At 31.8% G+C, this 72,089-nt stretch overlaps 1 protein-coding gene across 8 annotated transcripts; it reads left to right on the top strand.

The window, feature by feature from the left end:
* Positions 1–19,874: 19,874 nt before the first annotated feature.
* LOC143065003 (secretin receptor-like) lies at positions 19,875–66,544 on the top strand. 8 transcript variants are annotated; one of them, XM_076238258.1, is made up of 15 exons: positions 37,687–37,765; positions 45,098–45,133; positions 48,693–48,751; positions 49,982–50,081; positions 50,522–50,632; positions 51,183–51,310; positions 53,123–53,217; positions 55,924–56,089; positions 57,490–57,646; positions 58,617–58,677; positions 59,366–59,435; positions 60,005–60,096; positions 62,700–62,838; positions 63,546–63,587; positions 65,898–66,544. In XM_076238258.1, the coding sequence occupies exons 2-15, from the start codon at positions 45,127–45,129 to the stop codon at positions 66,201–66,203; spliced, it is 1,533 nt and encodes a 510-aa protein (XP_076094373.1). In that variant the 5' UTR covers positions 37,687–37,765; positions 45,098–45,126; the 3' UTR covers positions 66,204–66,544. The 8 variants fall into 8 exon arrangements, with proteins under 8 accessions (XP_076094374.1, XP_076094369.1, XP_076094377.1 ...); XM_076238256.1 differs by lacking the exon at positions 37,687–37,765 and adding an exon at positions 40,539–40,592; XM_076238255.1 differs by lacking the exon at positions 37,687–37,765 and adding an exon at positions 41,133–41,336.
* Positions 66,545–72,089: the final 5,545 nt, after the last annotated feature.

The following is a 72,089-nucleotide window of genomic DNA, read 5'->3' as shown; positions in this document are numbered from 1 at the left end:
TTATAGGGTCTTTGCATCGGAACTAAACACATTTATTTAAAAACCAGTTGTTGGCATGACACGGGTTATGTTCTTCTCATATATGTTATGGTGGGATGATACTAAACACCTAACGGGAAGGATTGTGCCTGATATTCATATGATGAAGACATAATCTTTCAATCAGTTTAATTAAAGTCTAGAGCTGGCATGTCAGTTAACTGCTATTAGTCTGTTGTTATGTATGTAATATTGTCATTTTGTTTATTTTCTTTTGTTACATCTTCTGACATCGGATTCGGACTTCTATTGAACTGTATTTTAATGTGCGTATTTTCATGCGTTTACTTTTCTACATTGGCTAGAGGTATAGAGGGAGGGTTGAGATCTCATAAAGATGTTTAACCCCGTCGCATTTTTGCGCCTGTCCCAATTCAGGAGCCTCTGGCCTTTGTTAGTCTTGTATTATTTTTAATTTTAGTTTCTTGTGTACAATTTGGAGTTTAGTATGGCGTTCATTATCACTGAACTAGTATATATATGTGTTTAGTGGCCAGCTGAAGGACGACTCCAGGTGCGGGAATTTCTCGCTACATTGAAGACATGTTGGTGACCTTCTGCTGTTGTCTGTTCTATGGTCGGGTTGTTGTCTGTTTGACACATTCCCCATTTCCATTCTCAATTTTATACAGTAACCTACGATAGTCACTGGCTATACAGACTCTGAAATTGCAACAGTATATACAGAATATCGCGGAGTTAAACCTTTTAGCGGGCTCCCCAACCCCTTCTTCGACTTAAATGTTTAATAGTACAACAAAGAAGAACAAACTGTCAAAATCTGTCAAAAGGACTCAATAGATGGGTTCAAAGCAATAGCATAAAGTAACTAAACACGTAAGACACAAATAAAGTACTGAAATTTACAGGGACCTAGTTTCAAAACCAATTACAACTTATAAATAAGTCATTTTAGAAATTTGAATCAAATTGTATTAATTAAACATTACTGATTTTTTTATTTATTTTAGAAGCCATGCAATGTTTGCCCAACCCCGGAGACCAACTGATAAACGTAAAAGTGCAATGGTGAACCCATATGATGGATTTGCGCATGGTGCTCAAGGAATTCGTCAGTACCATAAGAAATATGAAGAAAAAAAAAACCTTCCTCATAAAAGAACATGTTATGATATCTCAAAAAAGCTGAGACAATATCATTTAAACTTTATGAATGCTAGAAATGAATATAAAAAAACTTTTAAATGTAATCAATACTCCGTATAAAGTTATTATTTTGTTTTACATATTTTACTATGTCTGGTGAATGATCGAATCCAACGGAAGGACTTTTCACACAAACATGTATGCACTTTCTGTCCGTGTTTTCTAATTATAGTGTTGGTCTAGCGAACGCTTGCTGTTAAACACAGCATTACATTCCATACATTTGTAGTACTTATTCCCTTAACATTCTTTAGCATGCCTTGTCATGGATTGTATATAGGCAAAAGCCTTGCTGCATACCGTACATTAAAATGGTTTGTAGTTCAGGTGTTTGATGTTGCGATGACTTTCAAAATGGGCATGATCATTTAACCGTTGATGACAAATATCACACTCTGTTGGGCCTGAACTATCATGATCTCTCAAATGGCGACTTATGCCGATTCTTGATGTATTTATTTTTTGCCACAACCATGTCACATCAAAGGGTTTGAATGTCGTGCTTCATGTTCCGTCAAAGCCCATCTACATGTATCAGCGGATTTCGATGGACGATGAGAAAAGATTCCTTTTGATCCCCGTGTGTTCTCATGTGGCGTGTAAGACATCTTCTTTCAAGAATTTTAGAACAGATGTCGCACTGAACTTTTAGTTGGTTTTGGCAAACCCTGTTGATCTTCATTATTGTTTTCATCTAACTCGTTATCATCTTTATTGTTTGAAACCAAATTAAATCTGTATCACCAGCAGCTTCAAATGACCAATAGATGCCGATTACATCAACGAAATCTTGTTAAAAAGGCTTTTTTTCTTCTTAGACAGTTGATATATTGTGTAACTTCGTTTAATAACAAGCGTCATCAAACAAATTATCAGTACTGAGGTGAAACACATATATATTAATTTCGATCTAAACAATGACAAACTTGACGAAAACCATGACGAATTTCTAGACACTTAACCAAATTATGACAATCGCTTAACCAAACCATAGCAATTCCGATATCTTGCTTATTCTGTGTTAATATCTAGAAACAACAATTCCAATGTAGATCGTTTGACATACAATACACATTCAAACATCTTATGTGCTTACTATTTGTTCGTTTGAATAGAACTGAGGCAATTGGGAAGTAACATAAATTAACCATGTCAATCTTAACCAAACTATGACAAAATCACTGTACTAAACGCTCCTCGATATGACGAGATAAATTTATGTACAAAATAATGAAGAAAAAACAAATATGTTAGTACACAGCAACAAACGACAACCACTGAACTACAAGCTCCTGACTTGGGACAGTGGTGTAATAGTACAACATTACAACATTTTATAAATATCAGTTGATAAAGTTTTTTAACTCATCAGATGGATGCAAATAGAAAGACATCTAACAAAAACACAATACTAAATACACTATTTATTATTGAAGTACATACGTTATCCTATTCATATATGCCGTTTCTTCTTAAATTGTATAAATTTACTCATCTGCACTAATTCTTTATTCAAATATCTATTATTTGATTTTATTGCAAGATTAGTGAACACAAGTTACATTTTATTCCATGGTAGTGATTTAGATGTAATTATCATGATCTTTCGATATAAATTGAAATCATTGTCAGAGTTTTAATAAATTATAGAGCAGTAAATCGTGCATTTCTGTGTCATCAGAGTTTGGTACAGTCGATTGGCATCAAATAACCAGCTTCGATGACCCAACATAATGAATCAATTTACTGTAACAATTCTTCATGTCACAAATTCTTTCTAATTTAAATCAGATTCTATTATATCATAGATCAGTTTCATCAATATATAATCAATCAGTCCGAAGCAATAACGTTGACAACTCGATCTTGTATCATAGTAAAAAAGCGTCGAGTTTTAATTTCTCTTCCAAACTTTTGCGGTAAGTAATATATTGTACGTGAGGAATAGGACGACGTTTTTACTTAAATTCTGATTAAAATTTCACAGAAGACAGATCTGAAATAACGTAAACATTTAATTTAAGGATAAGGCAAAGGGAAAAAATATCCATTACGACTTACTGTCTAGATTAGCAATCTGAATCTGTAATTGTTTTATGCTGGATACATTGATGATTAAAAATTTATAACGGAATTTATTGTTTCTATCAAAATACTGCATTTATACTTTTATGAGAAATTAAAATTTCACAGCACAGTAGTTTACAACGACAACGGGCTGAATACGTGTATATTAAAACTGAGAACATGCACATTATCACCATGTATTTAACACAGCAATGTGATAGAAACAATAATATGATCACCACATTATTTTTCTAGAACTGCGCCATTTGAAGCATGACTTGATTCTTAACTCATGAAAACAAAGTAAACCACAAGGTTTCAAATATTATATAATAGTTCTTTTCATATATGTGCAGGTTAGTTCGCTTTTAATTATATAATATATTTATAAACTTTAGTTTTCTAACTTTTTTGCCCTAGGTTCTCCAAATAAAGATAAAAAATGAGTCAATGATTTATTATTTATAAGAATATACATGTATTTAAAAAAAAAGTTGAACTTTGTAACCTGTAATTTGTGGTTGTGGCCGATCAGGAACCCTCGGCACTAGTTGTGTCTATTTATTTTTACAATTTTTTTTCTCTCTTAAATTTTTTTTTTTTTTTTTTTTGTTATTTTGTGGAATTTTTGTGTGAGAAGCTAAGAAACCATTGACAGCGTCTTTTAAATTAGCCTTTAACTTCTCTAAACAGTGAAACTAATTTAACGCTTGACATATTGTATGAATCACTCAAGTCTTGTATCCTTGAAGACTGACTGTTGACCTCATTATGCTTTGTTAATAAAAAACAAAAAATCTCTCCTAACAGCATAAATTGCATGTTACGATATTTTCATTGTTCCAACACAGACAGAAAATTTCCATATTAAAGTATGCTGTCAATATACTTTGATCTTAATGAATTTGGGACCTGTTTAGAGATATTTTTTGTTGTTTTTCTTTTCTTTTTAAAAATGGTAGTTCGTCCCAATTAACCTTTACCTCTTTTTAAAAGCGTCAGTCTAAATAAAACGTTTGCAGTATAAATATGTAAAATAAAATATATATGGTACAAATGTATACATGGATATATACTAACAAATCAGTTCCTTACAATAATGGAAGGTGAAGTACATACTCAAGATCAAGGTCATCTTAATATTATACAGGCTATTCACTCTTGTAAGATTTATGAACTAGAAATAATTGCCGTTCATATTTTGACCTTTATTGTTTATTATACAAGGTCAGTAAACAATGAAATTTTCACGTTGAAGTATCTGGTATACTACAGACGTTTTTGTAACTGTCTACTGTAATTTTTGCGAAACCTGATTAAGTTATTTGACGAACAATGACCATCATTTGTAAAGTATTTGTAAGTTTTGTCAAGAACTGAATAATTATGGAAATGACATCTGGTGTTGTTAATCTAAACAATTCTTTCAAAGAATATAGACACTATAACAATGTTTGCTGCAGTAAAAGAAGGTCAAGCAGTTAATGAATATTTTGTTTGTATTATAATCTGGTCAATATCAAAAATTGTATACAGCCAGCAATTGATGCGAGTTGACTGTATTTTTAGTGTCTTGGAATTGAAAACTGACAGGATGTGCAAAAAATTGGGGAATATCAATTACCAATTATGTTATCTTTAGACTTTGTATACCCTGATGCAATTAAGGCAATTCTCAGGCGTAGATAAACACATTTGTAAATACATTGACCACACATAAATTGTCCCTATCAAGCTACAGCATTTTTAACAGTATCAGTACAAGTCCAAATTTATTGCCTCCTAGCATTGTTCTAATGCCCCCGCCTCAAATAGAAAGATGGTGTAGATATCAACCCGTACTTTAACAAATTGGCGATTACATATCGACGACCAGGGTCACATTAGATACAAGAAAAAAGTGATGTTCCTCCTTCCATGTCCTATATCGAAAATACATGCAAGGTTGATAATTATAAGAAAGTTATTGAACTCCAATAATGACTTGTTTTTTTTTATAACTGATGTCAATTAATATAGTCTGTAGACCACGGTGTTGCTTGCTTGTTGTTGTTTTTTTCGACTATTACATTTTAATAAACAACACCTTTCAATCGTGTGTATATTTAGGTCTTTCCACCATTCCGTGGAAAGACCTATAGGTTTTGTTCTGATTATTATTTTTTTTTTCTTCCGCCTAATTTTTTTTCCTTCGCTGTTTAAATTTATTTTACCAAATTGCTCGTTATATCCTCCGGAAGATTTGATCAATTGTGACCGAAGCTATCCGGGAACTCCATATGAGAGTTATTTCCCCTTTTTATTTGATATAAGTGAAATGTATTTCTAACTGGAAAACCATAAGTGATAGAGGCCTAGGGTCTTTTGATTTGAGGTCCTTGGTTCAAAAAAATGAAAATGAGGTCAAGGTCAATGGTCAAGGTCATGTTCAAGATTTCTAGATTTTGACCTTTGCTTTTACCTCATATTTATTCATGTTAAAGCTATAAGACTTTTTGCATTAGGTTGCAAGCAATATGACGTTGAAAAACTAACCGGAAGTGACCTTTTGTAAACCGGAAATAGCTAATGTTTTGTAATAAATTATTGTAAAAATATGTAAAATCATATATTTTTGAAATCAGCGTCAAGTAAACTATAAAACAATACCGGAAGTAACATCTTTTGAACCGGAAGTAGAAAATTATCTCCCTTATTTATATCTTTTTTGTATAGAAACCTTATATTTTTGGAATCAGCGTACAATACGCTGTCATTTGACGCTGAAATTAATATTTTAAAACCAAATTTAAATATTTTCATATCAAAATAGACCCTAAGGCTAACTGGGGGAAAAACCTTCAATTGCTCTCTGAACAATTGGTTTTTAATTTGTTTTATTTTTGTTTTCCAAAGATGAAATCAATTCCATAGTAGACGATTAATCTAAAATATGTGGTACTTGAAGTTACATGTGTTTATTTAAATCGTGCTGTTTGTGCGGTCAAAATAAAAGAACCGTATATTAATTTGTGATATACAGACCGTATATCACCAAGGTCGACAATGTGTTTAATGAGTTTTATTTCTGGCGCCAAAAAAGACTACAGGTTTCCGGAATTTTCGGCGTCGCTCCGAAAAACGTTTTTTTCCCAAGGATATTTCATTAAGGACGATTGTTTGAGTTGCAGTATAAAGAGAATAATTATATACGAGCATTGTCTCAAAATATGATTTGTATTTGTACTCGGCTCAAAACATAAGCATTTTAAAGCCAACTTTACGGTATGGATTTTTGCCATACTTGAAGAGACCATAATTATGATATCCTATAAATGCCTACATCCACTTCATTTGAACTCGGGTGGATAGTTGTCTAATTCGCTATCATATCACATCTTCTTATATTTTTATAATAACCAGAAAAACCTCTAAAGGCATGCATAATAAAAATAAATAGAAACTAAGTATCGTTAAATTAGAATCTAGATCTTTGCAATAACATGAACTCTGTTTTAACAAGAATTAAGTGTAAAATATAGTTGAGAAGTACAAAATGTATTTAGAAGATACACAACACAAATAAGATGGCAACAAATAGCCTTTGGTAATAGTGAAATCAGTCATACCAGCTGACCACAGTTTTCTCATTGATAAGATTGATTCTGCATCTCGCATTTCCAAACAACAAATGACATATCAGTCTGAGAATTAATATCTAAATTACAAAACGTATCAGCAAAAGAATATTTCATAACCAATGTCGTAAAGGAATTATGCTCTGTATTCTGGTAGATTTTCATCAGATGTGGTCAAATTCATTCTTAGTTGTTCAATCTATTCGGCATAAAACGGAGCTTACTCTTATTAAGAAGACATCAAAACGGAAGTTTGACAAATAACTACGAGATGCTGTCTGACTGGCATGAAAGATTAAATATTTTATCGACTTTATGATAATTATAAGGTACATCCGGGTATGGTATCAGCAATTTATCTGAAAATAAGATTATCTTCCTTAAGAACCGATATAAAAAGGATAATGCCATTTCTTTGAAATGAGTTATAATGCTTTAATCGTTCAATTGAAACAAAAGAGAACTAATTGGTTATAATAATAGAACCTTGTTTATAAACATGCATGTACATTTGAGTGATATAAATCGTATCAATACATTTCTATTTAATCAAAAGTTGTAAAGTATGCTTCATGAGAAGACCATCCCATTTCATTATTATATAGAAATAAGAAGATGTGGTATGAGTGCCAATACGAAAACTCTCTCATCCAAGTCACAATTTATATAAAGTCAACCAGTATAGGTCAGAGTACGGTCTTCAACGTGGAGTCTTGGCTCACAACGATCAACAAACTATAAAATGCCCAAAACATGACTTGTGTAAAACCGTTCAAACGGGAAAACTAAAGGTCTAATCTATATAAAAAACGAGAAACTTTTATGAGACAAATCAACAAACGATATGGTTTCTTAAAAAGTTGTGTAAAAATGAAGATCCCATACAGTTTCTTACCTCATTCGTAAAAAAAGGAGACCAAAGTTCAAGGATTTATATATTCACTGGTCACTGAAATGCAAAACCCATACCGTTAAGTATGCCATGAACAGCCGACGGATACCGAACTATGTATGAAACTGTCCAAAAACTAACTTGCTTGTTTCCTTTAGTTTCCAAAAATGAAAATAAATCTCTATTCAAAGATCACAGTACTGACTCTCATATTTATTGTTAAATGTACTCTCAAAGTTGCAATTTCATCCTTTCTAGTAAACAAATGGTGAAACGAACGTTCTTCCATAAGAGAGGATACAATCTAGCTTACCTAAATTCAAAGATTAATGTCTCTTTCACGATTAATACAACCAAGTTTCCCAAACTTCCAGGTGGACTTTTCTTGCTCAACTGTCGACAGTTATCTTCAAGAAAGAAATCCTTTTCTGCGATGGTAAGAAACATACATGTACATACTAATATTTGAAAGTGTTTTGGCAGGTAGTGAGTACTGCAACTACTACGGACCGTTCAATATAAGATAAGACTGGTAAAGCGATATAAGCAAAATATAATTCGAGAAAAAAACTCATTATTTCAGTTATATCAAAATCAATGTCAACCAAAGCAACTATACATAAAATAATTCTGTATTATCGCGCCATTATATTTTTGTACAAGAAACACAATAAAATTTAGCGCTCACAAACATGTTCAGAAACATATTCACTCCGCAACATTTTTAGGTACTTATTTCTAGTCGTTACAGTAGCTTTGTAGCTTGTAACTTTCTGTCATATTTGTTTTTCATTAATTGTCTTTAAAATTGAAAATGGAAATGGGGAATGTGTCAAAGTGACATTTTTTTTACATGAATCATAAGATATGTTTCTCATTTCTATATACCCTCTTATGAATATGTAACATCAGAAAATCCATTATAAATATTTACAAAACATCTAATCGTAAATTACATGAAGCAGCTATTGAATTGTTTTACATAAACAAAAAGGCGATCATGATTGATAACCTCGCGTTCGTTTGTTAAACGTTAAAAAAAACAACAACAGTTTGCTCTCATATCTTCTGAAACTCATTTGAAAAATGTAACTCATACAAAACGATATTTTATTTGGGTGATTGAAACAATGAAACCTTATCATGTTGATAATGTCTGTTTTCAGATCGTTTGTCTCACACAAAAATTAAATCTTTTAATCATATCACATTGACAAAAAGTAAAATCACAAAAATACTGAACTCCGTTATCATCCTGAACATGCATATGTTTCTACCAATGAACGGTAAACATCTATCAATCAATCACCATTACCTATTGTTGTATATAAAAAAAAATAAGTAAATGTGGTTTGATTGCCAATGAGACAAACTATCCGCTTAAATTCATATGTTATAAATAAAACAAAGAGTACGGTGTTCTCTCACATGCAAATAACCAATAACTGTAAAATATCCGGGCATACACCGCAAGCACGTGCACACATTATTTTGTCTTTTTTTTAACCAGTTTTGATTTTACTGAATTTAAAAAAAATGAAGTACAAAATATTGGAGAAATGGCATGTCATATACACGTTGATAATAGTGTTTCAAAAAGCCCACCTAAACATTAAACGAACAAAACAAAACCAAGCCCCAAAGATAATTCAATTTGGAAAAACCTTCCTCAAATTGCAAAATCAAAAGCTCTAAAACATCAAACAAACGAAAAACAACTGTCGTATTTATGACTCGAACAGGCATTCCTTACGTAGAAAACAGTGGATATATCAAGTTTTATAGCTAGCTAAACCTCTCACTTGAATGACAGTCACGTTAAATTCCATTATATAGACAACAACGTGTGAATAATTAAACAGATATAATAGGTACACATGTAAAAAATAAATAGGGGTACAGTAGTCATCATTGTGTTATAATCTTAATCAATATTAAAACAAACACATATAGCAACAAAGTAAAAACATAAAGACATATAGACAACGCACAATAGAAAAATGAAAGACAATAATACAAAAATTGACCACAGCACAACAAAACATTAGCGGGATGCATATTAAGTACTTAGTCCCGCCTAGAGGCGATAAGACATTACCTGACAAAGGAAAAAAACTAGTGGCAGTACTATCATACCCAATATTGATAAACTTTTTATTTTTTTCGTACATATAGCTGTTATATGTGTTATAATAAGTAGTTTGTTGATACGTTCATTATTAGCAATACTAGAATTGTACTTAAGCCTTGCTAAGTTGTTACAGCAAGGAGGGTATGTAATATCACGTACCCTTTTGGTTACAAGAAATATTTTACATAGATAATTTTACTTCAGTTTTAATTATAACTGTGAATTTTCCCATAAGGTATTCTTATGATTAAACCTGTGTCGGTTTTATTATTAAATATTGAAACGGCCTATTTCTATGTACCATATTCATTGAGGGTGGACAGTGAATTGATTTATATTTGTTTTGTAAACATATGGTATACCTCTTGAGAAAAGCAAACATTATTTGACCACAACGGACATAAAGTAGTCGAATTAATTATAAATGACTTTACAATATGTATTGATAAATATTTGTTTAATATGGCGTTCTCAATTTAGGAACAAACTGGACATTACTAACTTACTTTAAATGTATATTTATATCTCGAGAGAAAAACGTCAGGTCATTTCAGTGGTCAAAAACTTTTAATAAAAAAATGTATTTATTTAAGTTGGTAATTCTATTAAATTTGAAGATGAAATTACACTTAATGGCGTCAACTTTTATTACCAGTTGAATTTTGTAATCCCATGACAAATATTTGCTAAAAAGGATGCATGGTTATTGATTGTTGTTGAGCGGACATTGAAGCATTCATTATCAACAAATTCGGAAAATTAGCCATTTGTCATTCTTTCTTTATGTCAAACTTAAATCAGTGCCGCTTTCATGCCACTTTTTAAATTAACAGAAAGGTGCAAATTTTGGGACGCGTCTCCTTTTATATATTTGTTATAATTTAGTGAGAAGGCTTTATTTTTTACAAGATCTTAATGCTTTAAATTTAAATGTCGTACTGTCGATTTTTAAAGCAGGGCACTATTCAAATATGACGGTCAAGTTTGGGAATGGATAGTTAAACAGTAGACAAGAGAGAGAGAGAGAGAGAGAGAGAGAGAGAGAGAGAGAGAGAGAGAGAGAGAGAGAGACGTAATTACCAAGAGAACGTTTAAAACTCACAATTTGAAAAAAAACTGAAAATGCAATTGCTAAAAATAACGACAGAAAATACTATATCGAATACTAACGCAACGCATGGGTCATTGAAAACAAAGGGTAATTTGAGGTGCCCTGGTAGGGTGACAGATCCAGATCAACAAGTGGCACCCATCAAATTGCCCATGGTATCTATCAATTTCATTTGGTGATTGAAATGCTACAGTTTGAGAGTTAATTTTCAAAATGTAGATAATGCAAAGAATATGCATATTTATAAATATTTGCCTTTGAAGGTTTTAGCAGTTTTTGGTTTGATGATTGCTGTGTTTGGCCTCGGTTGTACTGTGTCTTAATATTGACAAAATATGCTTGCTTCGCCGGAATTCATATCTTACAGCAAGATCAAGACGAGCATTTTCCTCTTCTTAAGCTTTACTTGTTTATATTTTCCAGTCTTTTCGGCATTTTTTAAAATGTGCTAACACGAACAATAAGTTTTATTGATATGGGTTTAGTGTTTCTTTGTAGACGTAAACAGCTATGAAGATATTTTTATCATTGTTTTGTAGTCTGTTGTAAATAAGTTATATCCGATATAAAATAATTTTGTCTATAAATATCAATTTTAGCCACTTTAGAGCACACAGAGATTTACTAATATCTGATGTTTAAACAAAGTTATTTGTTTGATTGCATTGGTGTTTGAATTACTATTCTTGTATTCACAATAGAAGCTTTCAGGATAATACTTGTAGGATACAGAATCAATAAAAATAAAACACAAGTATTGTTCGTTAATGTAAAAATGTTATAAAATGTATTATAAATCACAAACTCAGATGTACAAGTTTTGTGGGAATATTGCAAGTTTCTTTTATAGACTCCTTGATGTGAACGAACTCGTAAAGACTATATTCTTTGAATTAAAATTCTTTATGGACTTCAAAGTTTCTAGATAGATCTAAATGTTCTAATTTAAAATATAAATATTGTCTATTGCCCTTAGGGACTAGGCGATTGTTTAAAGAGGTTTGCTTATGTGATTGAAAGTGTTAAAAAATAAAATTGTATTATCAATTAAATTTTGAACAAGTGTGAAGTTCAATCTGAATTAAACGAAAGTGAATATTTTGCATACATGAAAAGCAGCAGGTTTTATTCGACAAACTGTCCATTAAGACTGTAGTAACGAAACAAGAAAGCATAATAACAAATAATAATAACTAGATTTGTAATTGCTAGCAATAACGGATGGCACCCTTCCCCCCATTGCCAGGTGAGCGGCAGCCATTTTGAAAATTCTAAAGTCAAAGAGTGCATCTACAGATGTCTAGTAACATTTTTGCAAAGTTTCATTAAGTTTAAAGCATTTTAAATTTTTGCTGTTTCCATGGTTACGGCGGCCATTTTGAAAATTCCAACTTCAAAATGCAACTCTGCTTATGCTAGCTACTATTCCTGTTAAGTTTCATCCAGTTTGCAGCATATTAATTTTTTTTGTTGAAATTTTTGACCTTTTTGCATTGTTTCCATGGTAACAACAGCTACTATTTTGGAAATTCCAACTCCAAATGCCACATCTTACAATGTTGTTCATCGTTACTGTGAAGTTTCATGAAATTTGGAGCACTTTGAGATTTTTGGAATTTTTGGTGTAGTTTCCATGGCAACAAAGTAGTTCCATTGAGAGCCAAAATCATTCAAAACCTGTATATAGTGGGCACCTACATTCTATTAAAATATAATGATTCTGAGTTAAAGCATATCCAAACAGTTCACCAAAACCAAAAACTAGATTTTTTCACATTTGTTCTGTTTCCATGGAAACGGTAGCCATCTTGAACCATTCCATGCTTCCTGCAACTCTGCACGTGGGGGTCCTTATTATAGTAGAGTTCCATCGACATTGGTCCATTGGATTTCAAGAAATCCCCTGGACAAAATTTGTTGCAAGAAAAATAATAACTAGATTTGTAATTGCTAGCAATAACGGATGGCACCCTTCCCCCATTGCCAGGGTAACGGCAGCCATTTTGAAAATTCCAAAGTCACACAGCGCATCTACACATGCCAATGGACATTGATGTAAAATTTTAAAAAGTTTGGAGCATTTTGAAAATTTTGAAATTTTTGCTGTTTCCATGGTAAACATTTCCAAAATTCCAAAGACATGTGCCACTTTGAAACATGCCATGTTACATATCCATGTAGTTTCATTGAGTTTGACCTTCCTTGTTTACGGAGTAAATGCTACTTTAAGGTTTTCCCATAGGGTTTAATGCTAAAGATATTTAGTTTCCATGGCAATATAGTAGTTCCAAAGATTCCCAAAATCATCTCAAACTTGTATATGGTGGACACCAACAATATATAAAAATTTGATGATTCTAAGTTCAGGCATACTCAAATTATTCACCAAAAACAAAAAAAATATTTTTCACAAATGTTCTGTTTCCATGGTAACGGTGGCCATCTTGAAAATGCCATACCCCGATTGCAAATCTGCATATGCTGGTTAACATTATGGTATAGTTCCATAACATTTGGTTCATCCAATTCCAAAATATAAGCTGGACAAAAACAGTGGAAGAAAAAAATAATAAGAAACTAGATTTGTAATTGCTAGCAATAACGGATGGCACCCTCGTCCCCCCATTGCCAGGCGAGCGGCAGCCATTTTGAAAATTTCAAAGTCAAAGAGTGCATCTACACATGCAAGTCATCATTTTTGTAAAATTTCATTAGGTTTGGAGCATTTTGAAATTTTGGACAATTTTGCTGTTTCCATGGTTACGGCAGCCATTTTGGAAATTCCAACTTCAAAATGCAACTCCGCACATGTCAGTTACTATTCCTGTAAAGTTTCATCCAGTTTACAGCATTTTGATTTTTTTGGAAATTTTGAACATTTGTGCTGCAACCATGGTTACAGTAGATAATTCCAAAATTCTAAAAGCGTACATCTCTTTGCCACATGTCATGTTATATATCAATACAGTTTCATTTACTTTGGTGCACTACTCTCTGAAAAAATGCTGATTTTATGCATTTTTCCATAGGGTCAATGCAAAATTTGGCCCCAGTTTCCATGACAACGGCGGCCATTTTGAACTATCCAAATATTGTCTTGACATCTTGGCATACTGGAGAACATTTTCATAAAGTTTCAACCAGTTGGATGTTATAACGAAAGAGTTAGAATTTTTGATATTTTAGCTGTTTCCATGGTAACGGCAGCCATTTTGAAAATTCCAAAGTCAAACTGGAAATCAGCACATGCCAGTTACCATTCCTGTGGAGTTTCTTCCAGTTTGGAACACTTTGATTTTTTTCGCATTTGTGCTGTTTCCATGGAAACGGCGGCCATCTTTTACCATTCCATAGCAAGGTGCACAACTTCAAATGGGGGTCCTCATTATGTTATAGTTCCAACAATATTGGATCACTCAATTCTTAGAAACACGATGGACAAAATGTGTGGAAGAATAAGAAAAATAACTAGATTTGTAATTGCTAGCAATAACGGATGGCACCCTCGTCCCCCCATTGCCAGGAAAAAGGCAGCCATTTTGAAATTTTCAAAGTCAAAGAGCGTATCTACACATGGAAATTATGATTTTTGTAAAGTTTTATTAAGTTTGGAGCATTTTGAAATTTTTGACATTTTAGTCATTTCCATGGTTACGGCGGCCATTTTGAAATTTCTAACTCCAAAATGCAATTCTGCCCATGCCAGTTCTGTAAAGTTTCATCTAGTTTGCAGCATTTTGAATTTTTTGAAATTCTTTATATTTCTACTGTTTCCATGGTTGCAGTTGATAACTCCAAAATTCTAAAAGCAGGCATCTCATTGCCATATGTCATGTTATATATCAATACAGTTTCATTGATCTCTATGCATTATTCTTAAAGAAAATGCAGCTTTTATGTATTTGTCCATAGGCTCAATGTTAAACATTTCCATGACAATGGCGGCCATTTTGGAATTTCTAAATATTGTCTTGACATGTAGGCATACCAAGGAACATTTCCATAAAGTTTCATCCAGCTAGGTCTTATAATGAAAGATTTAGAATTTTGAAAATTTTTCACTTTTTTGAAGTTTCCATGGAAACGGCGGCCATTTAAAAAAAAAATCCAGAGTCAGATGCACAACTTCACATGGGGGTCCTCATTATGTTATAGTTCCAACATTATTGGATCACTCAATTCTTAGAAACACGATGGACAAAATGTGTGGAAGAATAATAAAAACTAGAATTGCTATTGCAAGCAATGGCGGATGTCACCCTTCCCCCCATTGCCACTAAGCGGCAGCCATTTCAAAAACTTTTAACAGTGAATGCACATATTTGCATGGCTATACATTTTTCTGTAAATTTTCAGTACATTTAGATCATTTTTAAGAACATGACATTTTTGCTGTTTCCATGGCAACGGCAGCCATTTTGAAATTTTCAAAGTCAAAAGTCTCATCTATACATGCCAGTTTAAAATAATATTAAGTTTCATAAAGTTTGGAGCATTTTGAAAATATTTGACATTTCTGCAGTTTCCATGGCAACAGTGGCCATTTTGGAAATTCCAACTCCAAAAGTCTCATGCAGACTTGACAGTCAACAATCATAGTAAGTTTCATTACTTTTTGAGCATTTTGAAATTTTTGAAATTTTTGACATTTTGGCTGGTTTCTATGGTTACACAGACTATTCCAAAATTCTAATGGAAGATACCACATTGGTACATGGGAGGGACCATACCATCAAAGTTTCGATCAATTTGACCTACCATTTTAAGAAAGTAAATGCCACTTAAAGGTTTTTGGACCATTTTGACCTGTTTTGCATTGTTTCCATGGTAACGGCAGACATTTTCGAAATTCCAACGCCAAATTCTTTATCTACCAATGTTGCTCATCGTTACTGAGAAGTTTTATAAAATTTGGAGCATTTCCATATTTTGGAAATTTTTGGAGTAGTATCCATGGCAACATAGCAGTTCCAAGGATTGCCAAAATCATCCCAAAGCAGTATATAGTGGGCACCTACATTGTATTAAAATTTAAAGATTTTAAGCTTAAGCATTCCCAAACAATTCACCTAACTCCAAAATTATATTTTTTCACAATTTTTCCGTTTCCATGGTGATGGCAGCCATTTTTTTAGTTCCAATGTTGGAAAGCAACAGGAAAGTCAGGGTTCCTTGTTATAGTGCACCATCATTCAGATTGGTTCCTGTGGCTCTGAGAAAGCGGGCGGACAAAATTAGGTGGAAGAAAAATAATAATAACTAGATTTGTAATTGCTAGCAATAACGGATGGCACCCTCGTCCCCCAATTGCCAGGCGAGCGGCAGCCATTTTGAAAATTTCAAAGTCAAACAGTGCATCTACACATGCAAGTCATCATTTTTGTAAAATTTCATTAAGTTTGGAGCATTTTGAAATTTTGGACAATTTTGCTGTTTCCATGGTTACGGCAGCCATTTTGGAAATTCCAACTTCAAAATGCAACTCCGCACATGTCAGTTACTATTCCTGTAAAGTTTCATCCAGTTTGCAGCATTTTAATTTTTTTGGAAATTTTGAACATTTCTGCTGCAACCATGGTTACAGTAGATAATTCCAAAATTCTAAAAGCGTACATCTCTTTGCCACATGTCATTTTATATATCAATACAGTTTCATTAACTTTGGTGCACTACTCTCTGAGAAAATGCTGATTTTATGCATTTTTCCATAGGGTCAATGCAAAACTTGGCCCCAGTTTCCATGACAACGGCGGCCATTTTGAACTATCCAAATATTGTCTTGACATCTTGGCATACTGGAGAACATTTTCATAAAGTTTCATCCAGTTGGATGTTATAACGAAAGAGTTAGAATTTTTGATATTTTAGCTGTTTCCATGGTAACGGCAGCCATTTTGAAAATTCCAAAGTCAAACTGGAAATCAGCACATGCCAGTTAACATTCCTGTGGAGTTTCTTCCAGTTTGAACCACTTTGATTTTTTTCGCATTTGTGCTGTTTCCATGGAAACGGCGGCCATCTTTTACCATTCCATAGCAAGGTGCACAACTTCAAGTGGGGTTCTTCATTATAGTTGAGTTCCATAAACATTGGTAGGTTCAATTCTGAGAACTCGCGCGGACAAAATGTGTGGAAGAAAAATAAAAATAATAAGAAAAAAAAGAAACGTAGAATAACAATATGTCACCCCAACTCCGTTGAGGGTGCCATAATAAGAAAAAAAAAGAAACGTAGAATAACAATATGTCACCCCAACTCCGTTGAGGGTGCCATAAAAAAGAAATGTAGAATAACAATATGTCACCCCAACTCCGTTGAGGGTGCCATAATAAGAAAAAAAAGCAACGTAGAATAACAATATGTCACCCCAACTCCGTTGAGGGTGCCATAAAAATTGTTGACACATCAAATGCATGTTAACTGTTGAGTCCTGTATCTTTGCATTGTTGTTGTGATATACAAATAATCGGCCACGTTCACTCTGTGTTTTTGTTAGATGTATTTCTATTTCTATACATCTGATGAGTATAGCCTTTTTCAACTGATTTTCATAAACCCCGCCGCATTTTGTTTGTATGTCCATGTCCCTAGTCAGGAGCCTGCAATTCAGTGGATGTCGATTGTTGATGTGTTACATATTTGTTCTTCGTTCATTTTGTATACATAAATTAGGCAGTTAGTTTTCTCGTTTGAACTGTTTTACATTTGTAATTTCGGGGCCCTGTACAGTTGACTAGGCATAATGGGCTTTGCTCATTGTTAAAGGTAGTACGATGATCTAAAATGTATAGTTGTTAATTTCTGTGTCATTTTGGTCCCTTGTGGAGAGTTGTCTCATTGGCAATCATACCACATCTTCTTTTTTATATTGCACAAGGTTATGTTATTTCTCGAATTGTTTATGACGTCTTTACATTAAATCCATTGGATGTTGGGTGTGTACTGATTGATATTATAGTCTTAGATGCATTTGAACTAGCTGCCAGTCATTGCGAGTATTCTCAGATCTGTACTTAGTGCCTTTTTGTTACGTCCACTTTATGTTATGTTTTTGATATATATATTTCTATTTGTATTTATTTGATGATTTATGCCTTTATCAACTGCATTTGATAGTTCGTTCTTTTGCTGTTCTGATACATCACTGGCCAATGTAAGGGGAGGGTTGGTATCCATATAGCATGTTTAACCCCGCCACATTCTGTATGTATGTGCCTGTCACAAGACAGGAGCCTGTACCTTAGTGGTTTACGTTTTTTGCTGTGTTACATATTTTTTTCTTCAATTTTTTGTTCATTTACTAGGCCGTTAGTTTTCTCAATTGAATTGTTTTACATTTTTGATTTCGGGGCCTTCTATATCTGACTATGTGGTATGGGTTTTTCTCATCGTTGAAGGCAGTACGATGACCTATAGTTGTTAATTTATGTGTCAGTTGGTCACTTGTGGAATGTTGTCTCATTGGCAATTTTACCACGTCTTCTTTTTTATAAGTCAAAAATTGGTTCCCAATTGAGACTGCAACATATCGACGTACGATAAATATGCCATTTGTTGTCACTTTTGTAATTAAAGACATCAAGCTTATATATTTTATAATTGTTATAACATTAAACTTAACCTAGATAAAATGATTTACAAAATCATAAAATTATATATACCAAAGAAAGTATTCAGATGCATGACTGTAATGTAAACCCAGAAATAAAACTGAAACAAATTAGATGAACTCATTTTATCCCTCAGTGGCAATATTTATAACAGAAGGATTTGCATATACAGAGAAAATTATAAAGAAGATATTATTTTCTCGTTAGACAGATACATCTGTTTTAAAACTAAACTAAAAATTGTTTTAACATTGTGGTGACGTTTAACATAAATAGTCATGGTTGTTTTTCACCTTTATATTATCTTACGGATGCTTTAAAAATGATACAAACATATTTATTTTTGTCTTTGATAGAGAAATCAGCATTAGGGCTTTCAAATCTCATAGTAAACAGCTAGAAACTTATCGTCTTCTCTCCCGAACTTTTTATTGAATAGTTTCAAATTGCAATTATAAGTCAAAAGATTCGTATTTTTGTCCATTATAATTCTTTCACAACCTTGTCTGTATAGTGGTAACTTAGCGCTACAACTATTGTTTTCTTGAAAAATGTTTTCTTGACTAAAATGTCTCATCCCACACAAAAGACTGCTAACGATACTTTTGAATTGTTCAAATACATTATATGAAGATCTACCCAATCCCCATATGAGTTCTTTGTCCCTTACCCCTCCTATTCCACTTAAAGTTCTTAAAATAAATTTGTGTGTTACTGTTGTTCTGAAAGTAAGATTTTCTTTTAATTTGTCAATTTGATCATTTCGAAAAAAATATCAATATCGTATAACAAACAACAAACTTGGTTGTCAGTCTGACTTGGGTTATTTGGGATCGTCAGAGTACTTGTTACACATTAATGTGTAACTCAGGTTTAAACGTCAGACCATTTATTGATGTTTGAAAACACTACGAAATAATAGTCCATATTTTTGTTTAAACTAGGTATATTCCTTATCAAAAGTCTGTGGTGATTGAATTTTCAATATCTATTTTCATTTCAATTCTTTTAAGTGTAAAATTCTTCAATAAGTTGTTTCAATAAGATCAATGACGAACTGTTCCAATTAAAAAAGGGACAATTAAAAAGGCAAACATAACATATAAAGACAAACTTATCATATCGTTCACGTAAGGTAACTGTTTATATAAAAGTTTTAAAATTTACACACATGCTTTGTTCAAAACTTTCAATATAAGTCAATAATGGTTTGGTGTCATAGTTCAATCAAATACATATTTTGTATGCGCACAATAAATTCCAATTGAAGTAGATCTTAATATTAAAATATTGACAAAGTCAATGAATATTCTAACAGGATAGTATCAAGGAATGGCAGCAGGTAAGAGCTTTTTGTTATGATGTGCATTTTTTTTTTCAATTTCGGAGCTCTCCTGTGTTTGTTTTATACGAATTCAAATCTCTTTTAAAAAATGCCACAGGATTGTTCTGCAAAACGTTTTTGTGAAAATAGTGTTGGCAATCCCACTGGTTAAAATATTCCCTTTTTAGACATAGATTCCGCAATAAAATTATATTATATAGTGTGAGTATTTTAGAGAAGTTAGACAAATTATTTAGTTTTGTCTGTTTTTATCTATCATTTCTATTTTTGTGTATTTCAACTTCAAGGGCAACGAATATAACCGTGGTAAAATTTTTGATAATGTTTCTGCCACTACCATTCACTCTGACATCAACCAATACGAATTATCGTCTTTGTGAAGAAAAACGTTTTTCATATGTAAAATGAATAACAGTAATGGGTTACAAATGTATTCATTGATAATATAAACATCTATAAGACATTTACAGTTATTATTAAAGACCGGCACTACAATATGTGAATAATATAAATTAAAATCGAATCTCTAAAATTACTTTTTGTTATCAAAGTTAATGTAAAAGTTAAAGAATAGGAAGGACGGTCAATTAACAAATATTTATAAGTATGCTTCTGATTTTCAAACTTTCAAAAAGGATGAATCAGAATGTATGTGAATAACAACAAAAGGATGTTCGAGTCACATTAACATATTCATTTCTTACAAATTCAAATATGTACCCGTAGTAATAACAAAATTGTTTCCGTTTTGAAAAAAAAAAATACATTTAAAGATTGAAATCAAAGTCAATAAAGTTTTACATTTCCGAACTGAACGGTTCTATCACAGCTATTTTAAGCAACTTGTTTTTAATCAAAGATATATATAATCCAGCTTTCAAAGAGCAGCTTTTATTCCGACTGTATAACGCGATCAACTTTAGTTTTGTAGGTTCAACAAGTGAAAATGCGAGCTACTGCTCACTAATGATACCCTCTCCCAAATACTTGATGACGAACAGGACATTTTTGAGTGATGAATCTTACAACGCATCGAACGGTATAGCCTACTATTATAAACCCTTAAACCAACTTTCAAAAATCTTTGCAATGTTGTTCCAGAGAAAAACGTGACGAAAATTTTCAACTTGTAAAGAATTTGTGAATGAAGTGTTACCCTCACTGGGTGTATACGCAAACGAAATGTTTTGTGTTGTATGTGATTTGTGATTAAGAACTACGTGTTGTTCTTCTAGGTGTTTACTCAAACGAAGTGAAGTGTCATATGTTGCACAGGTTTTGGAAATGGAGTGCTACGCGTTGACTAACTGAGTGTATTCGCGAACAAAGTGTTGAGTATCGTAAAGGATTTGTTAATGGAGAGCTATTGGAATACACGCCGTACTTTAAAACGTGTTACTCTACGGAGTGTATATCGGATTTATGAATTGACTGACGTATGTGTTGAATTACTGAGTGTATTCGCAAACGAATAGTGTTACGTGCTGTATATGATATGTGAATTGAGTGCTACGTGTTGACCTACTGAGTGTATACGCAAACATGCTACATTTTTACGAAGCAACTTTTGAATCAGACAAAGAAATCTTTAAAAGATGATTTTAAAATATTTTTCTAAGTAAGACATTAATTTCTTTTGATGCTTAATTTCTTCAATTAATGTAGTATGTAGTAACATTTGCTACAGTTAAAGCATTGCATATGTTTCAAAATTAGTAGGTTTTTTTCAACTTAGACTGTCATCTGAACAGGTGAATATAATATTGAAGAGGGCAAAACGTTCAGAAGTGAATTGCTATTTTGTATAGAAGGTTAAATTGTCATTCTGCACCTTTTAAAGTCTTTGTCATATAAAAAAGGTTTGTCAGGTTTAGATGTGTCATAGATTTTTTTGTTTATGGCTTTTCAATTTTTTATATACATGTGAATACATAAGATCGTTAGTTGACATCAAAATTTAAAAAGTTTTATTGACATGTACCTGTCTATAATCATAACATCAAACACCTCAATACAATATAGGTATGTAAAAATCAGTAGCTTTGAATGGTCAATGTTTACCTAGTTAAAGTACATAATTCATTTGACGGCTTGAACTGTGATTAGATCATCATGTGTGATGTTTGACTTCATATAAATTTTGGTCAAAAGTTAACATTTACTGGTACTTTTGAATTTATCAAACAGACGCCAGTTTACTAATCAATTTTGATTTGTAACTTTGTCCCATCTTGTATTTTTTGTTTTTATCTCAAACTTGCAATACTGTAACAGGAAATACAAATTTCATTTCGGACTTTCTGTGGTGGGGATTTCGGTATGTGATTATAAGCATTTCATTTGCTAGATTCAATGAAATTGAAATGTGTTAAGATCAGTATGAACAGTTTATTAGTCATATTTGGATACAAAACACAACTGGAGCAATGCATTGATGTTCGAAGTTTTTTCAAAAGAACTTTTTCTCCAAGGGATATCTAAGAAAACATTACAATTTGATATCCTAAATGCTCGTCCTTTGCCCACAAACAGTATTGACGAATTATATTAAACTGTACAATGTACGCTTTAAAACATTACCGACTCAATTCATGCTTTTTTTCATCAAAATCCCGTTGGAACTGCTTATGAACAGTTCGAATGAAAGCTTGTACAGACTTGTAATATCAATATATTGTGGAAAAAAGTTAATGTCCGAAAGGAAAACAGTTCAACAGTTTCAATATTCAATTTGGCTCAAGTAATGTCTTAAAAGAGCAAGTAACGTTTTCTTTCTTTTCTTGTATAACTTAACACAAACACAAATATGACAGGACACAAACAATCTGCCTGCACTGTAAATCAAGTTAGGTTAAATTCATGCTTGGTTGCTGTCTCATTGATACATTTTCTTTTTGGGCCTAATGAAACATGCAGTTGATGTTACCATAGGTAAAATAGGATGTTTAAAATTGGATTTTTTGTTTAGTATCTGTGAGTTCAAATTCAATGAGAGAGATAGTGTCACCAATTTATTTTGAAATGATAAGACTTAGACTTAGTGTTGGAAAACATCCAGCACAATTGATGTAATGTATAAAGAAATCTTTGTTAAAATCAGCGGTATGTTACGAAATATGATTAGTCCCTGTTATACAATATGATAAAATTGAGAATGGAAATGGGGAATGTGCCAAAGAGACAACAACCCGACCATAGAAAAAAACAACAACAGAAGGTCACCAACAGGTCTTCAATGTAGCGAGAAATTCCCGCACACGGAGAGGTCCTTCACTGGCCCCTAAACAAATATATACTAGTTCAGTAATAATGAACGCCATACTAATTTCCAAACTGTACACAAGAAACTAAAATTAAAATAATACAAGACTAACAAAGGCCAGAGGCTCCTGACTTGGGACAGGCGCAAAAATGCGGCGGGGTTAAACATGTTTGTGAGATCTCAACCCTCCCCCTATACCTTTAGCCAATGTAGAAAAGTAAACGCATAACAATACGCACATTAAAATTCAGTTCAAGAGAAGTCCGAGTCTGATGTCAGAAGATGTAACCAAAGAAAATAAACAAAATGACAATAATACATAAATAACAACAGACTACTAGTTAACTGACATGCCAGCTCCAGACTTCAATTAAATTGACTAAAAGATTATGATTTCATCATATGAACATCAGACACAATCCTTCCCGTTAGGGGTTTAGTATCATACCATCATAACATATATGAGAAGAACATAACCCGTGTCATGCCAACAACTGGTTTTTGAATAAATGTGTTTAGTTCCGATGCAAAGACCCTATAAGTGAATCAATATTAACGCCAAAATATGCAATCTTTAATGACCTGACAACAGTATATAATGTTTCTATCAACATTGTTAAGAAACAAAAGTTTAAATAAATCTTATACAATCTATCGTTCAATTAAGGATGCGAAATGCACCCACAAAGGACACTCTTTACAACTAATCGAAGATTGCAAGACTAATAAAAGTCGTAGCGAAAGATTTGATAACAGATTTCCAAACATAGTTGAAGTAACAAGCAAATCATATACCTGCTTTCCTATATAAAACAGCAATATGCTTTTCAACGAAATTGTTTTTAGTGTCTGGTATATCTTGTTCCTAATTCCTTGGCAAATGAACCAATCTGTAATCCTGTTTCAAAGCGATTTATCATTAAACTTTTACATATTAGATATCACACATATTGACAATTTCAAAGGAAATGTTGTAAAGAAAGGTACACCATATTAACATTGACACCAATAGGAACTTAATAATCGAGTTAAGGCAATGAAGTGGGATCTTTGTCCAGTGATATAAAGATAATGTGACACGGATAGTTAAAAAAATGACAAGTAAAAAAATAAAAAGCTTCTAAAATTGAATTTCAGCCACACTGGTTATCTGAATGACAGCTTTAAAGCGCTGTAAACCACCGTTGTCGGTCACCATGAGAGCTTATTATTTGATTTTGATTGTACAAACGAAATGTCTACAAATGAATAGGAATATAGCTTTATTGTAAAACTTGGTTTGCGAGTTGAGATTTATTTTATAATTTTCTAGAAATAAGCTGATTTTGTCTTAAAATTTACAACAACAAAAAATGAAATAAGTTAAAATTGGTTAATTAATTAATGAATAACATAAAAATTGCTTTAAAACTTTTTGTATAACATATTTACTATACAATAAATGCATGAATTGGATTATTATTATAAAGTGTCATTTTTGTTGGCTGTAAATGTCACGGTAAAATGGAATTTTTCATATAACTACTCTACTGTTGACATACAGTATGTGTTACCAACGATTTGTTCTAGACAGAACAAGAACAAGATAGCAGGTGCTGATAATAATTCACTTTACCAATCTAATAATATGGTGGAAAATTGAAAAGATAAATATGAAGAAAATTTAACAATATCTAAAATAAATTTGATGAATAAAAACCTTGACAAAATATCGCACCGACCAGAATAGAAGAATATGAAGACTTTATGTGATGTGGTAGGGTGTCCAGCTGGAAATGTTGAATGCTTATGAACGCTTAAGGCGACTTTGAGGAGTCTTAGGTTTACATACATGGCTAATTCTTGTTGGATGTCTTTCGTGATTTCTACCGCTTCCCTTAAATTGGCATGACGAACAACTATGGTTGAAATAGAAGTTCCCTTTTCACAAATTTGTCACGTGCCTAGCAAACTCTATATCTAATATTTCAGCCGTTTTCCTGTAGTCAAGCCTACCAACAGCTGATGACGGACATTTCTTCACATGGTTTAGACAAGTAAATGTCAACATCTTGTACTGCATCAGACCTGTGACTACACTATGATAGAGTTTTAAGAGGCATGAAGCTAAAACAAAGTCACTTTTAAGTTTATTAGGTGGTGGTGAACATCAATCTTCTTGATCAAAAGTATCACCTAGATATGAATTAAAAGCACTTGTCGTGTTTTTCAGTAATAATGTGTATGGGGCAACATTTTCAGCCTCACTCCGTCTACGTTTAAATATGGGATCCAGTATGGCAGCCAAAATAAAGTCATTGTCCTCTTCAAACCGAGTCATTTTAGTTTCTATTGCGCTCTTCAGTTTTGTCATCATCTTAATGTACACATTTTGTTAGCTGATTCACTTTGTATACAGACCCAGAGATACAGGAATTGTAAGACTAGCACTTACATTGTTTTGTACCAACCGTGTCAAGTACTCGAATGGATCAAGAAGTAAGCTTAATTCATGAAGAATTTTCCTTTCGTAATTTGACAATTTAACAAGACTGTAAACTTTGTTCAATTTCTCTTCAGAAATTTCCAAATAGACTTGATGATTGATCATTGTTAGTTGGGATTTCCATCTCGTAACGTTTGTAGCTTGTAACTTGTTTTCACTTTTTAGCATTTCACTTGCATGAATTGATCTTCTAGCAAAATTGACAATTTTGAATGACTTTCCAATGACAGTACACATATGCGATGTACAGTCTTCTAACCCATCCTTTATAACCAGTTGTAGTGTATGAGCATACCACATGGAGTGTTTTGGTAATTTTTTTAATTTATCTTCGTTTTTATCATCACAATCTATATCTTCTGGTTTATCTTTTCACTATCATCATCATCTGTTGTGTCTTTGATTCCTGGCAAAGATGTTTTAAACGCCTTCATCATGTTTGAGGCATTATCTGTAACTATTGTGCATATCTTGTCGTCAGCAATTTCTAAAGCCTCGGTCACACCTTCCCGGATAGTACGAACGGACGCCTAACGGATGAAAATAAAAGTTGACAAAATTGTTATCCGTTGGGAGTCCGTTGATGTACTGACCGAATAAAACGGACACGTAAGAAATGCATAACGGACACACAACGGATATGCAACGTACGAGAAACGGAAACGTAGCGGACAGAACGGATGTCGAACGTACATTCAACGGACGAGTACCGCATAAAACGGACATCTAACGGAAGTGTACCGGATAAAGGATAAAACGGATGAACAACATATACGGAAAAATTAAAGGTAACAATTATGATACATGTAAATCGCATAAATATTCAAAATGTTTCTGTGTAACTGGTTTTGGTTTGTTCTTCAAAATGTCGTCAAAGGGCAGTTTCTGGCGTGAATAAGAGCTGCTTGATTGTGAAGACGTGCCCTTACTCTAAAATCAATTATGAATAATAAGAATTCCTGTGTACAATTTGGAGTTAAGTATGGTGTTCATTATCACTGAACCAGTATATATCTTTTAGGGGCCAGCTGAAGGACGCTTCCGGGTGCAAGAATTTCTCGTTGCATTGAAGACCTGTTGGTTACCTTCTGCTGTTGTCTGCTCTATGGTCGAGTTGTTGTCTCTTTGGCACATTCCCCATTTCCATTCTCAATTTTATGAACCTTAAAAAATCTAATTAGCATTTCTGAAGCGAAATTTTTTATTGGCATTTGTCCGTTTTCAGATCCGTTCATCATCCGTTTTATCCGTTATACGTCCGGTAGAAGTCCGTTTCATATTCGTTCAACATCCGTTTTATCCGTTAGATGTCCGTTAGAAGTCCGTTGGTGAATTTATCTGCCAGACCCCCAAGGGATGTATAACGGATACAAAACGGAAACGAAACAGACGAGTACCGCACAAAACGGACGCCTACCAGACGTTCAACGGACATTTCATCCGTTGGACGTCCGTTCAAAGTTTTGAACATGCTAAAAATTTTCCACCGGACAGAACGGACGTCGAAAGATAAAACGTACGCTTAACGGACATGCAACGGATATGGACGGACGTCTAACGTTGCATGTCCGTTAAGCGTACGTATTATCCGTCGACGTCCGTTTTGTCCGGTTGAAAATTTTGAGCATGTTCCAAACTTTGAATCCAACTGATGAAATGTCCGCTGAACGTCCGGTAGTCGTCCGTTTTGTACGGTTCTCGTCCGTTTTGTTTCCGTTAAACATCCGTTGGAGGTCTGGCAGATAAATTCACCAACGGACTTCTAACGGACGTCTAACGGGTAAAACGGATGTTGAACGAATGTGAAACGGACTTCTAACGGACGTATAACGGATAAAACGGATGATGAACGGATCTGAAACGGATAAACGCCAATTGAAAATTTCGTGTCAGAAATGCCAATTACATTTCTTAAGGTTCATGAATTCTTATTATTCATAATCGATCTTAAGGTAAGGGTTCGTCTTCACAATCAAGCAGCTCTTATGCAGGCCAAACACTGCTCTTTGGCGGCATTTTAAAGTACAAACCAAAACCAGTTACACAGAAACATTTTGAATATTTATGCGATTTACATGTATTATTATTGCCGCCTTTAATTTTTCCGTATATGTTGTTCATCCGTTTTATCCTTTTAACTATTTTGATCTGAGCGTCACTGATGAGTCTTATGTAGACGAAACGCGCGTCTGGCGTATAAAATTATAATCCTGGTACTTTTGATAACTATTATCCGATACGCTTCCGTTAGGTGTCCGTTTTACATCTGTTCTGTCCGGTACGTTCCCGTTTCTCGTACGTTGCATATCCGTTGCATGTCCATTATGCATAATGATTCGTTAAACGTTCGTTTTATTAGGTCAGTACATCAATGGACTATTCTGTCAACGGACAACTTTTATTTTCATCCGTTAGGCGTCCGTTCGTCTTATCCGGTAGGGTGTGACCGAGGCTTAATACCAACAGAGTTTCTTCATACTCGTAACGAATATTTTCTGCCGTATGCATCCCCTTAAAGCGTTTACATAAAAGCATAACAGAATGAGCTGTCCAGTCTTGAATGAAATGTCCTGTTATCCCCATAAATGCCCTCATTTGCCTGTTAGACCAAAGGTCAATTGTCAAATTTACACTTTTAGCTGATGACATGTTTTAAAAAAACTGCTGAAAAAAAAAATTATTATTTTATTTTGTTTCAAAAATTGATCACTTAATCATTAAGACATCATAAAGTGATTTTTAAAGGGATATAATAAATGTGTCATTAACGGATTATCTTGTTAAATGTATAAGAGCTCTTTGAGGACAAAATTAAGTTAAGAAGATTTGATTGCAATAAAACATTTTGATATTAATAAGGTGAAATAACGAAAACAGAGAGGACCACAGTTTAGTGTAAAATGATTGATTCCAATATTCTACACTATTAATGTGTTAATGTAAAAAGAAAGAGGATGGGTTCTAATTTTAATCCTTGTGGCACTCCGGATTCTAGTTTCACTTTGTCTGATGTTTCGCCTTCAACAACTACTACTTGGGTTTGGTGAGAAATTCCTTTATCCATTTTGTTTGATTAACTTCCGATGTCATAATGGTGCAGTTTATCGACGAGTGAGCTGTGGGACTAAAAGCTTTTGCGAAGTCAAGTATTAGCAGATCTGATTGTTTTCCGTTTTCCAGGGTTGTTTCGTTATGTCATCGATACATTCAAGGAGTTGTGTTTTGCATGATTTTTACTTCTGAAGCAATGTTGTAGTGGACATATGATGTTATTTACCTCTGCATGTCTATTTCATGATGTTATTCATGTTCTATTATGTTGTAGCAGATACATGTTAGGGATATTGGCCTATAGTTAGCTGCTGTGTATGTCTGGCATTCTTATATGCCGGATTGACAGTTGCAGTTTGCGAGTCGTCAGGTATTTTTTCTTTTCTTCTTTGTAAAATTGTATATGATGATTAAAATTGGAGCAATTTTGCTTGCTGGTTCTTTCATAATCTTGATGTTGTCTTGTCCAACAGCCTTGTACAGTTATAGATTTTTAGTTGTTTTTCCGCTCCATTATTTGTGATGATTATATGTTCGCTGTCTGGGTAATTTTCTGGTAGATCTGTCATGATCTGTCATGATGTTTTTCTTTTTTTTAAACCCCTTTACTGATTGGACGTGCAGTGGAGAAGTTGATCATTTAGAATATTTGCTCAGTTTCTAATTTCCCATTTCTTCTAAGAGTTGCTTCTCCATTTTTATCACTTTACTTTGATATAGGTCCAGAATCTTTTTGTTGGTGAACGCAATTCGATGTTTGTCATTGGATTGAGGTTCATTTCTGCATACACAATTTTATAGTCTGAAATTCCTGGAATGAAGTCCCGTCGTTTTACAAGTTGGTGATAACAAGGTCCAACGTGTTTCGATTTCTAGTTGGCTCTTGTACTAATTGAGTTGACAAACCAATTTTTAAGATAGCTTCTTTGTGGAGCTTATGTTTCTTATATGAGTTACATGAAATGAAGTTGCTAACCACGAATTATGAATGGTGATGTTTAAGTAACATTAAAGGTGAGAATATCTAACCAAACAATACTTAATCTTACAAGTGAACGATTACATAGCACATAAAGTTAAGCTGTGTTAGGTTACTCATACCCGTAAACATGTCATTCGAACAACGTCTCCTGATTCTTTATACCAAAAACATTCGTACGCGGACATTCAAGTGAAATAAACCCAGAATAATTATGTATGCAATTTCAAACTTATCAAGATAAAAAAACACAAAGATCACGTTTGTTTGGTTTTAATTGCAATTTTTTAAATGATAATATATCATCGACAATCAAACATATCTTTTTTTTTATGTTTGAAAATAAGATAAAGACTTATTATAGCTGTATACTGAAATCTCTGCTATCGCTAAGCTATTTAACAGTTGTGTACAAAGAAGTTTCACGTTTTCTTTTTTATTCTGTCACCACTTCCGGCAACGAAAGCACATGAAATTTAAATCTCTCACTATTGTCTTTTTTTTAAACGAGATTCATTACATACCTTTCTTTAATGAACTGTTGATAAATTTAGAAATCATTAAACAAACAGTAAGTTCCAACTTTATGGAAAAGTTGACTGAATTGATCAGTAATATGTCATTTGTTTTTCATTCGTGTTGTTGGTGGACGTATTCGAGCATTTGATTTTTTTCTAATTTTTTGGACTTCCATTTTTTAATTTGAGTTCTCTATTTATTTTGTTTTTGAGGGTTTCTAAAGGTTGAATTAAAAAATCGCTTCGGACGTATTGAATTTATAAATTGTTATTGTTCATCTGGTGTTAGAAAGGAAGTTTCTAAACAAAGGATTATCAAGTATAGCATTTATACAATGTCTTCATAGTCTATATTTATGTTTTGTAACTTAGTTTCATGTACAGGTTTTATCCTTTTTGCTTTGACTACGAACCCTCCTTTCCCTTCCTCATAGTAAACATACACCTAGTTGGGTAGCAATTTTTTATTTATCATAACGAAGAAATTGAGTTCAGAAACCAAAAACTGCCCTTTTGTATATTAGATGTATTAACCTTCTTATATTTATTTTTGTGACAAAGAAAATGCTTGATTTTCAGAATATATAACATTTTCTATATTATTAACAATTATTTAAAAGGAAAAGTCACAAATTACACAAGCTTTCCAATATACCCATTGGTCTACAGTCTTGTATAAACGATTTTGTATACATTTTTATGTAAGATCACACCTATCTCTTTTCTCAAAGAAAGTCTTACAATCATACAACAGGATAACGAATCTGCTTAAATGTGTTGTAAGTCAATTGCTGCTGTTGACAAACCCTGTGGAATATCTCATCGATGATTTATCCGATATTCTGAATACATGAAACTTTGTATAAATATCTTTCGCTTAATTATTTAGTCTACATTTGAAGATAGATCAGAGAATAGCAAATCTTATAGTGTGAAGGAATATATCAAATAATCGGTAAGTTGGATTTTTACACGTAATATTGAAATATGTGTTGATATGACATATATTTTCAAAACCACTACAGGAATAAACGATGAAACCTGAAAACTTAAATTTGACAATTATGATCAGATGCTTCTATTATATGTTACAATACTGTACCAAGTAAGGAATATGACAGTTGTTATCCATTCGTTTGAAGTGTTTGATCTTTTGATTTTGGCATTTGATTAGGGACTTGCCATTTTGAATTTTCCCCAAAGTTCAGTTCAGTATTTTTGTGATTTGACTTTTTTTTTTTTTTTTTTTATTATTGTCGGAAAGTATTAATAATAAGTTGATATTAATTAAACACTATATTAAAAGAAAATTCAAAAAACATACATATGTTCCAATAATGAAGATATCATCCTGTCATTAAGTAGAAACATCTCAGTATTTGTTGGGTAATCTTCATGGAATAATGCTATGATAAAGCCCCGAAAACCTTATTTTAGATAGTAAAAAGCTACAAGGCTTAACATTTGGTAGTCAAAACGCGCGTTTCGTTTACATAAGACTCATCAGTGACGCTCGGATCACAAATAGTTATAAAGCCAATCGAGTATCAGATACGATCTATTTAAATTAGATTCTGTGATCATTTGAAAATCTTTTCTCTCAAAGGTTAATACTGTCTTAAGAATATTTGAATATTGATCAAATCGATAAATATTGATTTTGTTCTAAATTAATTAAAACATCACTAAATACTGTGCAAATACCACTGTTGTTAGACTGTTAGTTCATGAGTACCATCAGTTCAGAAATTGTTCTTCTGCACTTCAGTGATTGACACCATAGTGTCTAAAAGTTCCATTTGATAAAGAAGAAAAAATAAAGCGAACTAATTTTCTAAAACCATACAACAAAGTTGAACCTAATTGAATTTAGCTATTTTTGTGTGACCCTTTTGGTAGCTTAGCTGTAAACGTTTTGTCACTGCGTATTTATGAATATATCCCTGGCTTTTAAATAATTGGCTTTAGTTTTCCTTGCTGACTATGGTAAATCTATTAAAGCGCTTTTGCCGCACGGAATTTACAAAATGGTTATACAATTATGAACGCAGTTGGTCCTACGTCCTTGCATGACTAATGCCTACTGATTGAGGTGCATGATAGTATAGTGTATTTATTAGTTTGTTTTGAATGACCTTTCAGTAACTACGAGTAGTCTGAGATTGGTACCTTGTGTATTATGTCTTTTGATTATTCTTTTTTTCTATTCTTATCGCGAGATAAGAAAAGCAAAACTTTTTCCAAATGATTTTTTATGGTTTTTTCTTGTGTTGATATTATGCCTTTATTTCTCAGATTATTGAAAGTTGAGCACTCTGAAACATTGCTTATACTGCCACATTCTGATGTTCCTGTCCTAAGTTCGAATCATGCGATTCAGTGGTTGTTGTTTAATCGGAAATAATAGTTTGTTATTACTTACTATTTTATAATATTTTATATATCATGATCTACATCAAACATACATTTCAGTTTTAAAATAACAAACTTTCAAATCTGGTTTTTGAAAAAGAAATGCATTAATGTCAAATCTCTCAGAAGTGATTAATCGCAACTTTCTGTGTGCATTAGTTGAACAACTTGTATTTGCCTTCTAAGCCTTTTTAAAATTAGTTTCAACATTTATATTTTAGTTAAGACATCAACTAACAAAAAGCCTAAAATAGTATCTTAATTAACACATCAAAGCAATTTCAGTTAATCACTGAACTCTTACCTCTGTTAAACAAACCTGTCTGCAGTGTTTCATATGTACCTATATATACCGCTCCGTTATTTTAGAACTGTCTAACCTGACAAAATATAAGTCTGCTTTGATTGAGTTCAAAGCTTCATATTTATGATGTTGATATTTCTTGAAATTAGTTGCACTATCTGGCCAATAGTTTAATATTTTTAAATCTACTGGTTTAACATATAATGCAAGACTGAAATGTCTTGCTAGTGAAATTTATGATACAATTTCGTTACCGAATCGAATTTCCTTTTTTAGAATAACTAAATATCATGAACAGTACAAACAGCAATAGAAAAAAAAACCAACTGAAAGTGCAAAAGTCAGCGTGACTGCAATTTTTATCAATATCCTATGATGCAATTTATTAAGATATAACACGTTTACTTAAATAATTTATACATTTATATAGAATTGAATGACGGCTTCTAAATTTGAATCAATAAAAAGGAAATATTAGTAGAAATACCATATCATTTATAAAGAAAATTCCTGTCTTTGAGAAGAGAATTCATAGAAAAATAATTCACTATTTTTTGACATTTTTGTTCATAAAAAGAGGGGCGAAAGATACCAGAGGAACAGTCATAGATCGAAAAACAACTGATAATGAATTGGATAAAAAAGAAATGACAAACAGACAAATAATAGTACACAATCCACTAAAACTAAAGACTAAGCATAGGAACCCCACCAAAAACTGGGGTTGATAATTTTTTACTTCTGATTTCAAAATATTAAACCTTGCACATATAATAGAATTTGATGCGACTGTTATACAAGTGAGAGGTTTAGCCTATAAAATCAGGTTCAATCAACAATTTTTTACATTTGAAAATGCCTGTACCAAGTCAGGAATATGACAGTTGTTGTCCATTTGTTTGATGTGATTTTGCAATTTGATTAGGGACTTTCCGTTTTGAATTTTCCACGGAGTTCAGTATTTTTGTGATTTTACTTTTTATAGAATGTCTCGAAAAGGATAAAAGTAATATAAATATAGTTTTCTATTTCCTATGAAATTTCAATTGAATTATGGCTTACAAGTCTTCTACAATAATCAACCTTTATAAAATCCAATGTTCAGAATCGAGTAAAAGTAATTTGCACCTAGACAGTAAAATCAATTCAAATAAACATTATATTTTAATTGTGTATCATAATTGAATTTAATGTCAGCGGAGTTATCAAACATGAATGAAAATAAGATATACTAAAGTGGTTTATGAATTTAACGTAACTGTGTTAGCATAAATTGCATTCGTAGATAAATAATATAATACTGAATCTATGCATAACAAGTGTTTTCACTAAAAATTACAATAATTCTACATTTTTATTGAAAATGCATATAACGTTATTTGCTTCATTGGAAATTGAATCAGATTCATGTATGTAATGCTTTGTCTGTACTGTTAAGGCAATTTTTATCAATACAATTTAGTTATATTATATATGCTACGTAAGGGAAGTAATCCCGTCACAAATCAATGTGCATGTTCTACTCATTGTGAAGGAACTTGCCTGCTATTTAGAATATTTGTCATATGTTATAATAATAATGATAATATTTATATGTATAAAAATTACAAATCTTTGATGTTAAACGACCAAAAACTCACCATAACAGAACTTTTAAGTTTGAAGGCTTTTGTGTGAAAATATTTATAGATTATGACATGCTTTTTTCCTTTTTGGTATCATCCAGAGACTCCCATTAAAGCCTGAGACTTCAGCATACAATCGTTTGCGGTATTTGTAACATGTCTTAAATATTGAGCATTTGGATGTTCGTTTTTCTAACATCTGCACCTGATGAAAGTTATTTTATTTACCTTTTAATTCATAAGTTTATTACAATTGAATAGGTTTATAAGAATTAATCATAATTGTATTTCAAGTCAAACAAGGAAAAGCTTCAAGCTCATTTGATAGTGTTGATTAAATTATTACAAAATTGAATTAATCTAAACCTGTCTATAACAACGACTTCTTTTCAATATTTGAAGCGGTAATTGTGTAACATATCTGATTTAAATAATCCGCTGTAGTGAAGAAGCTAATACTGTAAGCCGAGAGTTATAACCACCGTGATAATTTTGTCCAATTTGAATCATGTTATTTTACATTGCCTCAGATAAGGAGAGGAGGTGATTACAACTGAGACAAATATTACCGATTACTAAAATAGCAAAAACGTTGATATCTACGAATCTGAAGTCGTCGTTTGTAGTTTAAACAGAACCATATCATAAGATATAACAAGCACTATGTAAACACAAAACGTGAAATTCCAGATATGCAACTAACAGATGTATGAATTTAAGTAAACATCACAAAACAAATAACAAAGACAAAGAAAATCATACGACTCTGGGACAGGTATAATAAGCTATGATGTTGTATGAAAATCGTGGTATGACCGGATAATAAAATACGTTTCGTCATATGACAACAACATTTAAAGACGCACTTCTATTTTTGAAGACAATTTGTTGATATATGTTTGTATATGTAAAGTGGTTACTGTCTTACTGACGTATATACCGCATCTTCTAAATAGTTAAATATTACATGTATATTCCAATAATCTTTAAAATTCTATTTTTGATAGAAATTATTTAGTTGCATTTAAGTTTCATTTTGTAAATGCAAACTTCAACACAAACAAAGGTACGCAATAGCTGACAGAAGTCATTCATTTCATAAAAACAACAAAGGTTACTTTCTGAAAATTAAAAATTCTGTTTTCCTTAATTATTGGCGATACAGAGCTTGACAGGGTGTAACAACAAGGGTTTCTATCTCATTGATGAATATTTCGGAAGAGTGTACATTGCATATTTGACTCCTGTGTGTTGTTAAGTCAGATATTGATTTTAAAAAAAGACTCTGTGAAGATCATTAGACAACAAATAATCTAGTAATCTTGAAAGCGCCAATAGATTAACCCTAAATCCATTTATAAATTTGAAGCCATTTGAAATTGAAATGTATTTATATACGGTTTCTACAAGTGTAACCGAAGTTACAAACCCCATACGAATTTTTTAAAGTTTCATTTGCAATTGAGACTAGTCAAGTGCATATGGGATTTTAAGTGACTAATTAGTACACTTCATTCATTCCTATCCATTAAAATATATTTTTGTCCCTAGATTAGTAGTAATATTATAAGGACTATTCTTTGGTTTCTTTGTATATCCACTTTGAACATTCCTAGACAAAAGCCTTAAGTTTGTCTTTAGTACTTAGATGTTTCAGTGGCGTATTGAATAGTTTACATCAATCAAAATACAGTTAACATGGTGCTATGTAACTTACAAGATGAGGGCACTTTGATTCGTATTACGATATGAATTATTAATTGTATCTCTTATCAATTTACATGACACTGTATATAAACAAAATATAAAAGCGTATGTGTCAATGGATCTAAGATAGAATGATAATGATGAGTGTTGCTTAAAACTTACTGAAAACATTTGCAATCCTGTTCTTGTCAACAGGACATCTGTTTGCTACGCTTCTTGCTGAGTTTTTAAATGTCTTAAAAGCAGATATTAACAACATTTTGGAAATATTTGTAGAATGTACATATATTATTAAGAAATGCTTACCAAAATTGGGAAGCTTGTAACTATTCAAGTCACTTCTGTGAATAATGCATGCAGTATTAAAGTCAAATACTGCATTGTATAACAAAAATTCTATATGAACTAGAAAAGTTAGTCCAGAAAACATTGGAGCGACAAAAGAAGTGGAAACAAAGCAGCTGATACCAAGGGACAATTAGAAACTATAGGTCGATGACGGACAACGCTTAGTCAACAAAAAGCAGATTACAAAAGATTAAACCACAAAAAAATCAAGGTGTTAATCGGTGCCTCGCTAAGAGTGGCTGATCATGCTCGACTAGTGAAACACGTCGTGATAGCTTTTGAAAAAGAATCACGTCATGGCGGATTAATAATAATAACTCTTAGATAATCCTTAGACGTTATACAGTTATTAACAATCATTACATAAACTAAGATAACAAAAATACTGAACTCCACGGAAAATTCAAAACGGAAAGTCCCTTATCAAATGGCAAATTCAAAAGATCAAACACATCAAACGAACGGGAAACAACTATCTGTACAAGTAAATCATCTTACTTTAATACATGAAAGAATAAGGAAGTTAAAATTGAAGCATTTTCTTCTAAACAAAAGAATTACAATAATGTTCCAAAAAATAGAGTCTTTGAAAAATGAAATAGAGCAAACACAACACATAAAACTAAAGTAAAAATCATTACAAACTCTTTTAAGAAAATATTAGGTGAAATCATGTGTAGGTTAAAAAAACATATCATCTCTCCTCCACTAACGACACCCTTTGCCCGTGGAAAGATATATGTAATAGCATTATGTCTTTATAAGACTGTATGTTTTGTACTATGCATTTCAGATTGTGAACGATTAGTGTGAAAGGTTGGTTGGTAGGTAGTATAGTATTTTGACTGTTTAAAAGTCACAAAAAAAAATATACTGACTATTGAATACGACATTTGCAATAAGTGAAATGGGACTATATATCTTTCCTGCTTCCTTGAATAATGAGTATCAAAAGAAGTAGATTATGGGGTTTTTTTTCTGTGAATATATCATTTTATCTTTAGATATTGTGCAATCGATATATTGGAATGTAAATTTTAAACCATGAGTTTCAATCGTGTCCACTGTTCAAGGGATTTTTGATCATTTTATCAGGTATGTTGTTTGTTATAATTTAGAACACTATACTGGTTTTTTTATAAGGAAATGACAGTTGTAATATATAAACATTGACAGTATTGAGTTTCAAAATGACCACTATAGATTGGTTATATTCGGCAACATATAGTTCGTTCGATGATCAAATAAGTCTATCCCAAACGTATTTACACAAACGCACTAATTAATTTTGATCAATTAACTTGTAAATCTTCCTGATAATATTTTGATTTATCTTTAAAAAAAAATGGTATCACTGTAGCTGTCATGAAACATTTTCAGATCGTATTAAGGTCTTCTTTTTTAAATTGAGATGTAAGGGTGTCGCATATGGCGAAGCATAAAACATGATGATTGATGACGTAAACATATTAGTAAAAGCTCAGTTCACTTTGTAGCAATAAAATTAAAATATTAACCGTTACAGAAGTTCCTGTGCTCAATAATGATGTTTTAATGAGCAGTCATCTTGTTGGTAAGATTTCTGTGTGGACTCAGTTGTTCGTTCTGTTGTACGACAGGTGCAATATTAAATATTAATTGCATTTAACGTATAACTGTTGGGTTTTTTAATTATTTTTCATTCAACAACAATATTACACACGCTGTTAATAATTACTCCACTAATACGACTATCTTTGTTGAGGGTTCCCATTTCAGCAGTACAATACGTTAAACGAAGATGCAGGTAGTTAGACCGCATAGTGTTACACATCGTCGTTAACAAACAGTATTAATATAACATCATCAAATAAATAGTGCCATTATTTTAATAAATTTAAACCATCTGCCGTTAAAAAGCAAACGATTATCACAATTTCATAGCTTATCCGTTTGTTGTGCTTTCTTAGTTCTGTAAAACAAATCGGATATTTACAAGTTATTTGTTACCGTTGAACACTCGGGGAACCTATTTGTAGCTATAGAAATCTTTCAAACGTGGCAATCATGAAAAATCGACAATTGTAAAGCAGTGATTGAATAAAGGTTGATAGATGTTAATAAAACGTATTTGTTTGAAATGTTTAAATAAAAATTCTAAATATGAAATATATATATATATTGACTGACAAAGTGAACTTAGATGATTTTCGTCTCAAGGTAAGATACTTACCATTAATTTTGCCAATTTGGAAAAAAATATTTACTTTTTTGCAAGTTGCTTACTATAATATGAAGTTATGTCAGAAGATTTTCCTCTCAAAACAATCATGCTCATTTGCGATTCTAGTCATTATTATAATTTGTTCCAAGGTAAATCCAAAGAAAATATTTTGATAAAGTTTTTATTAACATGTGACTCTAACACAAGTTTTGTGAGTACATTGTCTTTGTAGTTAGCAGCAACGATCAAGGCCCTTTTTGGGGGAAGGTATGCTATAGTCTTACGGACTAGTATGTTTATTTTTTTAAAAGGTTTTGTGTTTAGTCAGTTGAACTTTTTGTGATGGTTGTCTTACTGGCAATCCTACCACAGCTCCTTATTGTTATACTGTTGTAACGGGAAAAATACATCCAACTTGTTATCCTTCCTTTTGCAAACCAATTAGTTTGTGTTTTCTAAAAAATAATGCTTTAATTCAGACTTTGTTTATTTTTACAATAATGATGATGTATTCTTATCATTGTATTGGGAATTTTAAGATGATCATTTCACGGATTGAAAACAATATGTTGATTCGTGCTTTATGTTTATTTTGTTTGTTTTCAATAAATAGTTTATTTTAAAATTCTACCTATTCTATGCTGTATCGCCATATATACCTTGTATAACCCACATTTATACTAATTCCTTGGGATAGGTTAAGCGGTCATATCAATATTCTTCGTGGTGATATTAAACTTTCAATTTACCTTTCTTAGTTTATAATTTGTTCTCATTTTATTTTATTTTAAGTTTAACATATATTAAATAGTTCCTTCCCCAAACTATTTCATTCTGGTTGTTCCCTTTTCTCATAACTTATCACCATATCGGATCATAACGAATAAAAATGATATATCGCATCTAAATATCATAACTATGGATAAAACGATCATTTGATCTTATATTAGAACTGTGTACATAGGGAAACAGTAGTGTAAATATTTGAAGACTTGTTTTAGTAGTTTATGACATGGCTCTGACTGATAACACATGCATCGACTAAACATTGTACTATCGATTTAACATGTCTTACCAGTACTTCAAGATGACTGTGAGAAATAGATTATTTAATTTTTGTTATCTGAAGTATGTGTATGTCTTACTTTGAAGAGTTATAAAAACTTATAAAATCATGTTGTATCTAAAAATAGAAGTTAAGGACTGGAAATAAAACATCAAAACAAATAAAAACAACGAACATGCAATAGGTGGACCACAAATAGCAGTTTCACTGAACTACACAAAAAATATATAATTATGATATTTAATTAAATAATTGGTTTGCATCAGGAAGGTAAATAAAAAGGTACATTGTTTTTCCCGTTTAAAGGAGCTGTGGTATAAAAAAAAAAAAAGGCAACAGTAGTATACCGCTGTTCAAATTGGATTGCCAATGAGACAACCATCACAAAAAAATCAACTGACGATATATCAGTGCAAACGAGAAAATAGTATGGTATATATGACATGTATGATGTACTCAGTTTTTAACATTTTTTAATTCTTGTAAGTAACCCCCTTTTTATTATAAATTTAAATTCGTAACGATTTAGTGTCTGTAATTGATTTGTAATAGACTGTCTTTTACATGGATTCTTAGTAGTTTTCAGGATGCTGTAGCTGCTGTTTATTATGAAACAAAACATCGCATTGGATTTTATTCACTTGGACGCCTAGGTATATGCAATGTTTATATTTTAAATTGTTTTACCAAACAGAAGACATGAAATAGTGTTGAAATTATTTTTGAAAATATCAGCATACTTATTATTTTGAATTGTAGACGTTCATGAAGCGTGCAGGTTTTCTATATTTTAATATTATTTTATTGATGAACTCCATCTTCTATAGACCAACTTGAAGGCAAACAATAGGATTACTGAATACATGTTTATCAAATAAGAATGTTACTCACGTATTATGTGTAATAATTTGAGAAGATGAATTTCTATTGTATAAAAGATTCAAATGAAAAGTAAACAATTTTCTTGTTAATATTAGACAGGATTTTGATATTATTTTATCAATTGTAGCCATAAAAATAAACACTTGTCAAACTTGTGTTGATAAATGTGGGTTTTGTTATCTAACAGCTAAATTTCCTTGTACAAACTTTTATTTTACAAAAATACATTTATTAAAAAAGGGTGTATTTTTTTCGAATAAAATGATGAACTGTGTTGTTATCGGAGGTTTAAATAACTTATACATCACGTTTGTACATCGAGGCAGAAAAGAACATATCATATATACAAACATGTATTAAAGACGATTCATAAAATTGTAAAGTGATTAAAGGGACAATTCTTCTTTCACCTGTTATTTATATCTATTTAAACGGTATAGGTCACAGTGAAAATTTTATTACATCCCAAAACAAATAATCACAAGACTATGCCATATTTGTACGATTTATTTGAGGTAAGGAATTTTCTTATATTTTATGTGGCCATTTTTTAACCTTACCTTTTTGGTTATTTTTTCAGAAAAATATACCAAAATTAATTGATGTTAATTATGTTCCCCTGAATATATTATTTTCGTATACAATTATCCAGTTTTTATCGATGACTTGAACAATAAAACAGTAAAAGTTGCTTTACACATGAAATAAAATTTGTCAGTTAAATTGAAGATGTGAATGTAAAAAAATGACATGGTTCTTTTCTGAGAAGGAAATTATTAGTTTCCTGATTCATCTGCAAAACGTTGTTTTATTTGAATGTCAAGTCTCTGTGTATTATTGTGCTAATGGGAATGCTTGATGGGTACAATGATATCACAAAAAAATCCCCAAATATGTGTACAGGTGCTAAGGATTAACATGATAAGAATGATATACTAACGGTTTCGTTCTGATGCAACTAGCGACCTACTTTTTGGCTATTTCAATAATTTAAATATCATTATGATACAGTAGAATATTGTTTTTTGCAATAAACATGTGTGTCTTATCTTATTGCTAAATTGTTTTGAGTGTTGTGGTAATGCGCATATATCAGTTTTTTCCTTTTTATTCCTATATTTTTCGTGTTCATGCTGGGGTTGGTCCTTGCGTCCGTCCGTCTGTTCCCTTTCATGTTAAAGTTTTTGTTATAAAAGGTAGGTTTCCATTAAGTTGAAGTCCATGATCTTTCTTATTTAAATGCCAATTAGAGTTATTATCCCAATTGCACTGTCCACTGAATATAGAAAATGATAGTACGAGTGGGGCATCCGTGTACTATGGACACATATTTGATTATGTATGTAACAATCGTATTATATGCTTAACATACACAAGACTGTTATAATCTCCTCTAGGTATACTAGCGGGACAACAGTTTTAGAAAGCCAAAATATAAAAAGCGTTTCAGACAATAAAACATCAAAACATCTGAACAAAACAGTTGAATATGTTTCATGCCAAGATGGGATACTGTTGTTGCAATATACTATGTTAAATAAACTCTTGCTCAGGTGAATTTATATATCATGATACTTATCCTGGAAGTGTTTAACGACCTTGACTGGCTTTACAACCCTCGCATGATCAGAAGCTCGTGATACGTTTGCTCGTTATATGTTTGCTCGTTATACGTTTGCTGATCAGGTGAATTTATATATCATGATACTTATCCTGGAAGTGTTTAACGACCTTGACTGGCTTTACAACCCTCGCATGGTCAGTAGCTCGTGATACGTTTGCCCATAATACGTTTGTTCAGGTGAATGTATATATCTTAATTATCACGTGATACCTTTGTGATAGGTGCTAATTGTCATATGATATATGTACCTGCTGGTATTCCAATCTTCTGTTTTGTATTGTTATATATATTGTGTTAGCCTCTTGTTGTAGTGTATGTTGTCAGAGTGGAAAAATAAATCTCGAATCCTGAATCTTGCAAACAATACATGAGGCAGTTTCATCATTCGTTGTAGCACATGTTTCTGTTAAATAATGCCAACGCATAAGCTACTGGCTGGGTGGGAAACTGACAGCCGACCAGATAGCTCTTATACAGTAAATTTGATTCAAAAACATTTCTAAAATACATAACCTCTTCGAAATAAAGATTTTTTAAATGAGGAAAATAATAACAAGGGAAATTGGTTATATCGAATGAGCTGTGGTCAAGAAGCAAACACTTCATTTAAAAATGAATTTGATGGAACGGTCTCCTTGGTTTAATTTCTTTTTAGAGTGATTGTAGAAGTAAATCACCTCCTAGTGACAAAACAATAATAAAATAAAAATCTTTAGTATAATTGATTATTGTGACAAAGCACAATGTTTCCGTGCACATGTAGTACTCTGTAATGCTGATGACAATTAAACGTGATGAAACCTATTTCTGAGTTCATTATCTTTGCGTGTTAGACATGATAGCGGAAAATGAGAATCTGAAATGACAGTGATTTTTTTTATTAATTTTCTATTGTAAATAATCTCTATTTAAAACTTTATACATTTGCTACTATCCTTAAACGTTTGTCTCTTCACATTTTGTGAATTTATTTGATAATTTACTTGATTATACCAATTGTAATGTTAATATGTGTGAACTGTTTAAAGTTGTCAACTTGTTAGTGATGTATATGGGTTAGATAAGAGTCACTTAAAATACGTCATTTCTCGATGCCTTATAACTTGATATAAAAGAGGGACGAAAGATACCAGAGGGACAGTCAAACTCATAAATCGAAAATAAACTGACAACGCCATGGCTAAATATGAAAACAGACAAACAGACAAAGAATAGTACACATGACACAACATAGAAAACTAAAAACATAAGCAACACGAACCCCACAAAAAAACTAGGGTGATCTCAGGTGCTCCGGAAGGGTAAGCAGATCCTGCTCCACATGTGGCACCCGTCGTGTTGCTAATGTGATAACCAATACGGCAAATAGTCTAATTCGGTAGGTCATATTCATGAAAGGGAAGGGGATTGTAGTTACGACGTAAGGAACATATCCGATATCATTTGTGAAACGGTTATTCCATAACGGTCAACGAACTCGTGATGGTGTCCGTAAAATTTACGAAGCGTCCTTGTGAGCAGCAACCCTCTATCAAGAAAAGTTGTGTCTTTTTTTCGTCTTTTTTTCACTTTTTACCATGAAATTTTGAATATCTCTTGAGTATATTACGTCTTCCTTTTTTTAATTAAAGGATTGTTTGAAATTATTTCATTTAAATAAGAGGTATAACGGAAAAGGAAAGATAATACCCGACAACATGCACGACAATGTGGTAAAATATAAGCCGTTTTCAAGTCATAAGAAACCTCAAATAAAAAAAATATGCATATGTTTTTTATAACTAAATAGATAGTTTTCGTTATTAAACTTATGTACATATACTTTTTTCTGAGAAAAATTCTTTAATTTCTCCACATATAAAAGAAGTTTACTTATTTTTAATTGCTTCCTTCCAGGAAGCAATTCGCTGACATAATTTCCGTATGCATAGTGACCTGAGCGTAACCCTCCTCGTAAAAATCCGGTGATCACAATACGCATGGATCTGTCATTAAAATAAACAATTATCTGGTTGTACATGTTAAACACGTGCTCAATACCCATGCTTTTTGTTATTTGTTTACTATAAGGTGACAATCGGTAAACTTCGGCTTCAAAACACGGCATTTAATGAGCAACCATATTTATTAAATCATAACAGACAGAGAGAAAAAATATTGACGATTAAACGATATATTTGCGTAAAAATGATAAATTCGTGCACAGAGGACTAAGTTTATGATATATACATGCATTGGTTCAAGAATTGGATAAACCTTATTTTTAACCACTCACTCGTTTCATATGACTTTAATTTAAAATAAATAGTAAGTTTAGTAGTTCTGAAGAAATGTTAATAGACCTAAATAAAATACAACTTGAAGATTTCAAAAACTCATGTTTTACAAAATATAAATATACTTTCCATTGTAACAAGATGCATGAAGATCATTCTCTGACGGAAATTAACAGCGAGAATAATGTATTTACGTTAAACGGACAAAAGAAGTTTTCAAAAAGGGAAAAAGTGGGGGGGGGGGGGGGGATTTACATCTACTTCCCTTTAGATTGACTAAATTTGATTCAATTGCGTCCGTCTTTTATTGACAGTTTTTCTTTTCTTGCACCACTTGATCAATTTTGCACAAACCTTGATGTTCATCTTCTTTTAGGGTCTGTTTAGAATTTTACAGAATAGAGAATGATGGGTAAATATAACCAATAATTATACACAAACAAAAATGCGGATTAGTGGACAAATTGAAAAATATAGGAAAGGTATGAACAATCAAATAATGCAGAAATAGCATTACAAATACAGATCTTCTTCCCCTTCTAATATGCCAATAGTTCCGACATTATAACATGAATCGGATGAATCGAACGACAAACAAACACAGCCCAAAAATATACCAGTAAAACATAGTACATGCATACAATATGTAAATTTCGTAAATGACACTTCCTTTGTTATCGACCAGCAATGGTTCCGAAGGTGGTATAATGCAGGACAAGATATCTGCCCCATTCAATATATATTATTAGTTACGCCCGTCATTCCTGCAATCTACTTTTACATGTATTATAGCTTAATGCTCATTCTATTTTCGTCATGACTTCGTGACGTCAACATGTCCACCAAGAGTGTCACTTTGCGCGAAAGATTAATAAGGGCTAATTGATTAAATTTGATATCACATATTTTATAGAAACTGCAATTATGGAAATTTTTTCCCTGATTTTTTTAATTATCATTAGATATGAAATGTATGTTTTGAACATCTTGCTTTTGTTTTTTTCCATTTTCTACTTCTTTATTAGATGCTTAAATAATGTGTGCTGCGGTGTGCGGGGGAAACCATGCTTTTGCAGAATTATTCAACTGCCAATCTGTTAAAATCCAATTTAAATGCAATCATGAACGAAACAACTGCATGCAGTCTTTGTAAAGTAATGTGATGACACTGCAATCAATACTAAGATTTACCTCAGATAACAAGCACGTTATTGCATAAGTTATATTGATGACACATGACACTCCAGCTGATTACAATAGCGCAATGCAATATATCATTTGGTATAAATGATAAATTTTCAATGCAAATATATATGTTTATAAATTATGTAATTGTATCAAACTAAGGTTGCAACTATCTCACATGAAGTTGAACCAAGCTGGTTTTAGCTGTTCTTTTCTGGTGCCCCGAAACGTTTTCTATAGTCTTATGTCAATGTTGTTAAATGAATGTTCTGGCCTTTGTTAGTCGTGTATTATTTTAATTTTAGTTTCTTGTGTACAATTTGGAGTTTAGTATGGTGTTCATTATCACTGAACTAGTGTATATTTGTTTAGGGGCCAGCTGAAGGACGCCTCCGGGTGCGATAATTTCTCGTTGCATTGAAGACGTGTTGGTGACCTTCTGCTGTTGTCTGCTCTATGGTCGGGTTGTTGTCTCTTTGACACATTCCCCATTTCCATTCTCAATTTTATCCTAATACATTAAGATTTAATACTGAAAACAACACTGATTGAAAATTATGCTGATTTTATTTATGAATACAGATTGATATATTAACACTTAATTGAAGGACGGTCACTTGGCAACATGTCATATTTGACCAAATATATGACCTTTTTATATGTAGTTTATGGGCAATTAGATATGAACATAGGCCTAGCCCAAAAATATCTTTACACACTTAACTATTTTGTAAACTATAATTTGCTGCAAATATCATCAGTTAATCATTGACTTACATACACATATTGATAAGAAGATCTTAGTTCAAGACATTTTTTTTCGTTTTTGCACTGGATGTAAGAAGTTTGGAAATATGTAAGACAAAATTTACAACTATATTTCAGAATAATGCCTTATGAACATACGAAGATGGTATTTGGAAGATTTGTAATATTTTCTGATTTTCGAATTAAACATTTAAAAGGGGGATTATCATATAACATTTTTTAAAACAACAATAACAAAATTGTCCCTGATTACAGGTTTAGATCTGCTAAAATTTTACTATATTAAAACTGCTTACTTGATACAGGTATTTTGAATACTAACGAGAAACATCAATACAATCTCTCAATATATACTTTTATTGTATTTATTCTCTATATATCTTTCAATATGTTCTATATCTAGTTGACATAACTGTATGTTTGAGCTCATTATGACATTGTGTTTCAAATGATTTATTGACCTTCCAAAGCAAACCAACAAGGGAGAAATATATATTGATTGATTAGTATTTGCTTAATGTATTCATGTAAGACGAGAACATATAATATAATAAGCATTTTCTTTAAATGAGTCGCCTTTAAAGAAATGACATACGAATGAAAATGAGAGTAAATAAACCAATTATTCTTCTAATTGGACATCTTCGTTAAGGTGGTCATACTGGAAGGAACATACTAGCTATATATAGCGTACAGACTGAACATCGTTCTCATATTAGCCTATATTCTCTAATGAATTTTATGAAAGATGTGACAGTAGAAATAATTATATTTTGAAACTCTGCAGTCTTATCATAGTTTTACAATGTGATCAGTTTTCCAAACGTCATATTAAGTCAATATATGTATACAAATAAGAAGACTTCATTTTAGTTTCAAACCATGGTAAATTTAGGTCTTTGCGTGTCCTTTTGAACAAGGAAATGGGGGTTGCACTGCAATGCGACAGCAACCCAAATACACCATCAATTAAAGATATAGAGAGATTAACAGTAGACATGTTTCGATACAATATGTCAAGGTCTTTATCGACGGTTATCTTAAACAGTTGTCAATCAAATTACAAACTGTCATATATATATGCCATCTGCAAGACAATTTCAATCGTCATAAACAGAACTTAACATTTACTACTGCGAATGTGGAGTGTAAGACAGATAATCCAAAATTACGATGCCACATAATTATAATATATTGACACACTAGCAATTCCATTTAACTGGATATGTGTTAATCGTCAACACATCAAGCCAAAACACTTATGAAGATTCCTTTTAGCGCATATATCAAAATGTGCGTTTTTATTGTTTCTTTCGTTATGAAGTTTATCAAAATGTTTAATCCATTGTTGTTTGAACGATTAGGTATTATGTTTTTGAACAACTCAAATCAATGTTATCCAGTCTATTTAATCTTATATTTTTTTGTCTGGACACATCCAGATATTTCGCTTTCTGAAAGCATATATTCTTCAGGTTAAATCCGACTTTCTTGTTGAAGAAGGGAACATGGTTCTTTGTAACCGAATTTGATACCAATATCAATGCAGTTGTCACGTAATTCAGATGCCTTCATTTCTAGCAAAAGTTTGAAAAGCTAAATAAATAACTATTTCACAGAATTGAAACCAAAAATTATCGATACATGACAATCGAGATTGTGTAATGTTAACTTTGTCTGATAAAGTTGTATAAGATCAACTTCTTGAACTCCGAAAATATCAATATGATCACTTTATAGTTTTAAAAATCCAATGGTGGCCTCGGTGGCCTCGTTGGCCAAGTGGTTTAACGAACTTTTATATCAACAGAGTTCGAATTCCGCACGTGACAGGTGCGCTCGACTCCAATCTTAATTGATTAGGATTGTCATTTGTTTCTCTTCGGGAATTTTGGCTTCCTCCATCAATGAAAACTGACCGCCACGAAAAAGCACAATAGTGATTAAAGTGGTATTAAATTACAATAAATCGATCTATCTATTATAATGTTTTTATTCATTTCTTTTTTACTTTTTAGGAGCATTTAAAATGAATCCTGTATTTTTACTGGCATTCTTCTTCCTTGAAGCATTTGGGGTAAGTCATTTTTTTTTCTTTTTGCTGATGTAATGTCTACTTGCTTGAGCATATATTTTGTTAATACAGGCTCCTCGTTATTTTCCTATTTTTTTTTTTTCATAATAAGCAACGTTATATCGCTGAGCAATTAGTCACTTGCAAGTGAAAAATTTGACCTCATTAAATCCGTATTCATGAGACCTTCAATTTAACCCATTAGCTAGGAATTGGTAAAGCGTGCATAAGTCGTGTTCAGTCATTGAAAGGAAAATAGTGTCAACATTGAAAGTGAAACAAAGGTTAATCATTTCGTTAACTCAATCTGATCAACAAAAATGAATGCATTCTTATACAGATATAAGCGTTTATAAAGTTATTTTTAACATATAAAATGAAATCAAACAGACCTTTACAAATTCCAATAGCACGACGTCAAGATCTATTTATATTTATGTTTATATCGGGTTATGTATTCGTCGGGAGTATTTGGAGGTCAACTTGATAGCTAATTAGATGGCGTCTACACTAAAACACACACAACATTATGATATATATTATCAAGTACATGCTTTGTTAACTATTTATTTCAGACTTATTGTAATTTGGATATACGTTTTATATGTTATAAATCAAATATACCATTCTGTAAACGTGAACGTGACAGCTAATGCCCCTTAAACATTCAATATATTTGAGAGAAATGGCTAATTTAAATCTTTCTCCAAGCCTGAGAGAGCGTCATGTTCATAGTAATGTTCTTATTTCAATAGTTTTGGGCAAGACTATACCGATTTTCTAGAAATTTGTGCAATGAAATATATATTTTAACACTTTTCAATGAATGCATCTTCAGTAGAAAGAATATAATTTTGCAGTATTACATTTTGTCTGTGGTAATGTGTGCATTTGTTTACTTTTCCCATCGATAGTTAACGGTCTGTATAGAAGCTTACGTGTTTCGTTGGTATCTACTAGAATACAGATGTTATAGTATAAACGTTATAGTTCAGTTTCAAATAAACTAATCATAAAATTGATGAGCTTGATTTGAATACAAACTATTCACATGTTTATGGTGACTCCCTTCCTTCACTACTTATGTTTAATTTTCTGTTTATCTCATATAAATGAATAAAATTCAAGTTCTACGGAAACAAACAATAAACATCGTGAATAATTAATTTACAATTTAATACAATTGCTTTGATTTTAAATCTTGATAATGTAGACATGGCACTTCTCTTTAAGGGTGTTGTAGACATTACATTACCTGAACAAAATCAAGGCATTGGTGAGGCTAATCAAACATGCACACAACTTATTGAAAAGGAACAAAATACAAAAAACGGTAAGCATGTCTAATCTAAATCCTTTTATGAGCAATTTGACTTACCCAAAGTCCGTAAATTATTCATATGGAATATTTTTCCATGTCCTCTTTTTCAAAGATGATTCCAATTTCATAATTTTAGATATAACTATTTCAGCGACACAAGAATTCATCGTTGGATATTCTTATAAAACCCCTCCCTCCCTAGAATAGTCCACCATTTACATTTTCTGTAGTCTCCAGCAATTTATCTTCGAGAAACCAAAAATATTCATATTGTATTTTGTTTGACCTTCAGTTATGATGAATGTTGTCGAAATTGTTAAGCATGAGTTCTTGTCGTACTGATCGACAGTAGATCTAGGCGGATTACAGTGTATCAAGCAAATATGTTAGAAATTAAAACTCTCTAGCATTGCATTATTCTTATAACTCATGTACATACAACAAATTTTCAGATAGTTTCTGTGAAAGGGTTTGGGATACGATATCATGTTGGCCACCAACACCACCTGGGAGTTTGGCAACCATACCATGTCCAAGTTACCTTAATGGTTTTAATACTGCAGGTAAATACATTAAAACATGTCGGGCAGATATACAGGTCTAAAAAATATAATGTAAGACGTTTCACAATGATAAAGATAAAAAAAAATATTTTCACTCACTAGTGATAACATATTTGAAATCATAGAATCCATTTTTATAAGGTATAACGTCTTTGAAGCTAATATGAAAAAATGTTGGAACTAATTCAACATTTTGAAATACTTGTTCAAACGAATAATGTTATGATTGGTAGTTACAAAGTATGATGTCAATTTCCGTTCTTACTAAACAAAAAACCTTCGTCAGGTTCACTCGAAGCTAAAAGTTTGGAATCATTTGAGAGTATATAACCAACAAAATTATCTGCCACTCAAGCTGAGTGACTTCTTAGATATAATTTAGTGTAAAAACAATTTCAAGAACAAGAATTTTAGATTTTGTTTTCTTTTAATGATTCAAATAATTGAAGTAAAATGTTATTTCAAGATCATATAGACAGTGTTGGTACCAGAGCAGCGAATATGGTATCATAATGTAAATGATTGCAATACAGCATATTTGGTATTTTAGCTTTTGCACACAAATATTGTACCGGTAATGGAACATGGTTTTACCATCCAGTTCTAAATCTGACGTGGACTGATTACACAGACTGTCCATATACTTCAATAATGGAAGACATACCAGAGTTAATTAAGGTATGGATGACCTAATATACAGAAAGAAATGTTAAATATGAAATACAAGTATTCTGTTTTCTTAATATTCAGATATTTGACGTCTGTTTGTTTGTATGCTGTGTATGTTGCCTGACTGACGTATGCCGAGGTGTAGTGTTTGTGGATTGAGGTTAATCTGTTCTCCTTTTTCTTTGGAGATGGCGTAGTACTTCTTCCTTTGTTCATTATACTCCAACAGAGGGTGTCTACTGGTTTACCTCTGTCAATTCTTTTATCCATCCATCAGTCCGTTTCATTCAATTTTCGTCGCATTTTTATCTTAGGTACTCAAACTTATCGTGAGCATGCTTTAACGTGACTTTGAAGCATTTTGGCATCCAGTCTTCTTCAACTTCTTGTGAACCGAATACTTACTTATTCTTACAACTACGGGTCAGGTATTTACGGGTTAGCTCTGGAACTATCAGTTACAGCTTCTGAAATTAAGTATCGAACATGCAATCCTGTGCGATACGTTTTCACATCTATTGCTCCCCAACTTCCTGTTTAGAGAAAACTTATAACAGGATTGACTGTAACCTGGATTTGTTTTTTCTCTATCGATTTATGAATTTTGAACAGCGGTATACTACTGTTGCCTTTATTTGTCATAATCTGAGACCGACTTCATTCATACACAATGTTTTAGTGGCACTGCAAAGTTTAGTAAGTCCCAAACATACACTTTTATATATTATGGTTAATGCAATTTAGATGAAATATATTTAACGGAATATATTGTAAAATTCAAAATTCGCTAGTTCTCGAATAGTTATCTTATAGAATTATCATATTTATCCTTTACATGTTTACAATTTAGAAAAAAGAACAACATTTTTTTTGTTTCCAAAATTGAAAGATGATTGATTTCAATATATCAGACTTATGATATTATTTGTGTATTCAAAGATACAGTAATTTATTGATTTTGACAGAATTGTAAAAACTGAGATTTAAATTGATATATATGAATTGACGATAACAGAATTCCTTCAAATTGCTTTTAACACTTTGCTATTGTATTCTTTATCAGTTTAAGACAAACATGACGTAGCGAAATGTCATTCTTTGTTCTTGTTTAATTCTCTTTAAAAGAAACACAAGTTTTGAAATTATAAATATTTTTTATTGATAGGATATCGTAATTTAATTATATTTCAAAGAATCCGATATAATTGAAATTGTGCTAATATATTGTGTTCAATGCTTGTGGTGAATTACCCACCATTGTTTTCTCTAACTGTTAGAAGTGCTGCGTTTGAAATGCATATCTTTACATACTGTTCTTTGTGATGAACGTTTTGTTGAATATTTTCCCCAAAGGGTAGACATTTCGAATAGTCATCGTATTACTGTTAGACAATATTTTACCTGCAGGTATGTCTAATGTACTTACATAATTTTAACAACACTATTCATGTACATAAACGTCCACTATTGTGAACACAAAAAGAATCTTTTATTATCAACATGTTTTATGTCTTGAGATGACTTTTCAACTCTTCAACGTGTCGTTTAGGTCCAGGTTTTCAAATATTTTGGCCTGAAACATTACTGAAACATCATTAATTGTCGTAAACGGGTATCGATTGATTTGATAAGAAGCGTACTGAGAGGCGAACGAAATCATATATATAAATCGTATAATGTTTCAATTATGTGAACATGTGTTGTTTGTTTTCAGTTTTATTGAAATTATGTTGGCGTCTTCGTGTGTTCATGTTGATTTAGTTGTACTTTTACTTGTGTATATAACATTGTTACCCTTGGAAATGTCACTTTATTTTACAGAAACATATGCCCTACATCCGACTGGTGTTTAACATAGGTTATGGAATTTCCTTAGTGTCACTTGTGTTAGCCACAACGCTGATGATTGCATTCAGGTAAAAAACATATCATGACAGTAGCGCTTATACCATTTTTTGCCATTTGACCACGTACTTTCCGGTAAGAGTTTTCCTCAGAGTTCGGTATTTTTGTTATTTTATACTGCATACGATAGATATCATTTGCTGCTACGTTTTTGGAAATAAGTGCGTCATCATGCGCTGACCTTGTGTTGACAACAAATTAGATCAAACTACCAAAGTGTAAATACGTAGTCGATCGGTTGACGGGTACATTTATGCTTGATCTGATGTTCTAGTACTTAAATTGGTTTTAACAATAATGTTCATGTTTCTTTATGTTTGAACTTTTGATAAGACTTGTATTAAGTAATAATAATTCGCCCATAATTTATAGACCCTAGTACTTAAAATATTGCAATCCTTTATGGGTTGATTTTACATAGATAAATAGTTAAATTTGTTGTATGCCTTTTTGTGCTTCTTTGTTACATTTGTTTGTTTTATAGTGATTAAGATGATAACACAATGATGACTGCTGTATCCCTATTTTTGACAGAATTGTTAAAGCGGAGATTTAAATTTGAGTATTTAAATTTTCAACCTGGCACTTTTTGTTAGCTATTATTTGTGTGTTGCTCTGTGCTATATTTTCTCCCATTAATTTGTATTATAGTCCTATCGTGTAATGTTGTCATTTTAATGTTATACATTTAACATTGCCATAAAAGCGGGAGGTTTGGCATGCCACAAAATTAGGTTCAACCCACCATTTTTTAACATGTCCTGTACCAAGTCAGGAAAATGGCCATTGTGATATTATAGTTTGTTTCCGTGTCTGTGACATTTTAATGTTGTGTGTCGTTGAGTCGTAGTTCTCCTCTTATATTTGATGTGTTTCCCTCAATTTTAGTTTGTAACCCGGATTTTTTTTTTCTCAATCGATTTATGAATTTCACACAGCGGTATACTACTGTTTCCTTTATTTGACAATTTTACCTATTGTGTCTGGGGTTTTTTGTTCACGCATCGTTGTCAATATAATAGAATTTGATGCGACTGTCATATAAATTAGAGGTTTAGCTAGCTATAACACCAGGTTCAATCCATCATTTTCTACACAAGAAGACGCCTGTATAATAAAAAAACTTATACCAGGTTTATTATTTTGTACGCAAGACGCGTGTTTCGTCTACCAAATACTCAATGGTGATAGATTTAAAAAGATTAAGAAGCTACATGTATATAAAATACGAAATTTAAGAGCATTGATTACCCAAAATTTGATAAAAACTCATGCTAAAAGTGAACGTTTGTTTAGTTGTATTGAATAAAGTCATCGATAATGAAACGCATTTTTTTTTAATTTATGCATTTTTAATGCATAACAACTAAGGCATTTGAGAAAATACCTTGAGTTTTCAGGCATTTTACAAAATGCTCTTTAGAAAATACTTGTAACATATTGAGATTATCATGATGATTACTACTTTTGTAACTTAACGCTGCTTTTGTCGTTTATAAGCTTTTCATTTTTTTTATGTATAAAATGCCGGTATCTTAGATGCCTTTTTAGAAAATGTCTGAACGATTCCAGCTTTTTATATACAATCTAATTTTTTAGGCATTTTACAAAGTGACATTATAATAATATTTATTATAATGCCTGTCAATGTTTGTCATTTTATGAATTGTCATAAATTCTGTCATTGAACAAAATGCTTAAATAAATTAAATGCCTGTTGAAGTAGCTTCACTATTTCTGTATAACAATTAAAACAAAAAAATCATCTGCACTCCTGACATATGACGTACAACCTGCCACCTGATTATTATCAAAAGGACATAGACTGGTAAAGACTGAAAACAGTATTAACAACATAAACACGTCAAACAGCTGCAGTAATGTCATATTTTTACTTTTGACAATTGGAATCGATTTAAATCAATTAAGGAATAATACGTCCATTATCCCTGCTTTTATGTGGAATGATACATTTACGCAAGTCATACTGATAGAATTAAAATTAAGATATTAAATTATTATATATTGACAATAACCTAATCTTTAGAGAAGAAGATAACAGTTCCATTTGTCGACAATAAAAGGTTGCATTTATAATAAAGCCAAAGTTTAAATCATATATTTGTCGGTAATCTAATATGAATGAACAGAGGTATGAATCACACAGTACATCACATATACGTATATACTAAATTGTATGGTCGTATCATAAAAAAAACCACTCACTATTCCATTGACAATCACGAAACATGTACGTCGATGTATTCATATTCATTCAGCTATAGCGTCCCCAAATGCATTAAATGTTTTTTTATCCTCAGTTCAAAATAAGGCATTTCTACCCAAGAAATAAATTACCTAAGTCGTATTTTTGCAAACCTTTCAGAAATTTAGACCCCCAATGCTCTTCAGCTTCGTACTTTATTTTCTTTTCTTAAATGTATTTTGTTCGAGCGTCACTGTTGAGTCTTTTGCAGACAAAATGAACGTCTGGTAAAAAAAAACATGTTCCTAGTTTTTATGATGAGTTTATTCGAAAAAAAAATTTTTATTCATGTTTCTGTTTGATTCCCTTGTCAAAAACGAAGACGAAAAAACATCGGTAGAAATTCCACTCAATTTAAAGAATTACTTCACTTCAACAAAATGGTTTTATTTTAATATTGAATGATCCTGTTGCAGACACGCTTTCATTAAACATTTCGTTTGTATTTCAGGCGTTTGAGATGTCCACGGAATACAGTTCACATCAATCTTTTCATATCATTTATCTTGCGAGCATCAATATCATTTATGAAAGAAAACCTTTTGGTAAATAGTGCTGCTTTTGCCAGTGACGTTAAAGAAGTTAATGGTAAATTACAATTTATAATGGAAGGAACGGTGAGTATATTGGACACTTCTGCTTATTTCATAAGGTTGTTAGATATAAGGAGATATTGGTATGAGTGTTAATGAGACAAACCTCCTTCCGAGTCACAATCTGTAAAAAGTAAACCATTATAGTTCAAAGTGGAGCATTGAACAAGGCGCATTGGATCAAATCGAACAACAAGCTTTAAAAGCATCCAGAAATGACTTGTGTTAAACCATTCCAACAGGAAAAACAACTACTAGTATATAATCGACATAATAAAAGAACTAGAAACACTTACTAGCTACTGTTATTGCCTGAATAGTAGTAAATATTGTACAGAGTAGATAAATACAATACGCGAGCTTGCTAATGAAATATTTATTCTACGAGAAACATTATTCAAACAATATGTATGGCATGTCTGTTTTATTTTTAAAAACGCTTGACAAAAACCTCTTTTAAATATTTTTACCACTGATGGCGTCACTTAATTCGGACCATATTCGCACTTTTACAATACAGTAACTGTACAATTATTGACTTAATGTGAAGTCAACCGTTACTATTATTTATATTTAATAATGAAAATTTACAAGAATAAAGTATAACAATGTTACATGAAGTGAGAATACCGTTACTATTATTGCAAGGTGACTTTGGGTTACGTTCTGTATGGTATAATCTATATTACTGTATGAAAGCCACAGTAGTTTATCGACACTCAAGTCTCGTAATTCGATTAGGAAAAGACAAATTTAGTTAACAAACAAAAACTAAGAGAATTGCTCGAACTTCAAATCGAGCGAGACCAGGTGCGTCAACAGGGTAAGTGTCTCTTGATATGTGTGCATCAACCGCAATGGGAATACACATAGTTACAAGGACACAATCGGTTAAATTATAGATAGCATGACTACTCTGGTTTGGTCACTGGACAATTGAATATCTGTAATAAGTCTTCTTAAATAAGTCAAACGTCAGGAAATACAATGACATTAATTTGAAGTAGTTAGAAGAGGAAACATTATATTGATGAATCCCGGTAGTAGTTCTTTCTGGGGATTCAGAGATAACTTACTATTATATAATATAAAAAAATGTCTTTTAGTGAAAATGTGTTTTTTTCCTGTGGCAAATTTCATACCCGTTCCCCCAGTTTCAAGATCTCCAGTAAGAACTTGACTGTGTCTTCAACTAAACATCAAGAAAAGTGTATAATTTATATCAGTGGAGAATGTACATCAACAAGGAATAATTGTAACAATGAAAAGTAAAATTTTATAAATTTGGTCCATGGCATGTCCGAAACATTTTTTTGAATATATTTCTTCAGAACTTTTTAATGGAAAGCTCTAATGAAAAAAATGATTATCGCAAAAACAAATTTTTCGACGTGTTTTTTCAAAAAGAAATTATCTTATTCCAGCATTGGCAGTGCAAACTATTCTTTACTGTGTTTCACTATATACTGGCAACGAATTACATTTGGATTCTAGTAGAAGGATTATATTTGAATATGTTAATTACCGTAGCTGTGTTCTCGGAGAAAAGTGGAATTAAATGGTTCATTCTCTTTGGATGGGGTAATTATAATACTGTGAATTTAAATTTTAATAGTAATATGTTTGCTTTCCTTTCTGTATCAAATTAAATATAAATACATAATTATGTTGGTACGAAATCGTGCATTTTGTCCTCATTTGTCACTTAAAAGTAAAAGCATAGAGCAACAAAACTCGCACTTCAATGCAATTTTAAGATGACCCTAGTACCGGTTTGAGTAGAAAATTCATTTGAAAAATGATTCGACTTTACATTCGAGTTTTCCGTCACCTTATTGCTCCTCTTTCGAATTTGTCTTTAATGTCCAGGTTGTTTCTTCTTACATTCATAATATCATTTCATGATTTGGTATTCCAATACAAAAAGAAAAAAAAATTCGTTTACTAGTATTATATTGTGTTGAGGGATTGTGAATTAGTTTTTAGTTCATTTACTCGTTACAGCTTTTAACGGTACAAAACACATTACGAAATGTATTATGAATTAGGCTTGTCTTTGCCTCAAGAGACTTTTATACATGCATTTATAACTTCGATTTAATTTGATTGAATCTGGTTATAGTCAAATATTTTAAACGATACGACACGATGACGATGTAGGTAGGTTTACATTCAGCAGCATATCGGTATGTTCGTGCATTATACACAAAAACAAATTCTGATAGCTCGATTTACATAACAAATACCAAATAAAATACATTTCTCATTCTTGTTTAGAGAGTAGTGCTATTAAAACAAAAGAATTTCAACATTCCAGTATTTCATTAGAACAAATCTGATTGAAGGGTGTACGGTAGCTATCACAAAAGCTAACAGTGTAACATAAATATCCTTTTGTTAGTAAAGCATGTTTTTATGGACCGTGTGTTTTGATAATATCTGAAATTCATATTATTTATAAGAAGATATCAGATGGATGTTATAGAATAGTTATCAAAGGTTTTAGAATTTCATATAGGAATGAAGTTTTCATATTTTATTTTTTTCACAGCTTCACCTATAGTATTTGTGGGACCTTGGGTTATAGTTCGTGCTATTTACGAAAATACATTGTAAGTAAACATATTTACTGATAAATAATGTTACCAAGTGAAAGATACCGTCAATTAAGATTAACATTACCCCACATGAATATAAAAAAAGGAAACGTGGTATGATGGTCAACGAGACAACGAGACAACTCTCCACAAGAGACCAAATGACATAGGAAATAATAAATATAGGTCACCGTACCGCCTATAACAATAAACCAGTCCATACCGCATACAGACAGCTATAAAACGCTCCGAAATGATAAATATAAAACAGTTCTACGGAATCTGTTCTTTTAAGTTCACATCGTTTACTTTTATGTATCAAAAACTTATTTTTCAACAATTGTATAACATATATCGTCGTTGAAAACTAATTAAGAAAAAACACTCAATAACAAGGCAAATAGGGACGCTTTTTAAAAGATTTTGAAAATGCTAATGGCAGAATATTCTCTTAAATGCATTCTCACGTTATCACTACCAAATACTTGTCGTAAATTGTCTAGGGGCAGCTTTACAATTGTTGCCTCCCGAAAAATAATCAATACTTTTGCTGTGTTTTTTTATAGCTTTTTAGCCTTTTATACTTTAATTATGTTATGGTAGTGGATAATTGAAAAATCCTTCTATTGCATTTTATAACATAGTTTGATATTCATTTCACGTATGTTCGTAAATGTAAATATGAAATTACATCTTGTTGCAGATGTTGGAATACTCATAATAATTCTGGATATTTCTGGATAATGAGAGGACCAATTGTGTTATCGGTTGCTGTAAGCATTTACTTTTATGGTGATATTTATACTTATTTGCGAACTAAGGATTATTTGTAACGTTTGAATAAACTTATCAGAAATTACAAGCTTTTTTTTTTACGTCAGACGCGTGTTTCGTTTACAACATACTTACCAGTGACGCTCGAACATTAAAGTTTTAAAAAGCTGAATAATATTCAAAGTTGTAGAGCATTTAGGGGTCAAAACGTAGCAAGCTTCAACTTTGTACTTGTTTGGCTTTATAAATATTTTGAATTTTGATATGAGCGTCACTGATGAGTCTTATGTAGGCGAAACGCGCGTCTGACGTACTAAATTATAATCCTGGTACCTTTGATAGCAACTTGTCACTTCGACAACTTTGCTTTATTTTAACCCAAGATAAACTGAATTACAAATTATAAATAACTACTGTAAAAGAGGTGCGAAAGATACCAGAAGGACAGTCAATCGCATAGATTGAAAATTAACTGACAACCCCATGGTTAAAAATGAAAAAGACAGATTGTAATTGCTATAGTGTCTATCAAGGCTACTTAAAGTATCTTTAACTGTTTTTCTTGCAGGTTAACTTCATTATCTTTTTGAACACTATACGGGTGTTATATACAAAGTTGACAGCATTCAATTCGTTTGAAACAAAGAAATTCAGGTATAGGTAAGTAGAACAATACTCTTTTAGCCAGTATAGACATGCTATTCATAATCAGATTGTCCTCATTAATTACATGTATGTACATCAGTTATAGTCGGTACTATATTAATTTTCATAGAATTTCAAAAAATAGTAGTTGCATATTTTCAATGAAATAACAGATAATAGTAACAGTAATTGGTCAATTTTCTCGGAATTTAATTTAAGATATACATTATCTGCATTATATATAAAATCTAACATTTTCCCGAAATGTCCTTGCACAACAACATACCGCATATGAGATTATTAACTACTTCTTATAAAACTAAACTTATAACACTACTCAACGCATGATGAGTTTTTTCTTTAAACCTCTGAAGTTTCTTTTTATTTTATATTTATTTTGTGTTGCTAAAAGAAGCGGTAAAGCTTGGTACTATGCACACGCCAAGACACGCAATTGAGTTTTAACTTGTTAAATTGTCTTTCAGGTATTATTCAAAACAAATTAACAAATGGTTTGTAAATAACATAAAACGACATCTTAACACTAAACAAATATGTAATAATATTTGAAATATTATATCAATGGGCTACAACTTTTAAATCATTGTATTGTATATAGTTCATGAAATTTAATATAATGTTTGTTCACAATGATGTCGTTTTATTTTACCAAATGACTAACATGTCCAATGCTTACTTAACACATCCTACAGACTGCAGAGCACTATATGTCAAACTCCTGCTTTTGTGTGATTTTGCTATTATTTATTTTACTGCATTGTAATATTTTTTTATTTTCTTGGTAGTTATCTCACAGCAAAAGTCAACAATGCTCAAAGCAATATTGATAAATGTTTAAAAAAACAAATACGGATACAGAAACATGATTCTGTATCATTGTGTGTACAAGGAATGAACATGTGTCGAAAAGTTCTTCTCTGTGTTTATTAAAACACATTTTTGTATATTGTTTTGATTGATTATCGAACTTGTAAATTTTGAAATTTGTTATATTTGGGGACTTTGTTTTCATTTCTTACGAAAGGCCATGGTATTTTCTTTTTTTTTTCATGAACAGTTACATTTTGAATTTATTCTATTTTGAGTTGTTTCACGAAGCTTTTACGTACATTGTATCGCAATAAATGAATTTAGGCAACAGTAGTTAACTGAGTTTTAGGTTTCAATAAATGATTTAAAAGATACTTCTCCGCCAGAATGAACCAATGATATTGGTTTATCATATCGACATTTATAAAGAAGTGGTAGATGTTGACATCAAATCTCATGTTACAGCTATAATTCGTTTTGTTCTGTATCATGGACAATTGTCAACAAAGTCTTTTCATGGCACACTAAAATAGCGCATGTTTGCAGGCCATATGAAAAGCGGTAGTGAATAAATGAATAATCCACTGCTTAATAATTTGATATTTTCATTTGATGTATATATATATTTTAGTAGATTTCTACTGATTTGTTTCTACTTTAGGTACATTAAGCTTCCAAATAAACCTTTTATATGATAAGTTAAATTTGTTTTCCGTGTCTTTGTTCTAAAAAGTTTTTTATTTTTTTTTTTATTTTAGTGAAAACGACCATTATATATTGTGTCGTCATCCTCCTCTTATATTTCATGCGTTTCCTCGGTTTTGGTTTGTGACCCGGATTTGTTTGCTTTTTTTTCTATCGATTTATGAGTTTTGAACATCGGTATACTACTGTTGCCTTTGTTTATACATTAAAGTTTGGTTTAGAAATTGAAAAAGCATTGATTGTTGAAAACAATCCAGTGAGCGTTAAACTGTTGGAAATTGCTAATCGTTTATAGCAAAAACAATCACCTTTAATATTATAAGATGAATTTGTTTTGTTTTTATTTGATTCTGTTATTTTAGTGCATTTGTCTATCAAAATAATTTTAGTTTTCTTTTGATTTGAACACCAGTAATTAGAAAATATATTGTATTGTGTCTCGTCTGTCATTTTTGATATATGAAACAGGTGTCCACTCAGGGAACCATATCTTTCCTAATTTGTTTATTTGCAGTTTATGACAAACAAATGTTGAACAGCATTTTATTTCAATGTAGCCTTTCACTTCAAACTGATAGATGTCTTCGTGAATACAGCAAAGAATAAATTTATTTCTTATTTCTCTGTTGGTTTGATTTGTGCAATCCCTTATTTTACAGGTTTTGCCTGTTATTGTGTGGCAATGCATCCAAATATCTTCTGAAATTAGTTCAGGCAAGCGTATTGCAATAACATTTAGTGACAACTTATATCAGTAGTTATAAAAATGCTTCTATCTTGTGTATTATCGTCAGTGTTAGTGTACTTATGTAGCATTTTAATAATACAATATTGTCATTATAATAGAAAACGAAAACCGAACAATTATGAATATTTGACAAGATAGTTTGCACCTTCTTAGTATTAACACTGGATCTGCCTATATCAAGAATACAATTTTCTGACAGGAATCCAGTTCAGTAAATCATGTAAAGCGGTGATGCACGTTAAAAGGTCCGGTTTCTTTTAGATGCACGATGTTTTCAAAGGTTTAAATGTCTTGCTATCATGTACTGGTTCAAACTTTAGTTCTGATCTTTCAGGAGACTAGCAAAATCAACAATGGTATTGATACCTTTATTTGGAGTACATTACATTGTGTTCATAGGACTTCCAGATAACGTCAGCAAAGAAGCAGAACTTGTTAAGTTATATTTTGAAATGTTCTTTAATTCTATTCAAGTAAGTTGATATTCTATTTTGATTATTTGTATGCTGGACAATTTAACTTTGCTTAACATTAATTACTGTGAGTGTTTAACCTTCAATTTGTGATCTTATATATTATCCTGCTCACTCGTCACCATATTTGACAATTTAATAAGTAAATGCTTTCTTTCTGAAATCATAAAAACGAAGAAGCCTAGAACCAACCACGTGTTATAAGAACTCAATTACAATAACACCAAATTAATTAATCGTATAAATTAATTTGTTTACAATACTTTATATTTTTGAAATACTAAAGCTTTTCTACCTCAGCATCTCAGGAATAGATTAACTTAGCTGTATTTGGCTAAACTTTTAGGAATTATCATTTTAGGTCCCCAATGCTCTTCAACTTCGTACATTATTTGGCCTTTAACAGTGTTCGATTAAAGCGTCACTGGTGAGTCTTTTCTAGACGAAACGCGCGTCTAGCGCAAAGATAAAATTGCAATCCTGGTATCTATGATGAGTTTATTTATTGGCGTATTAAACAATTTGTGCTAGTTTTACAAAGAAAAAAAGCTGTTATGAATATTTTACAACATATACTATGATAAAACTTTTAATATAAAAAAGGCGCATAATTCTGAAGAGGAAAGAATAAACACATACAGTTCATAATGTTTTACTAGTTATTGGTGTTATACATACCAATAATTTATTTATTTATCTATTTTCAGGGTTTTGTTGTAGCGTTATTATTTTGTTTCCTCAATGGAGATGTAAGTTTTGATTTCTTTAGGATATTTCAATATAAATATGTATTGTTTAAAGGATAATACGTAATAAAACACGAAGTTTGCCTGTCCTAATTGCTCTTTACATAGACTTCAGATGAGGCCATCGAGAAGAGTCATTTGTATTCTACCAGCTGTAGATGATAAAGTATACATATTTAGGGGTGTAAAAATACACGAGGTATGGTACGATTTACTAACAGCGTATTTGAAAGTTAATTCCAGGAATCAAGCATAATTAAAAACTGAAATAACTAGCATCTAAAATAAAGGATCTACAGGTGAATGTAAGCATACATAACTATGATGAGTGAACAGCATAGTTCCTCCCTTGTAGTCGTTTTTATTTTTCATGCACACCAGTGTATATGGCCTAGCTGTTGTTCAGTGGTTGTCGTTTGTTGATGTGGTTCATAAGTGTTACTCGTTTCGTGTTTTTTATATAGATAAGACCGTTGGTTTTCCCGATTTAATTGTTATTTTTTGGACAAGGCTCACTGTTGAGGCTTTACTGTGACCCACAATTGTTTACTTTTTACAGATTGCGATTTGGATGGAAAGTTGTCTCATTGGCACTCATACAACATCTTCTGATTTCTTTTTACACTTTTTTAAGTATACCATGCGGTTTGATATTTCCCTTGAAGGCGTTTATATTTTACTATCTTTTGGTGTTGCTGTATTCATATAACTCTAAAGTTTACAGAACGAAATATCTTTTTTCGATATCCAGTTTCAATGTCGATTAGGCTTTCTAATGATAAATAATGTTTCAGGCGCAATGTAATATTTGGCAACTGATAAAATGAACTATGAATTAGTTATGTGTATGCTGGACAGCTTAAATTTCCGTCTCACCAATGTCTGTGACCGTGTTAGGTGTTTAAAATCCAATCTATCTGCCATGATCTTACATGTTTTCCCGTTCACTCTTTATCAAATATGGCAATTTGATAACTACATGCAGGTTTTTTTTATATTTTTGTATTTTTATTATTTAAGGTGGTATGGGAGTCTAAATTAAAACTTTGTTAAAACGTAGTATTTATTGATATATGTTCAAAAATAAAATAAAAAATGATAGGTCACCGCGCATTTTTTCAAGCTACAGGTTGTGACAAAATGACACATTTTGGTTGGATTATACAGTAAAAACATCATTATTTGATTAGAAGCTAAACTAAATAATAGAACTGTAAAATAAAATACGAGAAGATAGCTTTTGGAAAATGCTTTTAGAATGTCGAAAGAAAAGATAGGGTAACCGTCTGGGTTTTTTTTTAGCTAAAATACAAAATAGCAAAATTCCATGTAGGTTCCATCAGAAAATGCACTATTTCAGAGTTATCTCCCATTAAAATGCCAATTTTAAAACATTAAAAATCAAGAAAAAAATAATGTACATTTATAAATTTTTTAATATTTATAAGCTATAATCTTATAAATTTTATCTTTTAAATGCAAATTCACATCAGTTATCTGCATTACTGCATTAAATTTTGCTAACTTATTTGAAAATCTAGACCGTAGATTCTCTTTTTTTTACAATCCAGGATGATGAAAGACACCCATACCACCTTAATATTCTTTCTAGTGTTGTTATACAATCTTTAGGCGTAATTTTTTCATATTGTGTATACTGAATATATCAAGTTACAATATAATTACCAAGGAGACAGTAATCAAAATCAATTATCCGTTCAAAACATGACTTTCTAATTCTCTGATGTCATAATGACACGTGTATCTCTGCCACCAAATAAAGGCAAGTAATCCCAGATGGACATTCAAACTTTAATTTAAGTCGAAAATAACTGAAAACGATATGATTAAAAAAAAACGTAGACAAACATAAGTAATCAAAACACAACATGAAAAAACAGACTTAGCATCATGAACCCCACCAAAACCTGGCGGTAATCTCATGTGCTCCGGAAGGGTAAGCAGATCCTCTCCACATTTGGTATCCTTTTGGTTGCTTGTGTTAGTACACACTCGGTCATAAGTCTAATTTGGTAGGTCACATTCGGGATTTTAGTTAAGATTTTAAAAACATTTCCGCTTTCATCTGTGAAAACGGATATTCCTTAACAAAAATTAAATTTTATATATGGTCTTCTCTCAATTAGCTATTCAATAACGGTCAATTCCGTGAAATTATCTAAAATATAATTTAATCTGAATAGCAAAGAACCAATTGTCAAAAAGCTTAATAGTTTGATGTATTTACCAAGTATTGTTGTACATAATGAATAAACTCTTTGATGTGAAGGTGACTTTTTTTTTGTCTTTCAGGTTCAAACAGAAATTGCAAAAACCTGGAAGCGGTTCAGATTATCACATGGAGGTGAGTTAATTCGAAGCCATCGAGATACAGTGACCTCATACGTATCACGTGGACGTGGGTCTATAGTGTCAAGTTCAAATTCAGAGACAGAACGAAAAACATCAAACCATGAACTGAAACCTCTGACACGTATTCAAAATGATGCAAATGAAAACCACAAAACAAATGGACACGTTCAGTGGCAGGATGAATCTTCACCAATGATAGATTATCAGTCAGATAACTGTGTGGAAAATCACAGACCAAATGACTGACATTGGTTCCGGAAGACATTTGGAGTACATTTTTGTGTTACAATTGACTGTGCTATTCGTGTTACTTACACAAATGCCACCAATCAAAAAATTGGCACTTGTTTCATAAATGAAACGTAGAGATGTATTAACTATTGTTTGAAGGATCGCAGTATGAAAATTGAAACATTTGTTATATACAATGGTCGATTCAAAACAATACGATGCAATATATATGTATTGGTTACTAGTATACAGTTTATGGTATATTAGTTTATATTGTTATAACTTGTGCATAAGTTCTTACATTATGTTTAGATAGGAACATGTAAATAAAATGTCAATGTTTAAAACAGTCATAATGTTGAAGCCTTATGTTTGTGATGTGAAATATTGGCGGTAACTCAAAATCCGTCTATGCGTTCTCAGAATAAGCATGTTGTAATGTTTTTATGTTAGCTTTATATTCAAGTAGTTGTTGCGAATATGAAATGATTCGTAGAATATTCTCCTATATAGGCGACGTGATATCGTATAACTGTTCTACGGAACCTGGTTAAAGATGCGTACATATATGGGAGCTTCACTTCTATAAGGGACACTCACTTTTTAATGATCAACAAATTTTGAAAGGCAACCATTCAAACTTTTCAGTGTTGATTCCAGTTAATATAAAAAAAGAAGATGGTATGACTGCCAATAAGACAACTCTCCACAATAGACCAAATGACACAGGTATTAACAATTATAGGTCACCGTACGGCCTTCAACATTGTGCAAAGCATATACCGCATAATCCGCTATAAAAGGCTCCGAAATGACAAATGTAAAACAATTTATACGAGAAAACGAACGGCATCATTCATGTATAAAAAATGAACGATAAACAAATATGTAACACGTCTATCAATTTTATATTACAAATGTCATTGTATTGTATTGTATGTAAAGCTTGTATCTTAAAGAAGTTGGCGTACTTTACACATGCATTCCTAGATGGCAACACATATACATGCAACATGTGTATCATTAAAAACAAAAAGGAAATTCATCGGCACGCATTTTAAATCACCCCACAAGTCTAGAGCCTTGGGTTCTGTGGTCGTCTTTAATAAGTCTGACTACTCAATTAGAAAATGTACATAACTTAAACAAGCTTGGAAGTTCCGGTTATTTCTTTAGTTTTCAAGAAATTTTAACCATTAATCTTAAACAAAACAATCTTCTCCTCTGAAACTACTTTGCATAATGTAATCACACTTGGCGACAATCATCATTGGGGAATCAAGTTTTAAAAGAAATGTGTCCGACGACACCGCCTGACAACCAAGATGGCATGCAAGGCTAACCATAGAACATAGGTGATAAAATGCAAGTTTTGTCTAATATTCTGAAAACCATTATAAAGAAAGGAAATCTGACATGAGCAAAAATGTTCAGATTGTTCAGCTATACCAATTGTCTATACATGTCTAAAAGAGGGACGAAAGATACCAAAGGGACAGTCAAACTCATAAATCTAAAACAAACTGACAACGCCATGGCTAAAAATGAAAAAGACAAACAGAAAAACAATAGTACACACGACACAACATAGAAAACTAAAGAATAAACAACACGAACCCCACCAAAAACTAGGGGTGATCTCAGGTGCTCCGGAAGGGTAAGCAGATCCTGCTCCACATGTGGCACCCGTCGTGTTGCTTATGTGATTACAAATCCGGTAAATAGTCTAATTCGGTAGGTCATATTCATGAAAGGGAAGGGGATTGTAGTTACGACGTAAGGAATATATCCGATATCATTTGTGAAACGGTTATTCCATAACGGTCAACCAACTCGTGATGGCGTCCGTAAAATTTACGAAGGGATGATTTCAACTTCACCATTTGGAACTATTGGTTTAATAGCTTCCTTGTGAGCAGCAAACCTCTATCAAGAAAATCATGATAGGAAATGCAAGCACGGGAATATCGTATCAATTGGGAGATATATACCCCGTATGCAGGTGCTGCTGGAATGTTGGTACTTAGAAATGGAAAGTTCACAATTGGAAAGCTGAAATCATCTCTTTTGTCGTAAAGTTTTGTTTTCAACCGACCCTCATTGTCAATTTCTAGATGTAAGTCAAGATATGAAGCCGACTTAACTGTATCTGTAGTATCCTTTATCTCTAGTTCGATTGGATAGATGCGTTCCACATAGTCACCAAATTTTGAATTGTTTAGTGAAAGAACATCATCTATATAGCGGAAAGTAGAGTTAAAGGATATTGTTAAACTACCAGGTGACTTCTTATTGGAGTACTAGTAAATAACAAATTACTCTTTTTTTTTTATTTTGGCCCGCTAAATTGGTCAACATGGTCGAAATCGTCAATTGATTCCTTATTAGAGTTATTGCCCTTTGGTGATGACTTTTACATTGTTTGTTTTTTTCTCTTATATCTTAAAATTATAAAAGACAGATAAAAACTTAGAAAAAAACTGACCAGCAAAGCAAAATTTACAACGAAACAATATGAAGGAAAAAGTCAGAAGACTCCTTACTGGATTTATTGCCCTTTAAAGACAATTTAAACCTCGTTTTTGCGTTTTGCCATGTTTGATAGAAAATTATAATTATTTTACATTTTACTGTTAAAAATTACTGATGGTAACCAGAAAAAGTATCAGCAGGTTAAGATCTACTAACAAATAAAATTTTGCCGAAATAGTTTAGCAGAAAGCTTTTTGCCATGGATTCTATTTTTGTCTACAATGTTGGAGAGGGTTCTTTTTGGAATATGCACATATACCCAGGTGAACAATACAGGCTCTTTAGAGCCTCTATTTAACTGTTTTTTTATAGTTTGTTTTCTTATTGTACTTATAGATCAATGTCCAAGGTTAAGGAGAGGGTTGGCACTTTCAAACATGCTCAACCCTATCACAATCTATATGTACCTGTCCCAAGTACAGAATCTTTACTTCGGTGGATGCAATTGGAAATATTTATTTTTCGTTAAATGTATTGTTATGAATAAGGCCTTTTCTTCTGAAATAGTTTTTAATCATTGAAAGCTGTACGTTTGCCTATAATTGCTGATATCCACCTACATATGATCTTTGGTGAACACAAGTTTCATTGGTAATCATATGGTTTCTCCTTGTTGTTGTATAGAAAGGGGAAATTAGTCATTCATACATAGAGATGAATGGTAATGTGTTAATAAAGTTTTAAAACTGATTCAGTTGTTTGAATTATTACCGTTTTATATGTGCATGAAATATTTGTTACTTCGCTATGAAATGAAATGTAAATGAAATCGTGAACGAAAAGATTTTCGTTTTTCGCGTCCGCAAATGAGGATTTGTTCGTTGATTTTACGATCTTTTGCATTACAGTGTATTTAGCACCAGAAGTTGGACGCTGGAAATAGTAGTGTCTAGTCATTGAATGCATTATGTCAAATATCTATAATACTAAAATAACGAGGTCCAATTTGTTAGCCGTCATGGGTAAAAAACGACATATCAAAGAATTCAAAAGAGGGACGAAAGATACCAAAGGGACAGTCAAACTCAAATATAGCATATATACCTTATATAGGACAATGGGGTTGATTAAAAATTAAATCACTCACGACCCTTTCGTTTTCCACAAAAATAATACAAAATCCGATTCCAAAACCAATAGTATATTTACCTGTTACCTATATACTTTATCTGTACGTTCCGCATCTGACAGGCGCACCACCAAACGGTGTATTTAGGATTTGTTATATACACGGGTCATAATCACGGGGTTGACACTACTAAATTCTATCATTGTCACATTGTTTCCTACTGTAGTATTTTAATCAGTATGACTTTAAAAGATGACGATACGAATACTAAAAATCTAGACTTAAAATAAGGCCTATAGGTACAGTTTCCAATTTTTTAGCCGGCATGACGCAAAACAGCGAATCAAAGAACTCAACTTTATTTATAACTAATATTGGACAATACTGTTGATAAAAAAAAATACTCCATTCCAGGCCCTTTTGTTTTTCAAATAATTAAAATTACCAATAATTGATTACATTTGTAGTTCCAGGTCGAAGGTTTCAAATAGATAGAAAACTGTGCATCTTATAATCAGCATGACTTTATCAATATTAGATATCCAGGCGAAAATAAGGCTTACACATAGTTATATACTTTAATTTAGTCACGGACCAGCGATGTCACGGGTGTGTTCTAGTAATACAAATTTTAAAATCTTGACATGAAAGGGGAAAAAAATGTCGTCTTTGCAAAAGTTAGGAAGTTTTCCTTGTTTCTTACTTATAAAAAGCTTTTATTTGTATATGTTTGCTTGAAATTGTGTAGCTGTGGGTTGGATAAGCTTATTTTTTAATCATTCAAAAATTGATGTTTTCTTGATTTGCAAGATAAATTTTCATCATTGTAAAAGAAAAAAAAATATTTTAATTTTAGTTGTAATAAGAATTAATTATCCTTAATAATGGCACACTATTTTTAAGCTAAAATAGTAAAAGAATAGTTTAATGTACCTAGAGTATTTGATTTAAATTATTAATTTCACCAGTATGCGAATTGCACACTTTTAACCTATTCAGAGAAATTTTATATCAATTGATTAAAACAATAAATATGTAATGAATGTATCATTAGTAGCCTAGATTATTTCTTATCTTATGGTCAAATAAAGCAAACAATTTCGAAATGATAACATATGAAAGACGAGATGAAAATTTCAAAATACTAACTGATAAAATACGCACAAGATTTAAATCTCCATATAAAAACAACATGAAGGCCATTTATAACATAGACATATTTTGATACTATAAGTACTCAAAGTTATGTCCCAATAGTTACAGAAGAGGAACAGAAAGCATTTACAGAAATATTCATTGGTAAGCTTATATCATTATATTACATTTCGTCAAATAATTATCTTTAGAGGTCTGAAATATAAACAATACTGGTGCGTATTTTTACAAATACCTATGTAACTCGGGATTTTTCATTTTATCGGAGTAAGGAAATCAGTCCGATGAATATAACACTAATTTTACAGAAAACAACCAAAATTATTGTCCAAGTAGAATAATTTTAGAAATTGAATATTTTTCTGATTTTATACAATTGCTTTTCACTTTGAAATTCTTTTTATATAATTTTAACTGAAAGCTCAATAACAGATTCACATTCTTCAAATTATAAATTAAAATTAAAAACCAATTGTTCAGAGAACAATTGAAGGTCTTTCCACCAAAAACAATGTGTTTTAATATGAAAGTTGTAAAATTAAGTTTAAAATGTCATTTCAATCGTTAAATGATAGCTTATTGTACGCTGATTCAAAAAATTTATGGTTTCTTTACTTTTATTTTAAGTAAGGGAGATGATTTGTAACTTCTGGTTTGAAAAATGTTACTTTCGATAATATTTAAATATTTACTTGACACTGATTCCAAAACTATCTGGTTCTATATACTTTTATATTTATAAAGTGCCAAAAATATCTACTTCCGGTTTACACAAGGTCACTTCCGGTTGTTTTTTTCAAGGTTAAATGGTTTGATACCTTTTGCCAAAAGTCTCATGGCTTTATCATGTATACATGTGAGGTAAAAGCAAAGGTCAAAATCTACAACGTCAAATTAAGCTATGACCTTGAGATCAATTTCAGGGTCATAAACCAAGGACCTCAAATCAAAAGACCATAGGTCTTAATTATATTTGGTTAATCAGTTATATCACCATATGCTTATTTTTTAATACAAGAGGGGAGAAAACTCACATTTATGTTCAACGTACCCTTGCAATCAAAATTTACGTGTTACGACATGTCGCAACTATCAATTTAGAAAAGATAATTTGTCGATATCTTATACGGTTTCTGGAAATAAGT

The sequence above is a fragment of the Mytilus galloprovincialis genome, chromosome 2 (genome assembly GCF_965363235.1).
Source record: "Mytilus galloprovincialis chromosome 2, xbMytGall1.hap1.1, whole genome shotgun sequence".
Lineage (NCBI taxonomy): Eukaryota > Metazoa > Mollusca > Bivalvia > Mytilida > Mytilidae > Mytilus > Mytilus galloprovincialis.
This window is presented reverse-complemented; position numbering and strand designations above follow the sequence as displayed.

What these genes read in the sequence shown, in the direction of transcription:
- LOC143065003 (XM_076238254.1), top strand. An exon ending in ACATACCAGAGTTAATTAAG is followed by an intron (nt 51,311 to 53,122) that starts GTATGGATGACC and finishes TTTATTTTACAG; the next exon opens with AAACATATGCCCTACATCCG. An exon ending in ACAAAGAAATTCAGGTATAG is followed by an intron (nt 60,097 to 62,699) that starts GTAAGTAGAACA and finishes CTGATCTTTCAG; the next exon opens with GAGACTAGCAAAATCAACAA.